The 71,199-nt window shown below is 48.3% G+C and overlaps 2 protein-coding genes across 2 annotated transcripts in view; one reads left to right on the forward strand and one right to left on the reverse strand.

Moving 5' to 3' along the window:
• The window catches only part of GPR174 (G protein-coupled receptor 174), a 6,802-nt gene extending 2,761 nt beyond the window's left edge, over window positions 1–4,041 (forward strand). Inside the window, exon 1 of the mRNA XM_075106598.1 lies at window positions 1–4,041. This exon is cut by the window's left edge and continues 2,761 nt beyond it. The gene's annotated coding sequence lies outside the window, so the exon portion shown is untranslated.
• Window positions 4,042–14,932: 10,891 nt separating this feature from the next.
• On the reverse strand, window positions 14,933–25,981 carry ITM2A (integral membrane protein 2A). The gene is made up of 6 exons (XM_075106606.1): window positions 25,803–25,981; window positions 21,643–21,774; window positions 21,221–21,409; window positions 19,717–19,827; window positions 18,433–18,583; window positions 14,933–16,013 (listed from the first exon to the last, which is right to left on the reverse strand). Exons 1-6 carry the CDS (start codon window positions 25,884–25,886, stop codon window positions 15,925–15,927), a joined length of 756 nt encoding a protein of 251 aa, XP_074962707.1. The 5' UTR covers window positions 25,887–25,981; the 3' UTR covers window positions 14,933–15,924.
• Between the last annotated feature and the right edge of the window lie 45,218 nt (window positions 25,982–71,199).

A 71,199-nucleotide genomic window follows, 5' to 3' on the forward strand; every position in this document is an offset into this window, starting at 1 on the left:
ACTGCTAATTCACGGAAACCACAAAGCACACTGTAATTTGTTCACAGCAATGAAGAAATATTTAATTTTTTTACTTCCTGTTGTGATTTAAAAAAAATCCTTTTTTAAAAAAAATTTTAAATGCAGTTCTGGGCCCACTCTCCCCTCGTAACCGCCTGCATCACCAACACGCACTTCCACGCACCGAAGCGTGGCAGTCCTTGGCTTGCCAATGCCTCTCAAGCAGCTGCAGAACATTTTAGATGCCCTTTTCAAAATTATTTTAACCTCCTCCTTGCGCTGGGAACAAAAGCAAAATGCTGGCTCGCAAAGGGACAAAACACACTGCTGCGAACTGCAGCAGCTCAGCTGCCCCCCACGAGAGGTCTACCGAGACAACGTGAATCCCTGCAGCTGAAGGCCAGCACCGGCCCAAGCCCATCACCGTCCCTTCTGTCCCCCGTCCCCAGGCACGTGGGAGGGGAGCAAGATGGCCCCGTACAACACCCCCAAGCTACTTTTAGCTTCTGAGGGGAAAGGATGTTACACAAAATGGTGTCAGAAGTTCAGAAATTGTTCAATGAGAAAAAACTCAATAAGCTTCAGTTTTCCCAGCTAGAAAATTCTGTGGGTGCCACGCGAGCCGTCTCCTCGGCTGCTATAGCAACGTGGTTTATTCATATTAGTATTAACGGTCTCTTTTTACAGGAAGTTGGGTGTAATAGTCACGGTAGCTCACATGAGCCGATTTCATGAGTGACCTGCCTGCCCTCCCCCTGCCACAGCCCCTCTGCCCCAGGCGGGGCTTGCCACGACCACGCTCTCCATCACAGAGGTCTCACAAGCTGATGTCACCACGGACACCTGGAGAATCAAGATATTGCTTAGATTAACTGAAGGTGTACTTTCGTGCCCTGTTGATGGCGCGGGATCCATACCAGCCCATGCTCGAGCCCCGGAGCGATCACACACCAGCAGAGGTGCTCTGCTGCATTTTTGCCATCTGAGAAAGCCTCGAGTGGGGATGGCACGTGGCACACCGGAGGTTTGGAGAAGACAAGTGATGCCCAGCCACTGCAGCAGCAGGGAGTGATTGCTGTTCAATCGCTTTTCTGCCCAGCTTCGAGCTCTGTGCTAGGCAAGATCCAGTTCTTCATGTGGACTTTGCTCAGCTCTGGCCGCAGCTCTCCCTTAGCCTGTTCAAAGCCAGCAGAAGCTGATATTCCCATGGAAATCTTTTCTCCGGAAAGCCTTTTGAGTAATAAATCTGGTCTGCAGCACTGGACTGGGAATCTGAATGAGAACATAACTGAGAGCAAAAATAAAAAAACAAACCCCAAAATACCCCCTTTATTCTGCAGGAAGTATTTCCTCTGGTTGCTCAAGAAGCACCTCTCCCCTGAGAGGGTTGTTATTGCCAAGAAGCAAAGCACTGAAGCGTCTGCCCAGGACCTCGCCAGGCGGACTTTGTGCTGAAGTGACGTGTGGCTTTTTGACACAGAGTTAGATTTAATTTGTGCTAGGCCAAAAGAAAAGGTATATTCTCTCTTTTTTTGCAGCAGCAGTTATGTTTCAGGAGGGTTATTCTGTATCTGGCAGGGCAAGAAGCCTCTTTCAAGGACTCTCCCTGAAACTGGAAGCCAGGGGCATGCTGAGGGCAGGCTGCATCGTCCCGATCCCAAAAAAAGCCATCTGTGGCAACAGCACAGACCCAGGAAAGGTCTCGGGGGATGCTTGGGGATCTTAAGCTGTTCAGATACAGCATCAAGACATGGGTTATTATTTTGGGGAAGTATTATTTATACCCAACAGAACGAGGCGAATGAGGATGACACAGTTCTGGGTGGAAGCGGAGCTATCGGCTGCACGCCACAGCCCTGTTTCCACTGACTCCCACACAGCCGCGCGCCTCCAAACCCACGCGCCGTGGAAAGTGCCAACGATTTCATCACACCTCAGGCACCGCTTCTCACAGCTTCCTTTGTGTCATTGTCATCAAGAGAAGAGACATGATGGGGTTTTTTTTGTCTTTTTGCACATTGAGACTTAAAACCGTACTTGCAAGTGAAGGCTGCTGCGGAAGTGGGAGAGCTGCGCCCGCCCCTCTTCATGTTCTCCTCTTTACACCTTCGCGAGATGGTTGGGTTGAGACAGGTCAGAGACCACTGAAGCAGCTCACTTACTACAGATGGTCCGCTTGGGGAGAGCGTTGAAACGCCAGGCCGTGGGCAGCAATCCTGCCCGGGCACAGCCATCCTCAGCCACTGGCTGGGGGGTTTCCCGCAGCTGCACTGAAAGCATCGCTCTCCAGAGCCATGAAAAGCTCTTTTCCAACCTGCTTGACCAACATCTGAACCCCCTCATCCCAGCAGCAATGAATTCCCTATTTTAGTTATGTGTACATGGCTTGGAAACGTACTGCTGTCACTTTGAGGCAGCCACCTGACAACACCTTTCGGTGTCCTTTCCTCTTGCACCACGAGAGACCAGTTCCCTTTTCAGCTCCTCTGCGCGCCTCGTGCCTCAGCAGAGATGAGGTCTCCCCCTCGCTCAGGACCCCCGGCCACCTCCTGGGTGGGAGAAGGGCCACGTGCTGACAGCCACAGCACAGGTCCTTCGTGGCCACAGCCTGTCACGTTTCCAACATCCTCTTCACCTCCTCTGCCATCACCAGCCGTTGCCCACAAGCTATCCACGTAACTCAAAATATCGCCTTTCTTCATGAAAAGAGCCAGTTTACATCTCCTCTTGCCTAAGCGGCGTTTCTTCCCCCTTACACGTCTTTTAACAGCACTAGACTTCATTTGCTATTTTCTTATCTGGTTACTCAACAACCTGAGGACTCCCCGTTTCTCCATAGCCGCTGTTACATTTTCCTGCTCTGGTTAAGGCTGCATCAGCAGCAAACTTTGACACTTTTTACTTCACTGTTTACTTCCTTTTTCATTTTGTTGTTACAGGCTAAAAATTAGTATCATCCCCAGTGTCACAAAAACAGCTCGCTGGCTGTGAAGGCACACAGACATCAAACGCGGTGCTGCTGGACACCGCTCCTCACACCTCAGTAACTAAAGAAAAAGCCACAGCGAGTGACCCAGATACAAGTCAGTGATATCCAGTATGGAAAAAAAAAAAAAACAACAAAAAAAGATAAAATCTTGTCAGAGGTGGTTTGATGAATACCCTGACAAAAAGAGAGCACATAAGCTGGAGCTGCCTGGACAGTGCCTGGCTCACGCTGCCAGTTAAGTCAGGGCAGAAGAGCTCCAGCATTTATCACAGAATCCCAGAATCCCAGGTTGGGAGGGACCTCAGGGATCATCTAGTCCAACCTTTCTAGGAAGAGCCCAGTCTAGACAAGATGGCCCAGCACCCTGTCCAGACGGCTCTTAAAGGTGTCCAACGTGGCCGAGTCAACCCCTTCCCTGGGGAGATTATTCCAGTGGTGACTGTCCTCACTGTGAAACACTTCCCTCTTGTGTCCAACCGGGATCTCCCCAAGAGCAACTTGTGTCCATCCCCCTTGTCCTCTCCATGGGACTCCGTGTAAAAAGGGAGTCTCCATCTTCTTTGTAGCTGCCCCTTAAGCACTGGTACACGGTGATGAGATCCCCTCTAAGCCTCCTTTTCTCAAGGCTGAACAAACCCAGCTCTCCCAGCCTGTCCTCTATGGCAGCTTCCCAGTCCTCTGATCATCTTGGTGGCCCTTCTCTGGGCCGCTTCCAGCCTGACCACATCCTTTTTGCACAGCGGGGACCAGAACTGTACACAGCACTCCAGGTGTGGCCTGACAAGCTCTGAGTAGAGCGGCATAATGACTTCTTTATCTCTGCTGGTGATGCCCTTTTTGATGCAACCCAGCACCCTGTTGGAATTCTTGGCCGCAGCAGCCACTGTTCGCTCGTGTTGAGCTTTCTGTCCACCAGGACCCCCAGGTCCCTTTCCACAGAGCTGCTCTCCTGCCAGGTGGATCCTAGTCTGTGCTGCACTCCCAGATTATGTTTTCCCAGGTGCAAGACCTTACACTTCTCCTTATTCAACTTCATAAGATTCTTGCTGGCCCACTCTTCCAGCCTATCCAGCTCTCCCTGCAAAGCAGCTCTCCCTTCTGGAGTGCCTACTTCTCTGCTCAACTTGGTGTCATCAGCAAACTTCATCAGGCTACACTTGATGCCATTATCCAGATCACTTATGAAGATGTTGAATAACACTGGGCCCAATATCGATCCCTGGGGGACCCCACTAGTGACAGGTTGCCTGTTTGAGAAAGAGCTATTTACCACCACCCTTTGGGTGCGGCCTGTCAGCCAGTTCCCCACCCGCTGCACAGACGCCTTGTCTAGGCCATAACACATCAATTTCTCCAGGAGGAGGCTGTGGGGGACTGTACCAAAGGCCTTGGAGAAGTCCAGGTAGACAATGTCCACCGCCCGCCCCATGTCAACCAGGCAAGTCACTTTGTCATAGAAGGCCACCAGGTTAGTCAAGCACAATCTGCCCTTAGTGAAGCCACGTTGGCTTTTCCCAATCACGTGCTTCAATTGACTTGTGATGGCCCCCAGGAGGATTCGTTCCATAACTCTCCCAGGGATTGATAAAATGAGCTGTGTGTAAATATGAGCTATATGATATACAATAGTGGCCCAAAGATCTGATTTTGAGAAAGATCCAGTTACTTAAAGCCATCAAGAATAAAATAATAGCAATAAAAACCCAGAACACATCTGCAGCAGCTGCTTTGGTACCACCACTCGCTGTTGTAATGAGTTTGTTGGGACCAGCAACTGCCATGGGATTAACCTGTTTCACTCGCCCTTCTCTCTAAGCAGTAACTTGCACTTCAGAATTTAACTGTGTGGGTAGCGCTGCTGAAATAAAGAGACAGAGGAAGACCCCATGAATTTCTCACAATTAAAAGAAAGGCACAAAGGAGAGTATTTGGGAAACTCGGGCTGAAAACATGACATTCCAGCTGAAAAAAACAGAGGCACAGGGATCTTTGTTCCGCTTATCACCAGTTATTTCCTCCAGTGTTTCTTTAATGATGTCTGCTCTAGTAAAGACTCATCCATAGTCTCTCAATACTGACAAATTACCCCCAAAAACATTTTATACTTCTTATATCGTTCCCTATTTCCTGAGACTGAACTCCATGCAAGGACTCCTGCTGACGCAAGCAGGCTCATTCATTTCCATTAACGAAACCCTCACCTTCCCAGAAGGAAGCAGGGATGGACACGATCATATTTCTGGATTAGGTCAGCCGACGTGAGGTGACTTTGGTTCAGCCTCCTGAAGGCTCAACCCTTGTCTGAGGGTCTGCTCCACCAGAGCCCGGGCAACCACAGGAGAAAAGCAACAGAAACGTCCTGCCTCATCATCCTTCCGGTAGCTACAAGGGGAGTGACCACATGGCTTGGTGGCCCGGTGGGCTCCTAAGCCTTGTGCTGCATGTAGGAATAATTCCAGGTATGACGGAGACTGCTTTGGGCCATCAATATATCTTCATTTAGGATTGTCATCATCCTCCTCTTCAGAGAGCAACCTTCAGCCAACAGGAGGAAGTGCCTGATCCAGGCTCAGACGCATCCATCTGACACACTAAGGGCTAGATTTAACGTAGGACTGGGGTTTCTAAGAATTCAGCATTGCCTGAATCTCTCTGAGAAGAGCGTACACTGGTTCTAAAACCCGGGGAAGGGATAAGGCTGTCACTGCCCCTCCCTGTAAGTACTGCCCTTGCCTAAGGAGGAAGGAAAACTGTTAAAATTCCTCCTTAATTTAAGTGGGGATTTGAATGCCTGTTTCTCCTTGCTAGGAAAATGCCCTCGGCTAGTCTGTATGAGGACAGTCTCTGCTCCTCCATCAAAGCAGCGGGAGGAAAAAGAAAAGATCGCAGCCCACTAGGCTGGTCCTGGGTACAGGAACAGACACGAACATGACTTTTGGTGGTTAGTGCTGTCTCCTCAAAGGGGAAGACCTGGGTGCTTGTTCCTGCTTCCAGCTCTATTTCTGTATCTTACGTCAAGCCAACATGGGATATGCTCTGTAAACATCACCAGCTGCTGCTAGGGTTTAGGTGGGGTATTTTGGTGGCAGTTAGCACTCCATTTTAAGGGATCTCCATCCTGCCTGTGTGTGGGCAATGACTGAGCAATGGCTACTTCTAAGAAAGCCAGTCCCGCAACATGCCCAGACATCCCCAGAGCCTGTTTCAGCATGCGCTAGACCTTAAAAAAAGTCCTCATCCCAGTCAGAGCCAGTGCTCAGTTCTGGGCGCACACAGAGGTGCCAACATGAAGTTAAAGGGAGAGGAAAAATGAAGCCTCTTGGAGGTTAGGTACTGCCAGTCAGCAAGTGGCTGAGCTACAATCATCTAGATTATAATTTCTGATGTCACTCTGCTTAAGTTTCCTTCCACCCCCGCTTTTTTCCCCTAAACCTAGAATTCAGATAAAAAACACAAAAAACCCTAGAATAACCAACAACAGTAAGACAAACAGAAATGACACAACCGATTGTCATGTCATATTGTGAGAATTAACAAATCTCTGAACTCATCTGCCTACCCATCTTCCCAGTGGGCTCAACAGTGGTGTAAGAAAGGACTGTCTTGGTAGGGCTCCAGCTAAGTAAAGGTCATGGCTTTTATCAACACAACGCGCAGCCACCAGCAGTCTGCTCCAAGCACCCAACGCCAGCCTCGCCTCCCCGGAGTCCCAGAGGTAAAAACTCTAAAGTCTGTAATCCACCCAAACTTGGCTGCCTCGTTACTCTGATCTACTGTCAGCATGCTTATCAGTCCTGTGGTTCAGTGCCATTAACTTGCACAAACTCCACTATTATATGACATAGTTGATATTTAAAGAAATGGTAACTCCTTGTGGTCAGACAGAGGTCTGTGCAGCTAGAGAGAAAGTTCCCAGGAGACCTATGTAAAGTAGAAGCCAAAACTCATATGGCTTTGAGTTTCTAGTTTAACAAGGGGTTTCCTATTTAAGTGAATTAACGCTAACCATCAAAGCCCCACATCCCAGCCTGTTCCTGTTGGTTAACAGTCTATAAAATCCACTGCAGCACTATCCCAAGCCCAAAGACGACAGCAGCACTGCTGCCCGTGCTGGCACGGTGCCGTTCCTGTGAGTTCCTTCACCCAAAGTTTCTCCCTCTGGGTTCGTTTGCCCCTCACTGACCCAGCCCAGGTGTCACCCATGGGACACCAAACCCCTGGTGGCATCTAGCTCAAAAGCTCTTTGGCTGCTTCCTGGATCTTCTACGGCAGCCACCGGCTTGGGACTGGGCCCTGTTCTCCCTAAAGGGCAGCAAAGGAGGTATTTACCCTCCAGCCCCTCATTACATTGTTACACTTAAATAAAGCCACGGGCTATTCCAGACTCCAGACTATGCCGACCGCAGGATGGAGTTGTCCTTTGCAATATAGCTACGAATTCCAGGAAATCTCTTACAACCAAGTCAAACAGTTCCCTATTACTGGTAAAGGGGATGTGGTGCCATCCCCCCAGGAAGCAGATCACCCCTCGTGCCTCAGCCCCCGGGTGCTCTCCCCACCGGGGCCACAGGCACCATGCTGCACGTCTGCCCATCACACGGGAGGGATGCAACCACCGGTGCTGCCACGGATGGGGAAGCGGGATGGTTTGGTGTGGGGCAAATAATCCCACTACTCACCAGGATACAAGGCAGCCTCGAACAACTGCCTCGCTTCCCACGGGTGCGCAACCTTTTGCAGTCATGTAATGTGGGCAATGCTGCACAGCACTTACTTTTAAGGTCTTCTCCCATTACCCAAGAGCTCTTTGTTTGGCAGTTGGTCAAAACCCACAAGTTCAGCATAAAGGAAAATTGTTCCTGGAAATCAAAATCCCTTTGGAGATGCACCTGCCCCCTGGCAACACTGCCAGCACCCACCATGCAAGCACGATACTAAAGCCAACTTGACACCAAACTGGCTGGATATTTGCAGTTGAAAAGAAATAAAAAAGCCAACTGTAAACTATAGAAATAAGTGGGCTGAATATGGAACTAAACACTGAAGAAATCCCAGATTCAAGCCCTGCTGATGATTTTGATACTGCTGGGCTTTGCTCTCAAACAGCTGTTGCACTAAAGCACATCCATGCACTTCTGAAGCTTGCTCTGAATTGTATTTGGCGAATAGAAGGCATTCCTATGCTGGCTCAAGGCCAGGCCTGAGACCAACGCTGGGCCAAAACACATATAAGCTCTCCACAGCTCAGTGCTGAGCCCTAAGGGATTGGTAGTCAGCGTTTGCAGGGGCCTCATGAAGGTGAGTTTGCCTCCTTTTGCACAGGAAAAAAGTAGGCAGCCCTTTGTAGATGCATCAGATGGGGACCACAACACTGTCTGCTCAAAGGCAAGAGTACGAATGCCAAAGCAATGATACAAGGCTGAGATTTTATGGCTTTAAATAATACATCCATGCCCGAGACAGGTGTGCTCTTCACTGGGTATAAACCTGGCTGGCTGGCCGAGCCCCGAGAGTTGTGGGGAGCGGAGCTAAATCCAGCGGGCGGCTGGTCACGAGCGGGGCTCCCCAGGGCTCGGTGTTGGGGCCAGTCTTGTTTAATGTCTCTATCAGTGATGTGGGTGAGAGGATCGAGTGCGCCCTCAGTGAGTTTGCAGGTGACACAAAGCTGGGCAGGAACGTCAATCTGCTCAGGGGCAGGAAGGCTCTGCAGGGGCACCTGGGCAGGCTGGATCGATGGGCCGAGGTCAGCTGGATGAGGTTTAACAAGGCCCAGTGCCGGGTCCTGCCCTTGGGTCACACCAACCCCAGGCAGCGCTCCAGGCCTGGGGCAGAGGGGCTGGGAAGTGCCCGGCGGAGAAGGCCCTGGGGGTGCTGGCTGACAGCCGGCTGGGCATGAGCCATCAGTGCCCGGGTGGCCAAGGAGGCCACCAGCCCCCGGGCTTGTGTCAGCACTGGGGTGGCCAGCAGGAGCCAGGCAGGGATGGGGCCCCTGTGCTCGGCCCTGGGGAGGCCCCACCTCGAATGCTGGGCTCAGGTTTGGGCCCCTCGGGACAAGAAGGGCCTTGAGGGGCTGGAGCGTGTCCAGAGAAGGGCAGCGGGGCTGGGGCAGGGTCTGGAGCACAAGTGTGCTGGGGGGCGGCTGGGGGAGCTGGGGGGGGTTTAGCCTGGAGAAGGGGAGGCTGAGGGGAGCCCTTCTCACTCTCTGCAGCTGCCTGAGAGGGGCTGGAGTGAGGGGGGGGGTTGGTCTCTGCTCCCAAGTCACCAGGGACAGGGCGAGAGGGAACAGCCTCAAGCTGCATCAGGGGAGGTTTAGGTTGGAGATGAGGGAAAATGTCTTCCCTGCCAGAGGTGTCAGGCCCTGGCACAGGCTGCCCAGAGAGGTGGGGGAGACACCGTCCCTGGGGGGTTCAAAAACATGTGACGCCTGGGGGTGCTGGGTTGGGGATTGGAGTTGATGATCTTAGAGGTCTTTTCCAACCTTAATGAGTCTATGATTCCTCAGTGTGATAGCCACAACCAGCACAACCTCAACTATGTGGAACAGTGTGTGAGGGCAACAGGGCAAAACAGGTCCCTCCAACCATGTGCCCTATGAGGGTGTGATGCTTTTCATAGGGGATAGGGGCCCAGCCTCCAAGCACAAGCCCCAGCTCACCTGAACATCAGTGTTCAGTTGTAGATCCCAGCTCACCAGCAAGGACCCATCTTTTCTTTGTAGCAGTGGAGGTTTTTGGCTAGCGGTTTTTGTTTGGCTGTTTTGGGTTGGTGGTTTTTTTTTTTTTCCAATGTAAATGAACACACAGAAGAGGAAGAAAATCAAAGGACTCTGAGAAAGCAAAGAGAAGGGTTTTGTAGAGGGGCGCCATTAGCTCCATTAAAAAACAACAAATATTGTGAGTCTGCAAATAGACTAGATACCTGCAGTACCTATCTGCAAACAGGGTATTTACAGAAGAAATACAAAAGTTGTTGAGATCTGGAGCTCACCTCTTTCTGTTACACTCATGGCACTCAGCCAGAAACTGCTTTCCCCCCAGTTAGTATGAGTCATTTCCCTATTGAAAATCAAGGGTCTTAAATCTACACTAAAAATAGGGCCTCAAAAATACACCAGCAGTCAGCAATTCTGGGTGGAAGCTCTCCTCAACCCATACACACTTCTACTTCCCGGCCACCTCCACCCAAGCAAGCCTTTACCATAGAGGACACTTTCAGGCAGTCAGTAACAGGAGACTGTCTTTGGGGTGTCATTCCTGCTTCCCAACCACCCAGATACCCACCCCATTCAGTGGTGGTTTGTGAGCTCTCAAGAGCAGTTAACACTGAAGCTTTGACAGGAGCAGAAAGAAGTCAGACCTCAAGGAGCACAGCTTATACGGCAGCACAGATGTACCAGATAAGTAGAAACGTCTTCTTTTCAGACTAGAACCTGAAGTGAAAAGCCAGCAGGTAGAGCTCAGCTCACAACCAGGGATGTGCTACGGTTCACTTTGTGTGAAAGGCTGATCCCACCCTCCTCCTTTTTAAAAAAAAAAAAAAAAAAAAAGCCAAAAACAAACAAAAAAAACCATGACTTGAGGCAGCAAAGCCGTATCTGCTTCCAACTTCACACTGGGCAATAAGACACCCTGGTTAAGGGTAGGGTAGCCTGGAATGGTGGCTTCTACATCCCTCTTATTTTTCTAAAGATTAAGGATTAACTAGTGAAACAGGCTAAGAATGTGAGATGACAAGGAAGCTATGACCAAAGTGCAGAGAAACCAAAGTACTAAATTAGTTATTGTCAAGTGAGAGTAGTGCACGGTTACCACTGATATCACTACCAAAAACCCCTACGCACCCCATCCCTACCAATGGATTTTTGATCATCAAGCAGAAACTGTATGTTTATCTATCCATGGATCTATTCCTGATTAATCCCGCACGCAGGCGCTCTCGGTCCAGAATAAAAGCACCTGGTTCCACTCCAACAAGGGATTAGGTTTGTAGGAAGGAAGCTCCTTGTTCCAGAAAGTCAGGTGTCCACACATGGGCTTAACCCGGAACAGCTTCAAACATCAACAAGGCCTAAAATGGGACAGCTCAGGAGAGCCTGAACACTTCTTTAAGAGACACACAACATCTACACCCACAGTCAGAGCAACTTTTAGGAGAGTAAATTCACTTTCACATTTGTAAATGTAGAACTCCAAGGTGTCACAACACAAAAGAGAAAATGCACTTTAGTAAACAAAATAGTTGAACTATAAGAAACAGTTTCCTTTGGAGGTGGAGTGCTAGGTGGAGTCTTTAATTATTCTCAAGACAGGAAATACACCCGTTTATACTGCCTAGGTAATATCGGATATATAGACATAATGAAGAAATAATTTTAATGAAATAATGTGACTGCAATTATACATATTATAATTATTCTGGTTGCAGTCTCGAAGCTTCAGCCAGTGCCAGCATTTGGGCTCTGTGCCATAGCTGGCAGCCAAGCCATCCCCCACACAGCTCAAAATTAGGACAGTCAAAGCAGCTTTAATCCTTCCAAGCCCGACCCCAAGCGCAGCCCTCCCAGAGCAGTAATTCAGCTGTATGGCTAGCTACCGTGCCACGGCGGAGGCTCCATGGACTGAACTGCATCTATCTGGCCCTACAAATGTTCTCTTCTAGGGTTATTTTTCAGTTCAGGGCATGGCAGGGGAAAGTGGGATGAAATGCAACAGACTGGGGAAGCGGTACGGTAGAAGAGGGCGTCTTTAGTTAAACAATCATAATGTTTTCCTTCTTTTTAGCCTTCCTGAGTACTTCAGAGAAGACTGAGAAATAAAAGCATCAACCTATGAAACCGAAAGCTGGCAGCAGCTCGATCATTAACGAGCGGACTGTCCGATCCAGCCCACCCGACTGCAGGCAGAGCTGCCGCAGCTGGGGAAGAGTGAATCCCAGACAAAGGAGGACAGTTTAAATATAGCAACCCAGAATTTCTCAGGGGAATTCAGAGTGATTTCAGCACTCTGATATTTCTGCCACCATTCACCATAAACTCTACTACACATGTCTGAATTTTCAGTAGCTTTCCCTGTGATGCCAATAACTAATGAAGCCCACAGAAGTAAGCCCAGTCTTGCTGAAGCCCTAGCAGGCTCTTCAGCCTCCAGGCACCTGCATACACACGTGACTTTCGCTGTGGGTGAGGTGAGAGTTTTTCCTCAGCCCATGGCTGGGCTGCAACAGCCCATAGCAGAGAGTTGAGCTTACTGTGAGAAGTATCTCACTTTTAGACAACCAGTTTATCAAGCCCAAGGTGCTAAAGCTCTGTTTTATATCAGGTTGAGGCCTCAGCACATCTTTCAAAGGTCTCCACACTGTCCCCATTCTTTCTTCCCTGGATCTTCATCTCGAGGTATTTATACATGTAAATAACAGGTTAATTCCTGCGAACTTTTACACAGTCAGGCTGGAGGAAACTGCAGTTCCAGTGTAGATCAACACCTACTCTAATTTAAGAGTCTGTCACAGGCACCACCACTCACCGCCCAAATCTTAGCAGTCACACTCAGACAGAAAGCTGTCGGGCTTCTGCAAAGGTCAGCAGCATCTCCACCAAGTAACAAAGTCAAGTTTGGTCTTAATTGTGAGTCCTCTCTTTGATTAGAATACTTAAACTTGAAAAAAACTCACCTGTAATGCTGGGAGAGGAACCATCCAAAGCTGTGGACTGTCAGCTTAACATTCATAAAAGGTATTTAAAACTTATATCTAAATATACTGTGTCAGAAAAATAACGTGCAAGCTAGAGTGAAGATAACTTGTCAAGAAGCAAATGCACAGGTACTGCCAGTTGTCCTGCACACGCTAGTTGCTTTTTCGGTAAACACACCTGTAAACAGAAGCTGCTATGGTCAGTAAGTTTGCATTTGCGTCTTGGTAATGTTATCCCTTCAGTTACCACGCCTATGTTTGAAGCACAGTCTTACTCAGGTGTTTAATAGGGTTTTACACAGGTTACAGTTGTATTGCAAAAACGTTCTTTACCTTAAAAAAAAATATCTAAGCAAAGACACCAAATACTACCTAGAAGAAGCTTTCGTCAAACCATTTTTAGGTTTAATTTTGGCAAAATAGCTGAAAATCTGTACACTAAAATACATACACCAAGTTTATTAGTTACACGCACTTTACATCCAAGCGCTTGCTGCCTGTGCCATCTACTGGCGCAAAGGACTCCTCTGACTCGCACCCCCTCCTGCTTCCTACAGACCAGCCGAACACAGGAGCTGCTCAAACTGAGAGACGGCATTAGAAGATCCCAGGAATAGCGGCTGTTTTCACAAAAGCAACCTTAAGACTGTAGTCCTTTGATTTGAATGCCCACCCCCAGCATAACGTGCTTAGGGACAGACAACGACCTAGCACACCGCACACATGACCGAAACTTCAGCTACTTTCTCAATGCAAGAGCGCCAAGCAGGTAAGAACAGTCTGTTCCTTTGAGCATGCTGGCTTATTGCCTAGAACATCTAATAAGCTTTTAAGGAACTGACTTAATTTCTTTTAAAATCTTTACCAGACAAAAGGTAAGAGACACTGTTTCTGCCTATCCAGAAGCACATCTAGCATTCCTGCCCCATGCCTCAAGGTAGCCAGCAGGTTAAAGGCTTGTATAGTGAGAGCCACCCGCCGCACCGTCACTCAGAGCTGGAAGGGAGAATTTCTGATTTGTTTTGTTTTCAATAAAGTCAAGCCTCAACGCTGCAAGCAGATGCTTCTTGCTCTCTGCAACTAACATATTTCCAAACCCTTCCACCCAAAACGACCAAACCAAAACTAGGCAGCCAACCCACCCTCGTTATCCCCTCAGACAATCCGGAGGAGGAGGAGGAGATCACCATGACAGTAACTTGCCCAAGCACATAGCAAGTCCGTAGCAGAAACTTGTCAGTGCAGCTGCTTCCCCCAGTAACACATACCTGACTCTCAGTGACACTAATTAGAGCTTTCCATGGCATTCTAGTTCAGTAAAGTTAAGTACATAACAAAACACACTCCTACACTTACTGTTTTAGAGCCAAGCAGACCAAAGCCCTGGTTCTGGGGCACGTCCTCTGCATCGTCATACACCTCGGGAGCAGAGCTGCGCTAGTTTCCACGACCAGGCAGCAGAATTCCCTACCGCCCAGAAGCCACCCTCTGCTCCTTTCCTCTGCACGGTTTCACATGACAGCTGAGGGCAGCTACTCCTACAGTCACTTCTCACTCCCCGGTTCTTAGTGCAGAAGGCCTGCTCGCTGTTTTACTTCCAGCTGTACCATCAGTGTTACATTCCAGGAAAACCAGAAGGGTCCCATACATAGTCTAGCTCTCTGAGCAACCACTCACAGAAATTCCACTGCAGCGCTCTCCTAGCTCTGCACCTAAAGCACTGCAAAGCTCATAGGTAAATGCTGAAAGGTGTTACAATAAGCTGATTAACACTCTGCTGCCTTTGTCCATTATGATACGCTAAAAAGACTTCTCATCACACTGCCATAAATACGCTGAGAAAAGTGTACCTTTAATTACCAGCCTCATCAACACTAATATTCAAATGGACGAATCACAGAAGGCATCCTTCCTTTGCTACACCACAACTGCCAGTTACTGCCCATGTGCTGGGAACTCCGCTCAATTTACATCACTAAGCACCTCTGAGAATTGCCTGCTGGGGGATCAAGTCTGAAGCCAGATGTCTTTTCTTCCCTCTGTTCCCCAAGTTTGTTTTGCATCTGAAAGCATTCCCACAGCAACAGGAGGAGGGAATTCGACTTCACAAGCTGAAAAAGAGGTGAGGGTAAGAGGGGTAAAGAGCACTGCATGCTGCCCCAGGCCCATAACCATCGCTTCCCCGACATGGGCCATAACCCAGCGTACTGCGCTCTTGCCTTTCAGCGCCATGAAGTCACACAAACGCCAAAGTTTTAGAGAAACATTTATTATAGGGTTGCAGAATTTATGCCAATATAAAGTCCCTTAATAAAACTCTCAGGTTCATCAACTGCAGGACACTAACTCTTCGGTATCTTTATACTGCAGCTTTCAAAAGAGAGGAACAATGCTCTGACTGCAGTAGTAACGTTACTTGCTCATAAAAAGTTGATCTAAAAAGTTTATATAAGCCAGAGTAGTTTAAGTTTACAACTACAGTCACATTCACAAGTGAGCTATACCAGAACAGATTCTTGAAATAGGCAGTTACAGGATAAACCAATTCATAACCAAAAATACTGACAAGCTTTAAGAGCAACTCTATCTGAATCTAACAACCAAATACCACAAAACCAAACAAAATGTAGAAGAATTAAATGTAAGCTCGGGGAAGGTTCCAAATATACATACGAATTCAATACAGTAATTGCACAAAATGAAAGAGGGTAGTGTTAAAGGTTTATGATCACTGAGGTTGGATTTTACATGCTTCACACATGGTAGTTAAAACAAAGCTTTAATGATACGCATCAGAAGGTTTTTTAGCTGGGATACGGAGTGCAGAGCTATTCTACAGAAGTACACAAGATGTGCAAACCACAGACTAATATTAATCATTCTGTGAAAGTTAAGGTGAATAGAATTGGTTCCAGCCAAGGAATTGGTTAACTTTTTTATATATATATATTTTTCTGCCATTCCCAGATTACACTAAATCAAACACATTCAACAGATAAACTGATATTAACCTTCTAAAAAAGGAAAACCAACCTTACTCAAACTTAAGTTTTACATGAGACAACTAAAAAGTTATACCAAGGATCAAAAGAAAGCTGAAATGGTGACTTTGTCTTTTGAAATACAAGCAATACACAGAAAATGCATAAGGCTTTTGATTATCACTGCACATTTTAAGAAGTCGATGTCTAATGCTCAGACTTCTCAATGAAGGTGTGAACTAGTCACCTCCCATCCAACACCTTTCACTGTTGACAGATCTTTGTTTCAACAACGAAAGAGTTTTCAAAGTGTCTGATTGAATGGCAGTTCTCCACTGAACGTTTCTGCAGACCTGGGGACGAGAGAAGATGAGAGCCTAAGTAAAGCAGACCTAGAACTCAGCAGCAAGTATTTGCAAGTTTTGCATCATCACGAACAGCAGCAAGATACAATCATTCAGTACAGAGTGTTTCTACAGCCACTAATTACCACCAGAGCTTAATACCCGTTTGTTTCCTATCAGAAAGCCTCCCTCATTTTCAGAATGGTAACAACAAGAGAGGGGCCCACACACAACACAGGACAAAGCAAGCAAGCACTTTTTTTTAGTATCCTGCCACCATTTTAGTGACAGAAGAGACAACACTAAATAGATCGTTTATGGCAAAGTGTCTCATAGCCCTTCCTAACCACACAGAAAAGGAAAAGCAGATTGAAGTTACAGGAAAGAGTTTAGAAACTCAGAAAGGGTGCAGAAAAACACGCCTCTACTTCCTTATCAGCGCTTCCCCCCCATCCAGTATGTTTTAACAGTGTGTTTTTCTAGAGCAGTCTTCACTCTGACAAGCGCCCTCTAAGGATCTGCCACTCAGCTGATGACCTGAAGTTTTTCCTAACACTACTGAAGTGATTTTCTCTATTTTGTGACAAGCCAGCATTGGACCTGACACAGGCAGTGTACCTGTATCAGAGGTGAATCTTTACCAGGAGACAAGAATATACTAAGTCCTGCCATCAAAGACAAGCTGTTCAGCTAAAGCGCTTCAGTATACAACAGTTAGAGAAGGAAGATTTGTAGCTTGTTTAATAAGAAGAGAATTGTTCAGAGTAAGCAAGAGAAGCTATCCATTGACACCTAGAAGCACTAGCTCTTAAACCAAACCCAGCAGGACACTGCTTCAGATTATAAACACTTAAAATATAGGCTGTCCTTCAATTCACCTCGATTTTAACGCTTGTATAAGCCAAGACGTTTCCAACGGCTATCCAGCTGGGTACGTAACTGAACAGTTAGGATAACCTGTCCTGTTTCTCACATGCATTCAGTAACAACTCCAGGGAACTGCTGCAGACCCTGAGGTCATTCAACCTAACTGATGAACCCATGAACTCTACAAAATCTGGGAGCCGATGCAGCACCAGCTAAGCAAGAAGACTTCTCCACAGAAGTCACAGGAGATTATCCATTTTAGTCTAATTATTTACATGTGCATGGCTTGTACACACTAGAGGAAAGGTGCACTCGAAATCTGATCTGGAAGGCAAGACAAGCCCTGAACAGTTTTCTCCTCAGCAGCAGCCTTCCATTTACCTAGGTTTCCTGTCCCACTCCCTGCCAAGGGCAAACAAGTTTAGTTACAGAACAGAAACTCTAACTACACTTACTAGAATCCTTTTTGTGGAGGTATTCTGTAGAAGCCTTTTACTATGCAGCGACGATGTCAACAACACGCTATAGCAAGACGATTTAAGAAAACAGACACACTCTTTGCAGTATTGCCTGCAACTACAGTCTTTCAGTCACAGCAGCAGTCAGTTTAGACTTGTTCGCAAAAGCATCTTCGCAACAGCTACTGTTCCTTCATGTGCCCGACTGTTAGCTGCACAGGACTAGTTCTTTGCTCCCACATACAGAGCCTTCCACCTAGTAACAAGATGTAGTCTCCAGCAAAGAGCAGATGCTGCAAAGCGGTAACTGGGCTGAGGAAACTCTTGCCAAAGAGCTTGGTGGAAAAACCAGAGCAGAGAGTTCTGACAAACCAAACATTCGCATTCTGAAAGGCTGTAACTGACAAAGGATTAGTTCACTATGTGTTTGGTGAGAGCAGCAAAGTATGAAATGCTCTGAGGACAAGAGCGAACTAAAAATCACAGCATCAGATTTCTGTGCTCCAGGCCTCCTACTGCACGTCAAACCACAGACACCCCAAATTCAAGTCTTTCCAGAGAATGGCAGAGGGGTGGCACAAGGAGACAGGCAATAAAGAAACAGAGCTCAGAAGTTCCTATGGAGTGCTCTTCCTCTTTTAAAGAGGAAGCCTGGGATGTCCGGAGCTAAGTGTTCAATTTTTTTTTTTTTAAACCACACCAGAGCAAGTGAACCAGAAGATAATGCTTTAACTTGGTGCTCCTCTTAGTTTTAGATAGGGCAGTGACAGACTAAGCTGCACCTACAGAGACTCACGTTATCAGATGGATTACATGAATTTTGGGGCCAAACTTACTTACAACTTCAACCAGAAGATGGAACAGAAATTTTGGTGGAGCATGTAACTTCTAATTCCATAACTGAAACTCTTTCTCTCACCATGTACAAACAAAGCTTCAGATACATACTTGAAAGTAAGGGAAAATACCTATCAGTTCTATGAGCAGTCTCAGCTCCTGTTGAACACTCACAGATTTCCAAGTCTAAAAATTCCGGAGGTTTAAGTATTTACCCTTTCCCTACTCACACAATAGATTTTTTTTTTTTACTGAAGGGAACTTACCCGATATTTGGTCTCTGCGCTGAAGTCTGAACGTCTCTTTTCCAACACAAAGCTGGTAGATGAAGATACCCAAATCAGACACATTATCTATCTCCTCTGTAACGACCATTTCTTCACGGACTAGGTAGGTCTGAGGCAAGTAAGACCCAGTCTAGAAGAGGAAAAAAAACCCTTGAGATACAGTATTCTGCTAGCAACGGACAAACATCACTACATTTTACCCTCCACGTTGGAAGGGCTTCAAGCACTAGATTTCAGCTTTCCTTCTTTTTAATACTAAGATGTGCTAGTTTTGAACATACCAAAGCATACCAAAGTAGTGAAAAACTGATAAAGGCTATTTCAAACAGTTGCAGTTACATCCAAACAAAGTGCAGTTAACCTTAACATTACTCATCTCACATGAAGCAGACACAAACAGAACCTGTTCAAGCTTATTTGTATGCGACAAAGTTTGCAATTAAAAGGGGAGGAAAAAGTATTACAAAAGCGTCCATGTTTGAGGCAATGTATTTCTAATACCAAAAAAAGCACTGCGACCTACAAAAGTTAAGTCTTTGCCACAAGATCACAGCACTATTGAAATGACTCGCCACCCCTCATGACCAACTCCTAAAAATAGGAGCCAGAAGACACACTTAAAACTTGTCTTCATGAAGCTAAAGAAAATAAAACTAGCTAAGCTAGATCAGGTGGCCTCTTAGCACTAGGTGGAGAAGAGTCAGTGACTTTTCTTGAAAAGTACATTTGACACACGATAGCTCAAGTGTTATGTTTCATTTCAAAGTAGCAGCAAGCTCTATCAACTTGACCCATAAGTAAGTCTTGGAAAAACACCAGTTTTAGTCACTGAGGAGTCAAAAGTGCTCGCGGTGAGCTCATAACTACAGCGCCAATAGAACAGAAGAACAAGTTAGCATTGTTCTTTTCATTAAAACCCTCATGGGGCAAGCGAGCTTTCCGGAAGCAACTTTCAGGTTTAGGCTTTCAATAATATTTGGGGCTTATCAAATTCCTTTATAATAGCTAAATTTAACCTTATTTGCTAGTTGCTTTCAGCTTTCATAAAGCTAGGTATTAATAAGAGCATTAAGCATGAATCTACTCAACATAATATACACTGACAGCTGGCCTTAACTTCAGTACAGTGACTGAGCCGGGGGATTATGTACTTTGATGGCAGGAGGGCTGTTCTAGCAAGAGACTGTAGTTCAGGAGCAACACCCAGCATTCTCATCAAGAGGGATCTTGTCAGCATAACTAAACAGGAAAGTTTCCACATACCGCTAGCTTTGCGAAGAGATCCATCAAGTTTCTTGGCGGCATCACTATGGATGTGTTCAGTGGAATCACATAGCATTTACCCAGTTGCAAGTCAAGATATGCTGTCAAAAGCTATTTTGAAAACAAGCTTTCAATTAATTAAGCATGACCTTTGATTATGAGGACACAGTTCTACAAGGACTAAGAAGGAAGCTCAAAAAGCTGAAGATCATGCACAGCTAGTATCAACAAGATGCATTCGGGAACTGTCTGGTGTAAGAACTTAGCCAGCACCACTTTTGCTAACAAAGCAGTTATAGCTACTGTTTACAACAGCACTTTTGTAGAGAAGTGAGAGCTGACTAGAAACTGCGTTTATACCATAATTCCACATGAGTACAGCCTGTATTAATAGAGGAAAAGTGTTTGGAGAACACTCATAACTGACGAAGTCCAATTAAGCACAGTGCAAACAAAAAGGTTGTCCAAGTGCTGATAAGCAATCACTCCCTGTAAATAGTTCTTCAGAAGAAGTATTAAGCCTCTAGAAAGTCACATCAGCTTCACCCCTGACTGCAAGAACTGCAGAGACTAAAGTTATCAACATATCTACTTGTTTTATTATGACTTTGCATAGCACTTAGCCAGAATCAACCCAAGAATTTCAGCTGCCTGAATCCTTTAAGTTAGAGCCAAGATTCTGTCAAGACTCCACAGATAAAAGCTGTGAACAGTGCGAGTGCAAGTAGCACAGCTTGCCTGCGTGGTATTCTACGCTCCTGTTAAAGGCGGCATGTACAGAGGTCAGTCAGAGTGTCTTTACCGTGATTATATCTGTGTTGCCAAGGTTTGATTTACAAACAACCTACAAGAGCTTTTACCACTAAGGGTAACTGTTAATACTATCGATGCAACTTTAATTAAAAAGTCAAATTAAAACCATCCTCTCATCTTTGCTGTAGAGAAGTTACATGCAACTAACACAGCACTTTCAAGTTACAGGTTTCATCCACTTGAGGTGATTTTTCAATTCACTTATCTGAGGCCCACTCTTGTTTGGAATTCTACATTTTGCTGGAACACAGTCTGGCAGAATTTTAGACCGAGCCCGCAGCTTCCTCATTTTTTTAACTCACATTTACAATGTTCTCCTACCCTCATTTCATTTACGTAGGATTCTTCACCAAATAGCAAGCGTCACTTCCAGACATCCTATGGGCAATGATATTTAAAGTTGCATAGCACCGAGACGCATTGCTTTCAGAAACAATCCAGTCAGAGTCCCTGTGGGTATGAACTCCTCCAACATTCCTGTGACACTCCTCCCTCGCAGAAGTCCACTATTACAGAGTTAGAAGGATCAGATTTCCCACACTTAAACCCATCCCAAGAGAAGCGTGCATTGACAGTAAGCTTTAAAGGTCTCAAGAATGAAAGCCCTGGAGCTGTTACCATTATTATCCACTCCACAGTTTCCCACTGAGCAAGGCAACTAGTTATTTCTTATCACTTCCCATATACTCACCCTGTCAAAGTCATGAACGATTGCTGCTGGATCACTGTCCGAGAACTTTGGAACGGGCACATCAATGATGGCTATGTTATCATCTTCTCGAATGTCAGCTTCTTCAGCAATAGGGAGGAAATAAGGTTCTGCTGCACGATCACGATTTTCATTTTCAAAGTAACACATTTCACCACGGTACACCTTGTGCTGAAAGTAAGAGCAAGGCTAGTTATTTTCACAGTGAACGTTGCTTTAAAATTTTATTTCTAACACTTATGCTATGACGAGGCACAGGTCTGTCACACTTGGAACTTTTATAAAGGACATAGTAGCCTTCATGTCCCAGTTATTGAAGGTTTTCTATTACAGTGGTAATCCATTTATAATTACACTTTTTTTAATTCAGTGATGCTTAAATTAAAAAAAAACTGTCACATTACCTTAGGCATGAAGTACTTGTAGATGCAGGCTCCACCAACAACAACTCCTGCCAAGATGAACGCTAGACCCAGCAGAGTCAATAGACATCTTCCAGAGGAGTTTTCACGTCCATGTGTGGCAACTTCTGGATCCTTTAAATAAAGAGGAATGAGAATTCAGAAAGTACACCTGCTCTGAATAAAAGTAAGCTGTTATCTACTGCTTCCCTTTGACCTACCATGTTCTACTTCTTCTAGGTGTGCAGTGAGAATTTTAATTCAAGCATCATAAAATAAGAAAACACTTACACAAAATACTATTGTAACATATTAAAATCCATTTTCAAATGGCACTGAAAGAGGATATTTTCTTAATTAGTTTCTGGGTAAAGGTTTGTCTAGAAAGCATCCTCCATTTGAGCTGTAAGAAACTGGAATAACTGTAACAAAAGATAAGAGAGCTGCAACTGCAATATAGTACAAGGAAACAAAGATTTGTAGAGTAAGGTCATTTTAAGGTACACAGTGTTTTCAGGCCTCTTCCCAAAAGTCTATTTCCTATCCTCCTCTCGACACCAGATGGATTAAGGTAACATTACTTTTCCTTACATAGTTGGACTCACAGTAAAGGCTAAGGGCAACTTTGCCTATTAGCTGGAGAACAGACATCTGACACAAATCACATTCAAATTTTAGAGCTTGTAACATGCACAAGTAAGTCCACCGTGAAAGAGAAACACTCGTCAGCTTAAATGCAGCTTCAAATTATGCCAAATAAAAATAAGTCCCTATGGCACATCCTACCCCGCAGCTTCAAAATACCCCATCTTCCACCCAAGTGCCAGGGAACTTCTGTTTCTAGCAGCCTGAAACTTATCTTTAGTTCAGTGACTTGGTTGCTTTCCCCTCTGCAGCGTTCTCTCAAACAGAAGGTGACTGCATCCAGAAGAAACTGCTATCACCATCACATAACGTGATGATGAGTTGTGCAATACTGATCGCACAATAAGTGGTCGTGTCCAAATGGCACGTTTAACACTCAGGAGTTCTTTCAGTGCCTTCCTAGACTTCCAGGCAAAAGGCTCATACAAGCCAACTTGGGAGGAGAATGGCAAAAGTACTGTCACAGAATGGCGGGGGCTGGAAGGGGCCTCTGGAGCTCATTCCATCCCACCCCTGCTTGAGCAGGCACTCCCAGAGCAGGGGCACAGGGCCGCGTCCAGGCGGGGGGTGAATGTCTCCAGGGAAGGGACTCCACAACCTCTCTGGGCAGCCTGTGCCCCTGCTCTGGCACCCGCACAGGGAAGGGTTTTTTCTCCTCAAGTCAAATACCAAGCAATCAGAAGAGACATTCCCTTTGGGCAAACACGCACTGGTTTTGGGTCTTTTTGGAAAAAAAAAAAGCCAAACCCAAATATTTAGATAATCTATATATTTGGTCACGTATGTCCCTTTAATGATTCATGACTCTGGTATTTAGCAGCTCACTTTCAAGACCTGCTCTTTCCACTGGCCAGGAAGAAAAAGTGGATTTCACAGCAAAAGATCTTTTCCTTCACATTGTTCCTAGAGTCAGTAGCTAGATTCAGCACAGCAGCTTCCAGGGCCTTTTTTGATTTGGGTCCTGCTATTTGCAGTCCTGTAGAACACAATATATTTAAGTGACCTGTGATCAGGACAAGCCACAGTTTTACTACAAAGGCTGCGCATATTTCCATGCTCAGCAAAATACAGCAGTGTAAAAGTCAACCACATCAGCTATGCAAGCACTGAAACAAAAAACAAGCTGTTTTGTGGAAGTCAATACTCCTACATTCCACTCTCGCATCCTCCAAACAGAAAAACGTTGTTTCAGCAAGACATAAGCTGCCGCAATTGGCTAGTTAAGCACTCGTCACAAAAACACAAACAACCCAACTAGTTTCAAGTCAGAATTATGCCACATTTATACACCATTATGCAAAAACCATCTTTCAGAGTTAACTGGCTTTTAAGATCAAGACTAATTCTGTTCTCTTCATATTCTGCCACCTTCACCTACACCTTTCAGTAACTTATTCATCTAGCCTATCATTACTTGAACACAACAGTCAGCAGCAGGTTTTGGTGCCACAGACATCCTAGGGCTTGGCTGATGTTGACATGTAATTAGCTACACTTGCACTGCACATACTTCAAACAAAGCAAAGGTATTTATCATTTAAGAAGCAATGTAAGCAGCCTGAATCAAAGAGCACAGAGCCGATGAGCGAACACAATAGCAAGGCTTCGTTCCAGTAGGTTACAAAGCCTCTGCTCAAAAATAGTAAGTCATAAAAACCTACAAAGAAAACGCAGTTCTAAGGTGCGCAGTAAAAAGCAAAGCAAACTAGGAGTAAGAGAGGAGAGGAAAAATCACTTGTGTTAACATCTGCAGCTAGCTCATGAGACGCTGTTGACAGCTCCAAAGAATCTGCAGGGAGATTATTCTGCAAGCTCAAGTGTTTCATGCAGATATTCTAGGGCACTTCTATTGTGCTGTTTCAGGCAACATTAGCCATTAAGCTTGTTTGCCCTGCGCAAATATTCCAGCAAAAGGAGACATTAACGAGCACTAGAACAAGTTTGTCTTGGAGTAAAACTGTGAACTTGATGTTTACATGCACCCCTAAGCCCTGAAGTCAGAGTGAAGAGTTGTTAAAAGTTATGCGCAAACACAGAGACTACTGTGACAGGTATAACAAAACAGCACAAGTAGCTTCTACGTTGAGAGGAGCTGCTATCATGAGAAGAAAGGGTGTGTTTATTAGAACTATTATGCTCAGAGCTTGCATGGTACAGAGCCAGTAAAAATATGCGTAACAAGCTGCCTCAGGAGTAGCTGATGAGTTTGTCCTAGAAGAAACTGGCAAAACTAATGACATTTTCAAAATTTAAGTTAGTCCTTTATCTACACTGTTTCACAGCCTTCTCCCCCTCCTCTTGACCCACTGATTCAGTGCTACTGTATTAATTGTGCACACCTACAACTCCAAAGTTCCCACTGAGCAACACCACCACCCTGCACCCCTTCTCCTTTCAAAGGGAGGCTATTTCAGGAGGGGCAGCAGCTCTGTAGGCTGGAAGGCAAGCTGCTTTCCTGATTATGGTTTGGGATGGGGGGGGAATAAAGACACTAAAGTCCAAGTCTACAGGTATCTGCGGTGGTTTTTTTTTTTTTCCCTAATAGTCCCACTCCCTGATTGCAAATAAACTCGGGCCATGCCATGTTCCTCCTCTACAGCTACTGATTTATTTACCTAGACACGGGTCATCTTCACCTGACGGAACACACCAGCAGCTGAGTAAGACATCTTCAAAATAAAGTCTCCCAGAGATTTGGAAAGTTCAGTTCAAGTCAGCAACACGGCAACTCGTTAGGAAGGAAAAGCCAACCACAGAGTACTTGCCTGGGTTTCTATTTAAAACCCTTTATGGCAGGTTTCTTAATTTAAGCTAGACATACCAGCAGCCCAGACACCTCACCACAGCGCCGCGCTCCAACTCGCTGCCTACGAGGGCTTCAGAGCAGCAGCGAGGGGAGGACGAGCCCTAACCCACTTATTTTTTTTTCCTCCTTGGAAAACACTGCTGCAAACCTGCTCCTTCCCCGGGGCGGCGGAAAACCTGGGGACGGCGCTTTTCCTGGGTCTTTTCGCGGGCTGGCCGGGAGGGAGCGGAGCCCGGCAGGGCGCAGGGTTCACCCGCCTGCGAGGCTGCCAAGGTTTAAAGCCCCGTCAGGAAGCACGGCCCTGGCACCGGCCCAGCTCCGAGATAAACAGCCGGGCCGGAGCTGTCCCGGGTTTGTCACGGTGTTTGGCACCGCCCGGGTCCTCCCGAGCGACAACCGGGCTGGGAGAACAGCTGCGGTGAAGGAACCGCAAACCGCTGCGGCCCCAGCCCCGCACCGCCCGGCAGCCTCCCAAGGCGAGAGACACCCTCCCACACACGCACCCCCACACGCCCAGCCCCACGCTGGAAGGGTGCCCCAGCGCTGCAGGGAGCCGCGGGCTGCCCTCCCCCGGCCCGCTGCCTGCCCTCCCCCGGCCCGCTGCCTGCCTGCGAGAAGATGGCGGCGGCTTCTACCTCCTCCTACCCCCCCTCCCCTTCGGCCCCGCTCCTCCCGCCGCCACCCGACCGCGGAAAAACCCCGCTCTCCGCACCTTATCGGCCACCAGCGCCTCGGCCGCCTCCTTCTTCGGCTCGTCCTTGTGGGCGAAGGGGGAGTTAAAGGCGATCTTCACCATGGCGCCGCTGCTGCGTTCCGCCGCCTCCCCGCTGAAGAGACTCCGGGCGGAGGGGTGGGGCGAACTGACCCGGCCACGCCCCCTCCCCGCCGCCACGCCCCACCCCGCCGAGCTCCGCCTCTCGGGAGGGTGCGGGAGGCGCGCCCCCTGCCGGCCGGGCGGTTCACAATGGGGAGGCGGGAGGGCGGGAAGATGGCGGCTCGTGCTGTCGCCCTGACCCCGGGAAGCTGCAAACCCGGGCGGCGCCCCCCGTGCTGGGAGGTTGAGCACAGCAGTGGCAGGGTGCTGGCATCCCACCTCTGCCCGGCAAACCTACTTCCTCTCGGAAAGTGGTGGTGAATTAGCAATTTAATGATGCCCAGGCGCCATTACAGCGGGCCGAGTACCTCATCCCAAAAAGGCAGATGTACCATAAACTCCTCGGGGCTGACCGAAACGTCCTTTTCTCTTCACCATCCTCATTGCTGAGGTTGAGCCTGCTGCACCAGCCCCTCATGCAGGCCTTTATTCTCATGGAGGTTTCTAGAAACACCACGTCCCTCCCTGTTAGGGGGTTACACAGCTCCATGCCTGGACGGGGTGCTTCACGGGCAAGTCTGGCATGGACCAAGCTCCTCCATTAAAAGGCCCGCATCCTAAAACCAGCCTGAAATCTGGGAGAGGCTGACAGCGGTGTGGGGCGGGCGAGGCGGCGAGGGGGGAACCGTGAGCAGCGGGGGCGGCGGCGGCCCTTGCACGTTTTGCAGCCTGCCCCCACAGCAACCCTTTCGGTTCCTTCTAGCTTCGCCCACTGCTCACTCAGACGATGAAATGCACGTCTAGTGCTCTGTGTGTTACGCTGGAGAGAAGGAGGCGTCTCTGGGCCACATTCAGTGCGGCACAGGGACGGGGATATTTTTAGTCAAGCTGCCTCCCTTCTCTTGTGAAATACAGCCTGAGGGATCTTTAACAGCCAAGGAGACAGACAAGGCATCACCATTCATTTAATGCCTCCAAAGGGGCAGAAGAAGAAAAGGCTTCATGTATTCGACTGCCTGAAATGATCTTCTCCTTCATATGGATGAAAGTCTGTGTCCATCTCACTGGAATTTGGCTTTACAGCCCTAGAAAAAGATCCGGTTTGACTCTGGTGCCTACACCATTGAACTCTTCTTCACAGACAGCTGTAATTAAACTGAACTGAACACTATGCAAATATCGCAATAAGTAATTCTTCTAAGCGTACGCAAAATGCAGCGTGTATTCCAGCATTCACAGCATGTTCCTGTTATTCTACAGATGCAGTACCACTGTTATTTCCTCTCAAGATCATGTGTTTGATATTGCTTTCTTTCATGTTAATAAGAATTTTGACTCCAGTCAGAGAAGAACAAAGTCTCTATGTCTATTTAACCTGGCTTTGTCTAGTAACAGAAAACACTTTTACCTCATTTTGCCAGGAAAACAGTGAAAAAAATTATTCTCATACTTCCTAGCTTTAGAATGTTAGGAATAAGTTAAGCTATACTCTCAACAAAGTCCCTGAAACACAGATTTAAAAGCAGAATAAGTAAGTTTGCTATATGGCTGTAGCAATATCTGTATTCTACAACCTGGCAGTTTATAAATTATATGAATAACTTTCAGTATCTTAATCTAGTTTAATTACTTCATGGTTAAACAAATTGACTTTATCTTGCAATTACCCAGCACTTTTACTTGAAAAAGAACACGGAAATAAGACTGAAATAGACCCTTGCTCTTTATCAACACTAGCGTCTGTACATCCCGGCTTGCTCACTATCATGTTCTGTGATCGGTTGCGAGGGACGCACACACTTTGAAATATTGTGTACAGACAAAAATTTAGAAATATAAGGTTTTTTTGACATTTGCCTGCAGTCTCTGGATTTGCAAAACTGGAACTCTCATAAGCTTTGTCGTGATTTTTTTTTGTGCATTTCTCTTTGTAGCATCTGTGACAATCACCAAAACATATTTAAAATGTGCAGTGTCCAGGAGAAAGAAATTCCAGTATCATCAAGCAATTTTTCCTCTCCTTACCTGATAATAACAACTGTCCATTCAGTCAGTAACCACCCCTTCCAAATAAAGCTTCTCCTCCAAGAGTCTGACAGTATTTTTTAGAGCGGTTGCAATCTGAAGTACTAGGTCTGGGAAGACAAATTCCGTCCTGAGGTGCATAGACATTAGAAAATTCATATATTTTTTTACCATCCTGAAATCATCAGGCCCTCGGACTGAATAAATATTAGAGATATTGTGGTGGTGGGTGGCTCCACCACTTCACCTCTAAAATGCTTTTGCATCAGTCTCTTGGACCTGGCCCAGTTTTTATTTAGGCTTTTGCCACAAGTTGGCTGCAGTTTAGGCCTGGAAATCCCAAGACACCTGAACAAGTAATATCACCTATTCTTTTGAATTCCGTAATATTTCTGATTCTCCTTTCCACTAAAACACCCTGGGTTTAGTTTACTGGTATTTATCCTGAGATCATCTTTATCACCTTGAAAGGCAAGAGATTGTCCCCTTAATGATCCTTTTAATCCTTCTGGTGTTTGTAATGTTAAAGCAGCACTGCTTAAAAGTGTAACAAATACAGGGACTAGATCGTCTTAGAAAGCAGAGGAATTTGGCCCAAAAGAAGGGTGAACTGGGGTGCCGTAGCGGCTGTGGTTCTGCTCCCTTGAAGCTTACTCACAAAGAGCAGCCAACTGTATTTCTTAAAAGAGACATTAGACACCAATGCCTCCCTTTTCAGTGGCAGAGATGATGCAAGTAGCCCAGACAATCTAAGAATATTAAAGAGCAAAGTTTGTAAGGTGAGGTAGTCTTTTTTACTGGACCAATCATTGGTTCAGCAGATAGCACCACTTGAAGCATCTCTTTGAGCAATCCTGCACAGCACTAACACTAATTTTTACTGTGAGGGAATTTTTTAGGTATTCTAATGAACTTAAGAAACACAAACTTCACAATACATTTGCCTTGACTCTATCTCCTCATGTATGCCAGGAGAACACTTCCTCACCTCTTGGAAGAAATACGGTATTGTATTTGTCCTAGTTTGTAAAGTATTCTCCGGCTTTGAAGTAGAAGGTATTGCTTATGTGCACGATCCTCAGTCGCCTATGTTGTTCTAGTTCAAACAAAGCTACGATCAGGAGGGCTACAGGCTGGCAAGACATGTAAGCACACGCTTTACATTTCAACGGCCACTCACAGCTTAATGTTAAACATGTGTTGAAGTTTTTTGTTAGACCTGAATCCATGTGCCTGGTTAAGCACCGAAGCGGGTATTTGCTTAGCCTGAGCTTGCTGCTCTCCCCGCACGTTGCACAAGTTCACAGGTAACAAGGGCTGTCCCCTGCACGGAGCTTTGTACCTGCACTGAGCATTGCACAGCTGAGCCCCAGCCCGGACCCGAGGCAGCACACGTAAAGAAACAATAATTAATACATGTAATTAGTAATAGTTTGCCATATACACTATACCTATCAGTTGTGGGGTTTTTTTATGAGTAGCATAACTAGTGAAAGAAGGGCAACAAAAGGCAAACAATAAGTACGTCACGAAGGACTGTTAAAAATGAAACCACAAACTTTCTCCCTTACGAAAGGGGGCCTTTCTCCCACTTTGACGTTTTATGTTTATCCAGATGTCTGAAGTTCTAATTTTTGCCTCCAGTCCTTTTCCATCTCTCTTCCTAAGGCTTCCTCCTTCATCACCTCCTCAGCCTGTTTTCCCTCACACTCTAGCTCTGATATTCGCTCTCTTCCTTCTCTAACCGGTGACCTTTAGACCTCTGCTGCCTTTCTACCTCTCTCTTGTTTATAAGGCTGTTGATAAGGGATCTATCTGTATTTCAGACTATGAAACTGAAATGCTGAGAGCTGCCAATACAAATGTTTGTAGAGGAAAGTTTTTCAAACTAGGTTCAGATTATTTTGGGCCCTTGACTGAGGATCTCTGTCTCTGGATAGCGATTACTGTGTTTGCTCTGCTGACTTCCCTTACTGCCTGGCATGCTTTTCTTTGCTGCAGCGGTATTAGATTAATATCTGTGACAGAGAAAGCGTACTTCTTTCTCACTTCTCTGATTTGCTTTTGATTCTGACTCACTTCTGATTGCCTTGTTACAAAATACTGTACCAGGAACATTAGTTAAATGGAAAATAGCCTATTTACATTCAGGGGAAAGCCATGAGTCTGTTTGCTCTGTAGTGACAAACCGTGGAAGCGATGAGCAGAAAAGTGAGCCCGAAGGAGGCAGAGACGAAGAGGTGATTACCAATCAAGCAGCAACGTCAAGAGCACATCCTCTAATGACTGTGCTCAGACCCATGCCGAAGAGGACTCGCTGCACACAGAGCCATTGCCTCACAGACAGAATTCCACGAGAAATTCCAGTCCTCCAGAAAATCTGCCGAGCAAGCAGCACGCCCAGAGGGATCAGCAACCCCAAACGATTAAAGGGCCAAATCCGCCTCCGGTGTAACTGCAGTGAGGCAAGCAGAATTACACCAGAGATATGTTAGGAACCCAGAGCCTTGGCAGGTCTGAAAAAGCATTGCTAAACACTGCTAATAGAGGAAGAACAATAAACACTCAAAGCTCGAGCTATTTCCTACTGAACTGACCCAATACTAATTTTTGGACAGAGATTAATATTTACCTTGGCATTGAGGGGTGTCATCTCGGGTTTTCCCTTTTTCCTGTCAGGCACACTTCCCCCCAAAGCCACCCCGACGGACGGCATGCCCCAGCGATTCTCCCGCTGGCAAGGTGGGCTGGCTGAGGCTCAGGTCGCTCCAGTGCTCACCATGTTCGCCACCATGCTGCGAGTTCACCTGCCTGGGGCTGCTGTAGGTGAGGACCCCCAGACTGAGCAAGAACCATGGGCTTATCAGGGGCTGCTACTTATTAGACACCCTAAATGGGAAAGTGCTGGGGTTAACCCCACCCCTCCGTCCTTGGCATTTTCTCTGTGTCCTAATCTCTACTTGCTAGCAAGAGTCGCGGGGTGGTGTCTCAGCCAGCCTGCTGGAATGCAGCGCGGCAGCGGCGGAGCCCACACCTACGCCGGGCCGCCCGATGCGCCACAGACATTGCTGCAATGGCCAGCCTCTTATCAACAGCAGCAAAACAACCCAGCGCTGACCGAGCTTGTGACCACAGTTGTAGTTTGAACTTAGTTTAATGACGAGCGCGGGCACGGGTACAACTTGTTCGGCTGTGTTGCCCCAAACTGTGCTGAACTCAGCCTGTCCTTGCCTACAAATGCAGCTGAGCCCGAGCTGTACATAGACTGTGGCTGTGTGAAGATGTTTCCAGATCAACAGAGCTGTGTTGGCAGAGATCCCTAACGTGCTGTCAAAACTGTGCTTCGACTGGTGTAGCTTGTTTGACTTGTTATGCGTGGGTTTACTTTGCAATGTGTTCATATGGCTGTGCACACAGGGGCAGCTCTTTTCTAGCTTAACGAAAATAGCACCTATAGAGCACTCCTAAACGGCGCGGATGATTGCTGTGTAGGCACATCATCAGTTTAACATCGATTAAGTCTTCCAGTGAAGACGCAGTTCTCAAACAAGCCAAGGAAACAAGAGCTCTGGTTTGCTCTGACTGTTTACATCTGTGCCTCTTGCATGCACGCCACTTCCATATAAGGTAGCTCTATATCTGCTAATATGACATTAATAACGGATTTATAGCTAGACAGCGTTCCAGCTGGAGAATTTTCTTATTTGCAAGGTGATGTAATTAGGCACCCAGTCTGAGCACTGCACTGAGAGGCTATAAAAGGTTTTGGAGCTGGGGTGAAAAAAATCACAGGTGAATCTTTCAAGGGCTTTAGCAGAGTTTTGTTAACCATTGGAGCTGTGGTTAGTGAAAAGCTATAGTGCAATTATAGAGGCACCTTTCCTGCAAATAACAACCTACTTTCTGTCACTTTTTTATCTAAAGAAGACTAGGTATATATGTTAGGTATCATAGCAATATCACAAATTTATAAGAACCTTAAAGAACAAAATATGTTATTGTATCACCTTACCGACCATCAATGCTGACAAAAATCACCCTCGTACTTGCCTCTGAGAAAGAACACAGCACCAATCTTTTGCAGCCAGTTTCACGGTGCTTTTGCTTTCTCTTACCTAATGAAAGAACATGAACTTTCGAAAAAAAAGCACTTACAGAAAATGAACCTACCTTCACCCTCACCTACTACTATGGGCATTTTTTTAGAGTACAGGTGTCCCTTTTCATCTGTGTGAAGCCTATACTGTCAAAAATAGAAATACCGCAGAACACCTGCCCTAACAGCAGCTTGGAGTACAAATATTGTCAGTTAAAGAGATTTGTTGCTTTTTTTCCTGCAGATTGTCAGAGAAGTTGTGCAACAGGGTGCAGATTTTCTGTTAAGGAGCCGAGCAGGTGATAGTGGTATGCTCTTACGGTATTTATCTGTGAGGAAAGGGACTGACAGCGCCGAGAGGCAAAGCCTCAGCAAAGTTGCGGTGTCTGCTTCTGGGTGAAGATGAAAGCTGGTTCTGTAAGATGCAGGCTGTCAAGCCCAGCCTGCATTTCCTCTTTGCAATGCAGCAAGGAAGCAGCCTGTGATCGTACACACACAAACACACACACACGAGTTTCCTCTTTACAGTGCAGAGAGGAAGAGACGTGATCACATATGTGCACTGTTGTACAGACACAAGCACAAACTAAGTTTAATTCATATACGAAATATTATGTTGTCCAAACAGATCCTAAAAAAAAATGTTAATTTTTTTAATATATTGGTTTTGAGAAGATAGCTTTGATTTTACGGGAAAGGATATCTACTGTCTACCGTGTTTTTACAGACTACAGGTTTTACTGCAGAAGGTGTTTTCTGTTCATATGATAGATGCCACATCATGATATGGGAAATAACTTGTGGTACTTTATTTTCCTGTTCTAAGAAATCTCTTCACACTGAGGAGACACCTGGTGATGTTAGAAGTCTTTGATGAGACGCCATGTGATGTTATTTTTGAACGCGTTGGCTCTCTAGCAGACAGCAGAATGAATAGTATTTGCATTTTGAAGGACTGGAATGAAGACATCCTGAAAAAATGGTAGTTTTCTTCTACTGCACTTCTGTATGAAGCTCCCCAGTTCAGAAAGAAGGTCTTTTTAAGGAAGCAATTCAGGATACATTGAAATCTCACCAAGTTGATGTCAAAGACATGCGCATTGGCCTGAATTTAAGATCACGGAAACATGGGAATGTTTGTTGGAAGAGAACTCTTGTTTTTTCAGTCCAACCTCCCACTCGGAGTAGGACTATCTCCAACAGAAGGTTGGGTTTTTTGTGGCTGAATCTTGAAAAACACTAAGGATGGAGACTCCCCAGCCTGCCTGGGTAACCTAGACCAGTACGACACTGCCTTCCTCCTGAGTGGTTTTCCCTAATGTCTCCCAGGCCACACTCTGTGGCTGTTACACCTTGTTTCTACCTTCTGGCACTGCTGCCAGGAGCTTGGTTCCGGCACATCTGTAACTGCCCTTCAGATAGTTGTGGGCAGCTCTTAGGTCACCCCTTGGCCTCCTCTTCTTCAGCCTAACAAGGCCAGCTCCACCAGCCTCCTGCTTTAGGTCAGGTGCTCTGGGGCCTTGATTGTTTCGGTATCTCCTCACTGGCTCCTCTCCAGTGTCTCGGTCCTTCTTGAGCTGCAGGAGGGCCCTACATCTCCTGCAGTAAAGCTGAATGCAGCCTCCAGGTCTCACTGGAGTAGAAGGGGGTAAGTTTGCCTCATCCTAATGGAACCCAGTATGTGGTTTGTCTTAAGATGAGAGCACGCTGTTGGCTCCTGTTCAGCCTGGCATCTGCTGTAATCCCCAGGTCCTTTCCAGCAGGGCTGCTCCTCACCCAGCAGCTTCTCAGCCTTTACCAGGGGAGGGCAGGGGCTTTTCCTGGCCGTTGTGCAGGACCTGGCACTTTTCCCTGCCATACCTCAGGGGTTTCTGCTGGCCCAAAGGTTGCTCACGTCCCTCTGGGCTGAGGCTCTGCTGCTTTTTGCATCAGCCACTCTGCCAAGCCGCAACTAAACGTGTCTAATGGTCTGCCTCCTCTCACTGGATCATGTCTGTTCTCAAACGCAACAGTTATTCCGCTCATTGGTAGCAATCCTCCCCAGGGCCATTTTTGACCCTTTCTCAAGGCTATTTAGACATTACATATTAATGCAATATGTGCTTTAGTCAGTCACTCAATAATGAGGTGAACAAGCAGGAATATCCAACTCACAGCAACATTACCCTACCACTTAAGAGTGGACATAGTGATTAAGTAGAATGTTCTGATTTTCTGGTTTATATAATTAGCATTTTTAAAACAATCAACTGTATTATGGATGGATTGGGATATTTACACCCAAAGTCCCGGGTTGGGATGTGTAGGCTCCGCTCCTTGACACCATTTCTGTTCCTTTCATACCTTCAGGTCCCTTAACTCTAATGATTTGGAGGAGGTCATGTTCCCGCTGCCCTAGTTCTAACTCTTGGCTGTTCCTGTGCTACAGAACTGAGAGTATAGGATGAAAGGTTTCCAGGAATGTGACCCTTTTGTCCAAGTAAACAAATCTCTGTTCTCCAATTTAGGCAGTTCTTAGCATTTTAGTAGCTCTTTCGAAGTGTCAATCATTTCAGTGGTCAGGCCCATTTCTTGGAGGTGGCAATGCAGCCCCCCAAAGGAAGAACCATGCAGAGGGAGCAGTGTGTTTACTTCCACTTCTCTAAGGATTGCATCACAGAGAAATACAGTTCTCGGCAGTTAATGATGCAATGTCTCATCTTTTGGTATTGCTCTGATAAACTAGGAACCAAATTACGTCCCAGCTTCATGCAACGATAATCTCCAAATCCAGGTGTTGGGAATTCACATGGGACTTTTTGCCCAAAGGGCTAAAGACTCTTCACAGAGTCTTGGGATTTCTAATATTTTCCAAAGAAATCAGAGCTGCTTCCGCTGTTCGTAGGCTGCTGCTCTTGCTGCCGTGTGAAGTGGCATCCACACGCCCGTCATGCTCAGCAGGAAAATTAGTTCAGTCTCAGCACTACTTGGGTTTCCCGTGGGGCTGCCAGGAGAACGACGACCTTATTTCTAGGTTATTTTCTTCTGCTTCTTCCCAAGTGAATATTCCCATTAGTGAAGGGCAAGATCTCCCCTACTGTGTCCCCCTTACTCTGTGTCATGTGCTGGAGGCCTGGAGATGATGCCACCTTGAACACAGATTTAACCCTGTGACAAGTGTGCATCACCACTCTCCTGAAATTTAGCTACTTTCATTCGGCAGAGTTGGATGGTGTGTGCTGATATGAAAAGATGCCACTGAAATTAATGACAGCATTAGCAAATCCTCCACTTATATCCTGTAAAACCTCCTGGGAATAATAAATATGCAGAATATGACAAATAGATATGCCGTTGGAATTGCTTGCTGAGAGCATTGTTTCAGTTTCTTGGATGAGCTGCTTTTTCACCTCAATTAACAGAACTGTGTCTGGTTCATTTCAAGAGTTATTGAAAATTAATATTAACTAAGGCCAGTTTCTGTTCAATTACTGTACTAAGAGGATAAGGTGCAGCCTCGGCCCTGGTTTCCATCATGCAGACATTGGAAATGGTCATTCCACTGAAGATATTGCACAGATCATTGTTTTCATAATAAAGTTGCTCACCATGTTTTAATCAGTCTGACCAGCAAGAGAGAAGGGACTGGGGAAGTGCTGGGCATGGGAAAGAGCTGGGGAGGCAAGAAGAACGTGTGGCGTCAGAGGAGAAGATGTGCAGGGCAGCACTAGGGGAAGGGGGAAGAGGGATGGAACTCACAGGGTCGTGATCAACGGGGCAGAGTCTTGATGGAGGCCTGTCACTAGTGCTGTTCCCCAGGGGTCTGTGCTGGGTCCAGTCCTTTTTAACGTATTCATCAATGACCTGGATGATGGGACAGAGCGTCCCCTCAGCAAGTTCGCTGGCGATCCCGAGCTGGGAGGAGCGGCCGATATACCAGCAGGTTGTGCTGGCATCCAGCGAGACCTGGCCAGGCTGGAGAGCTGGGCCCAGGGGAGCTTCAGGGAATTCAACAAGAGCCAGTGCAAGGTCCTGCCCCTGGGGGGGAACAACCCCCCCACACCAGCACAGGCTGGGGGGGACCTGCTGGAGAGCGGCTCTGCTGAGAGGCCCTGGCAGTGCTGGGGGGCAGCGAGGTGACCCTGAGCCAGCACCGGGCCCTTGGGGCCAAGGGGGCCAGCGGTGTCCTGGGGTGCATGGAAAGGAGTGTGGCCAGCAGGGCGAGGGGGGTTCTCCTCCCCCTCTTCTCTGCCCCAGTGAGGCCACATCTGGGGTGCTGCGTCCAGTTCTGGGCCCCCCAGTTCAAGAAGGACATGGAATGCTGGAACAAGTCCAGCGCAGAGCTGCCAAGGTGCTCAGGGACTGGAGCATCTCCCTTGTGAGGAAAGGCTGAGAGACCTGGGCTTGTTCAGCCTGGAGAAGAGAAGGCTGAGGGGGGATCTCATCAATGCTTATAAATATCTGAAGGGCGGGTGTCAAGAGGATGGGGCCGGGCTCTTTCCAGCGGTGCCCAAGGACAGGCCAAGGGGCAACGGGCACAAGCTGGAACATGGGAAGTTCCACCTGAACATGAGGAGAAACCCCTTCCCTGTGCGGGTGCCAGAGCAGGGGCCCAGGCAGCCCAGAGAGGCTGTGGGGTCCCTTCCCTGGAGACATTCACCCCCCGCCTGGACGTGGTCCTGTGCCCCCTGCTCTGGGTGTTCCTGCTCAAGCAGGGGGTGGGACGGGATGAGCTCCAGAGGGCCCTTCCAGCCCCCACCAGTCTGGGATTCTGTCATTCTGTGATTGCTCCTATTCTTTAGATACCTGTTCTGATCCTTTGCGCAAGTTATTGCAGCCACCAGGCAGCACCGGGCTGAGGGCAGTTGTGAAGCCCTGTTTATGCTGAGGAAGTATCCTCAGTGCACTCAAGCACTGAGTGTCTCCTCGAGTCCCTGTCTTACTGAGGAAGCACTGATGCTTGCAATTAAAAAACAGATAAAGGGAAAGAAATTCTTTACAATGCCTGAAAATGGTGGTTTGGGTACAGGTACAACTGAGTCGTCATTTACGACTGCTTTTTGGTTTGTTTGGGGTTTTTTTGTAAAAAGGAGCTGGTACAAGAAACCACACAGAAAGGTGTTAGCTTTTTATCTAACAAAGACAAAGACCTCTGCGAGGTGGAGCTCCCTGGAGAGGGCTTGCCCAACGCCTGGAGCTGCCGCAGGGCAGGGAAGGCAGCTGCCTGCAGGAGCCCTGCCTGATGCTGCCTCTGCTGCAGCTGCAGCAGCGTACCAGCTCGCTTCCCAGCCTCTCGCAGCATAACCACTCTCCTGAGCTTGTGCGGTTGGCTTGCGACAGGCAGGGTACCGTGGGCTATTCCATATGAAGAACCGGCCAGGTAAATTTGCCCACTCCTCCTTGACAGGGCGACCGGCAGCCATCACCCAACAGTTCTGCTGGAAGGGCGTCAGCAGACTGAGGTGCAGAGTACTGGGAATTCTGGAGTAGTGAAACCCCGTATCAGGCTGACCATGGCAGTGGATGTGCTGATCCAGGTCCTCATTCTCTCCACTCAGACTGTAGCAAGCGGCTGGGGTTCAGACCTTTGCTGCTCTGCTGTGCTCTAGACATAAAGCGATACTAAGGCGGAATGCAAGATGGACACCATTGATCCATCCCATTCCTTTGGGATCCATGTGCAGGAGGAGACAGGAGACCAGAGAGGGGTGTGAGGGTGACAAGAGGTCCACAGACACTTCAGTATCGTCTGCTGTGGCCTGGGGTCTGGGGGACAAGCTCTTTGAGACCACGGGCAGGCATGCCCTGGTCTTGCTCACCCTGCTGAGGAGGGCAGTCCCCGAAACCGGGCGGCCGCTGCTCTCTCACAGCGAGCCAAGCAAGGCCTGGCTCCCAGCAAGGACTGGTGGCTTCCGCAGCTTATTATCTACTCACCAACATTTGCCAATCTGCCTTCCCCTTACTGAATTTAGACGTTTCCTTGTCACTCCGGAACACAAAAAAGCACTCAGAGAGCACAGCGAGCCTGCTCAGCCCCCTGCCTTCTGCTGAACTCCGAGCTGGACTCAACATTTGGCTCTTTCTCCTCTAACTCTCTCCTTGCTGGCCCAAGTCCCTGCAGGGATGGGATCCGCTGGAGCCGTGCAACTCTCGCTCTCAGGAGTGATGCCCAAATACAGAAGATTTTTTTTTTCCCTGTAAAGCCCACTTTCGGAGACTTTTCTAGAGCTCAAATGCCCTCAGAGAAAAATCCAAACCTCACTTCTTTTCCCAGTTTTTCCGCAATAACTTCAACTAGAAAAAAGAAAACAACCCACAAAAAAAGCACTTACAAAACAAAAAGTTCAATCCCTCCAAGCTGGAGGGAAGTGAAATCAAAAGAGAAATGAAATTGATATACGTAGGCTTTATATTTTGGGGAAGTGCCTGTTGACAAAGGTCAGGGAGGAACATGCTGCTCGGGTGGCTGTGTTTGAAATTTTGCTGCTGATATCAAAGGCTGCAACTCAGTAAAATATTTGCATTGATAATTTTCTATGGTTCTTCTGAAATAACTGTAGGGTATATAACCAGGGAATTTTGCAGAAGTAAAATAGAACCACAAGGTGAATAAGGAAAACCCCCCTAAAAAGCCTTCTGCCTCCCAAATAGCTTCCTTTTATCCCTCAGTCATGCCTGAGCCTTTCCACAAAGTGCTCTTTCTTCTACCATCTCGTCCCCTCCCAGAATATCGCATGGTATTGGAGTATGATTTCTTACTGAAGAAGAAAAGCCACATTGTTCAACATCTTCTTCTACTGAGTAATGCCAGAGTGGCACCTATTTTGGCAGAGCCTTCAGGGTTTCCTCATATCTGACTAATAAGAGATGATGAAAAATATGATTCATTAAGAAAACACAGATAATCATCTGAGAAAATTAAACACTCATCTTTAAATGTAGCTTTATTTTCTTAAATAACAATGAAACCTCAAACAAATGGTTTAATCTCAAGGCTCCATCTTGTGGCAAAGTAAAGCAAATTCGCTTATTGTGAAATTAGCGTTTGTCCTTCCTTAATTTCCAGCGGTTCCTCTGTAATAACCTCAGGGTGCTGTAGGGCTGCAGACAGGTACGCCAAGCTTCGCCCGAGCGGGAGCAGCAGGGCTGGCGGTGCTGGGCAGAGAGTGTTTCTTGCTGTTCGAGTTATATTAACGCTGTCTGCGGTAACACAAGGCACGCATGCCTTTCCTAACCAACTCCCATATTCAGCGACCAAGGGGGCAGCTCACTCACCTACAGCCTGAGTCTGATTTAATACCCTTGAAAGCCTCGAGCGGCAGACAGAGCCGTGACAGCTGTGACAACTCCCGACCTCCTGAATATTTGTGTCTAATATGATCGTGCTTGAGTGCATTTGTATGAAAAATCTCTTGCAAAAATCTAGGATTTGGCATTTGGTTTTGGCTGGCGACTCTCACCTAGCCTCGTTAAATCTTTCATTGAAAACTGCATCAATGGTGCAAAGCACGGCAAAGTTATTATTATTATTACTACGAATTATTTTTGTTCAGTTAGCAGAAACACACCGGTGTGACCAGCCAGCGAGCCGCTGCAGCCCGTCCAGGGTGGGCATCGCCTTGCTCACACCCAGGGCCATTTGGCCACTCTTTCTGCTGTAAAACCGCTCCTTTATGTCTTAAAAATCCTGTCCCTGGCACCGTGCCCGCTCGCCCGGGAGCAGGAGCTGGGCAGCCCTGCTTCTACCAGATAAAGCACGGACTTCCCATTGGGCAGCTGGGGAGGAAGGAGGATGGCTGCCTTATCTTCCTTCCTCCAGCACCATGTGGGACTGCGTTATCTGGGTTTGTTTTGGGTGGTTTTTGTGTGTTTTTTTTTCCTAAATATAAAGTAAGGCTGTTTTTTAGCATGCCGGAGCTGGCCAGCTTCCCAGAGCACGTCCTGGGCAGCAGTGGCAGGCAGCCACGGGTGCTCCCAGCCTGCTCATCCGCCGCAGCCAGCCAGGGAGCTCCCTTTTGCGCTGCGTGGGAGGGGAAGGTGCAGCTCCTGGACTGGGCTGTCCTGGCTGCTAGTTTTATCCTGGTAAAATTATTATTTCTCCTTCGTGATGCAGGGAACAAGGCATCATCTCCCAGATCGTATCACGGGGGCCCGTGTTGGATATCTCTGTAGTAACAGCTTCTGGCATGGTTATGAGCTGAGCACAAACTCAGCCCCTCCTGCCTTCCTGGGCCCATCTAAAAAGGTATCAGTGAGTGCTCGGGCAGTACAGCTGCTGCCTTTGCTGGACACGTGGACAACTATTGCAACTTGGGGCTGGTAATTGTACTGATTCAGAAGCATTTATGCAACATGATGTGGTATTAGGTTTAAAGCATTATTTTCCTGTTGCTGTTCCTTACATCTTGGTCGCACCCTTAATGATCTTCATAGGAAATATTTACTTTGAGGAGTTTGGTTCTAAGTATGCCAAGTGATCAAAACCAGACAGGGCAGGGTTTGCTCTCATATGATTTCAGTTTTTCCTGGAAAGAAACAGGGATTTAAAAAAAAATAAGAAGTTTTGGTTTCAAAATTAATGCAAATCAGCTTGAAAAATAAATGAACACTCTGTTCTTTCTCAGGCAATCTAATATTAACCTTTACAGGAATAGAAACTCAAGGACACACTGGGGAAAAGCAAGACCTCTAACCGTGGTGCCGGCAGCGCCTGAATGCAGGTGTTAATGTATAGCGTACATACGGCTGTTGTAGATACATCCTTGCGGCTGCCTTTGGGCCATCTGAAACTGGGGTCTTGGCATGGAGAAAGGGGCAACAGCTATCTGTGCAAAGCTTTCTTCTCAGTGCAGTCTCCAGGTTTAACATCCTCGAGTCTCAAGTAAGCAAGGAAGCAGCAGCCTCATAATTTGGGTATTGCTTAAGGTGAAAAATTGCCCCACTGCTTGTTATTGCTTCTGTCGCTTCACCCAAATTTCTTACAGGCTGACTTGCAGAGAAAACCATGCCCCGCGAAGGTGTATGTGTAACACGTAGTTCCATCGCTGTGTGATGCAGCCTCTTCGTGTGCCGTAGAGGCCGAAGGAATATGATTTTGTCAGGGCAGAAATTTCTACCCATTGCAAACCCTTGATGCAGCACGGCCTGGGAAGTGGGGGCAACTCCTTCATCACCCTGACATCAGTCTGGGGCTAAACAATATTAGAAACGCTTGGACAATTTTCTGTTACTTTATTTGGATGTTTTCCTTTGCAGGTCTTGGTTTATTAAGCCGAACGCCTTGGTAACCCTAAGTCAGACAAGCAGGAGCAGGGGTTGCTATAAGAAATCTCTTAGAAATGACCCACAGCGACTTTTTTACATTAAAAAATGTCACATGTAAAGGTCTAATAACAGGAATGAGGAGGTGGGGAGATGCACAGCTCACGTTACCCGCACAGCTCAGCTGGCACCGCTCTCCGGATCTGCTGGCCTTGCCAGATGTCCCGGCGTGGGCAGGGAAGGGGTGGCACAGGGCTGCTCACCTAAAAACCACGTGGGTTTGGGTTTTATTTTCCTCACTTCTTTGCAGCCGCCTTTTCCCCGGATCCCAGGTCTTTCCTTTGGAGCCCATCCCACTGTCACACACCATGAAGCACGTTGACACAGCCAGCCGGAGTGTGGCACCTCTCCTGGCTCAGCTGCCATCACTGAGAAACACAGTTTTTGGCAATGTGAGGAAACCCCCCATTTGGGTCATTGCTCAGCATCTGTGCATAAATGTTTCATGACTTTCTTAAAAAAATGATGGAAATTGTTATGCAAAAAAGCTTATATTAGTGTGGACTTATGCCTGAGAGAATGTATTAGTAAAGAAAAATAAACTATAAAGCAGGGATATTTTAATTATTGCAGCCTAAGAGCTATGAATTTGAAACTTCAGAGTCAAGGTTAGACATGACAAAACAAGACACAGCTGAGTTGCCGGAAAACCCCTCACATGCTCCATGATACTGTCATGAGCAGGGAAAAGAGCTTGTGTATCTCCAGGGTCATCCCAACAGGTTTAGAGCCACCCAACTGGAAAGGGTGGGAGGGACGAAATGGTTGGACTGGTCTCGTGTGGTTTTGGGGTGCTCTCGGAGCACCTGGGGCGCTCAGAGCCCGGCTCGCTCAGGCCAGGCAGATCATGCTGCACCATCAGGGGAGGCGGAGAGGAAACCCCCCCTACTCAAGAGGAACCACTAACCTTCAGGTACCGTTACAGATGATTTAATGTTATTACTTTCTGGTGGTTTTGGAGCGGAGCTCTCAGCCCTGGGAGCCCTCCTGCTCTCTCAGCTGTCCTGTCTTGTGCTTTCTTGCGGGAACTGCAGATAAAACACTTTTTAGCTAAACCCGTGGCATTGCAGCATCTCTCTTCCCTGGTAGCACAGCTTCCTGCACTCACACATTTGTTCCCCACAGATACTCACTGTCTTGTGAGGCGACCGCCCTAAAGACAGGCGAGCGTACCATGAAAGTGCATACGCACTTCCAAAATTATTGTTTGCATCACATTTTGCAGCTCTTTAGGCGGTCACGGCAGTAGCTCGGCTCTCTGGGCGGCTGCTCGGAGGGATGACCTTGACGTGGTGTGCGTGCGCCAAAGAAGTGTGGGTACCTCTGGCCTTCCCCAGCCCATAAAATATATGGCCTATTGCTTAAAAACATTTAAAGATGCTTAATCTCCTTTTAAACTCCCAACATCTAATTCAGACGCTGATGTTTCTTTGCTCTCATGATATCTGGTAACAGACGAAACATGGATGAATCCCACCTGGAGTTGGTTCAGGTGATGCTAGCGGGGAGAGAAGAGGGTTCAGAGGAAGCCAGAGGAGCAACCACGATGCCCTCACAGTGTGAGGGTGGCCGTTGCCTGCCCTGGGAGGTGATAACTTGGGGTTCCTCTTGGATTCATTAGCACTGATCCCATTCCACCTCCGGCCTGGCAGGAAAACTCATTGAACAAGAAGTCACAGTATTGACTGTTTACTTTGGGGAATGAGCAAGCTTTAAAAGGCAGTTCTCAATTACAATCATGCACTTATTTACAAATGGTCATAAAACCATGCAGTTAAACACGATAATAGGAATTGTGTAAGGACAGCGAGCATTGAATTTTGGTTTCCAGCAGCGTACTGCAGCGTGCGCTCCCAGCAGCCGCCGAGGCGCGTGGAGACCTTTGCTCCTTCTGTCTCCGCAACACGTTGGCTTGTCTGAGACAGGTTGATCTCCAGCTTCGCTGCTGGATAACGCAACAAGGAATGTGTTCAGGCTATTGAGTAAACCACCGTCATCTGTAAGAGATTTCCCATCTTTGTGTCTTAATGGTCAGGACAAGCCTGTGGGCTCGTCTCATGCTCGGTGGGAACGTGCTGCCCTTCATCTTTGCCCGCTGAGCAGGGTTTTTTAGAAATGAAGTTGAGTTTCTCTCACTTTTTTTTTCTTTTACTTGTTACTGATTAATCACCCAGCCTCATGTAAACTGGAATTTTACATGCGTTTTGCCCATTTACCGATCCTTAAATTCCTGTGACGCCGGGTACTGTGTTTTGTGTCGCTGGGCCATGCTGCAGTGATGGAGGCTCCAGGGCCACGGCTCCAGAGATGCTTTGATGTACATCAACACTTCATGTGCCTTCTCCAGCACTTTGGCCCTGAGACCAATTCACAAAACACTCTGGTTTGACCCTGGGAATGGGCAGACTTCTTCCAAAGGAATGTCTTTCCTGTTAGGGCAGGGAGTTCCATATCTGGAGGAAACCCACCACCCTGACCTTGCTCAACTGTCTTCTGCAACTGTCACTGTCCCCGTCTTGGTGTCACAGCATTGCCAAATCACTGGTGAGCCTCCGTCCAGTTCCTGGCAGCTGCTGAAATCCCTGAATAACTGCTACGTCTGCATTTATTTTGAATTATGACACCAGTTGCCCTTCCCAGAAGAAAACTTGCTGGCAGGATGGCCCTTTGGCGAGTAGCACCTGCGACAAAGTCCAGCTGTGGGTGCAAGGATCACTTTGGAGGCTGAAGCTTGGGAAGCAGCTTGAAGAAACCCCAGCCACCTTACAGCCCAGCAGCCCAGTGTTTGCTGACCAAGATACTGACAGCTCCATTTTATTTGCAGTCCCACTTGGAAGCTTCATGGTTCCTGTTTCATACAGGTTAGGGAGCGCTCTGGATACTGTTTTCACCTCCTGCAGTTTCCTTGCTCAGCTGCACCTTGCTGGAGTTTGAACCCCTCCAGGGAACCTGCTCATCCCTGGGGTCCCCTGTCCTGCCTCCCCTCGGGGCTGTCGCTCCACCAGCTGCCTTCACATTCATCTATCTTAAATCCTCGCTCTTTGCAATCTCAAATGATCGGGCAGAGCATTGGCGTGACGGTAGCACGGTGAGCAGCTGTAGCAGGGAGCGGGGCGCGCGGGTGCAGGGGTGCCGGACCACGCTGCAGCATCCTCAGGAGGGTGCCGAGGGTGAACATGAGCACCCTCCTCTTGGGTCTGTGTCTGAGTGAGCTTCCAAGCTCTGGCCTGCCTCTCTCAACCTTGATGGCCCTAAATTAGTCTTTCAGTGAGTTTTCTGCCCTGTGACATACCTGTCTTCTTTACCTGCCGCTCCCTGGGTGGAGACGTCTGCCATTTCTCTGTGCCGTGCGGAGCCTTTCCAGAGATCCTCAAGGTATTTGAAAAATGGTTTGCAGTTTAATTTTATTAGATCGTCAATAAACCAGCAGGGCATAATTACACACCAAAATTATCTAGACTTGAAAGCACGGTGATCACTGCCTTGCTCTCCGTGAGCTGTAACTTAATGCAAACCCCTCTGTCGTTTTCCATTTTCTAGTTCTTTCATTCATCCCTGCTGAGTAATTAAAAATGGCTTATAAATAAACACTGGGGATGATTTCCGAAATGTTCTGTATTTATTTGCAAGGCTGGTACTTCTGTCATTGGCCCACTTAAGTGATTTTGAAAGATTGTATACAGGTTCTTTTTACAACGTATTTGAAGTTTGTAATCCTGCTTAAATACACAAAAATAGGAAGGATTAACAAACTGCCACGCTGAGGCCAAAAGAAGACAGAGCTAAAAGCAATCAAGGAGCAACCTATCGGATACATGAAATAAATTGGGGGAAAAGTGGAAAACTGTCAACAAAAATAATATGTTATGGATCCTCAAGCCTTTGTGTTTATGCTAGAGGAAGCCTAAAATAATCTGTGGTTTCTGATGCTTGATTTAGTTTTCCACAAGCCTAATTAACACCAGATTAAGTTTGCTGCCACTATGGTTTATTGCTGAGATTGACAAATGCTTGTTGTTTATTTGTTTTCTGAAAAAATGACTGGAGGCAATAACAGAATGACACAGTTAATAAGCTTGAAAACAATGCTACAATATTCATTTTTATAAACTTAGTCTTTAGAAGAAACCCCCACGACTTTCCCTATTAAGTTCTGGCCCCACAGTCCTCACAAAGGAAAAAATCCCAAGGATTGAATGTCCCACTGGTTTAAGATATAGCCCTGTGAATTTAAGCTAAAAATTAAGTGTGTGCTTAAGTGCTTTGCTGAGCAGAGATGGACTGTACCATATGTCTAAAATAACTCACATGCCCAGGGGTTTGGCCAGGTGTGGGCCAGTGGCTCTGCAGAGCAGGGCTGTGCCAAGCAATGTCTTACGCATAGAAAACCCAGCACCACGGTGCATCAACCCATGTTTTCTATGAAAATCATACTGGAGTGGCATCAGCCATTATATGACTGTCAACACAAATGTCACGACATCAGGATTGAACCTGATTCCCAGAAATCCCAGGATACCATCTGCCACCTAGGTGAAAGCCCAAATCTGCAACCATTTATTTATGCAGGCAGCTTTGCTCATGCAGGATGGCCCGCTAAAGTCACCAGGATTTGTCACACAAGCAAAAGTCCCTGCAGAGTAAATGCATGCAGAAGGACACCTTGCCATGTGAGAGCCGAGGCTGCAGCTCCCCGGCCTGCAGATACGGGCTGTTTATGCCAAAAGCTGGCCAACAAACTTGCAGCCACATTTTTCACAGTCATCCTTGGAAACACATACTCCAGCCAATGGCTTCATTGTGGCTCCTTCTGGACTCGAGCCAAGCCAAAAGACAAAGAGGCTGGCAAAAACAGGCCTTAAAAAGTTACCTAAATCCTTGCAAACCTCGCAGCAAGTCTGGACTGGCCATAGATCGACATCTGGGCAGCAAGTTGATGTTTTACAGGGCTGATCTCCTTGATTCATAGTTTTCATTCACTACATGCCAGCAGGACCAGAATATTTCACGAAACTATAGAAGCAAAGAGCCAGTTTATACTTCTGCTTTCCTTTCTCTGACATTGTGGCGTAAAGCTGTTACCGAAGCCTGGGTGCTCGGGCCTGGGAGTCACTCCTCTGCCACCTTGGGGAAGTCTCTCCATCTCTCCATGTCCCACTTCATTAAAAAAACATGGATAATCTTCCTGTGTGTCAGAGCGGTGCCGTGGGGTAGAGAAATCCACGTCTGGATGTGCTCTGTTTCTCCAGTAATTACGTATATAATGTGTCCTGCTGAATGCATTTTATTAGGTTCCTTAACGTCTGGTGTTACCTGACCTGCCTTGAGGACTTGTCTCCAGTCCTTCCGTGCTGATGGAGAAACACAACGCTGGTGTCCCAGGTCCTCGCCGAACGTGCTCTCCACATAAGCTTTGGCCTGGGACTGGCAGGGTGGAAATGGTCAGGTTTTGCCTCGTGAGAGGCCAGCGCTGTATGGCACCGGTCACAAACCCTGTGGCTTCCCGTACCCAAAACAATCCAGCTGAAACCTCGTTTTCTGCACGTGATATTCACGCTGACAAAAGAAATTCCAAGCAAGCGGGTAAACAAATCGAGTTTTCCCTGTGCAGGCTCCATCCATTGTACAGCAGCTCCCCGGCATCACCTCCATCCTCCTTGTCTGTCTTTGAGAAACTCCAACTGGTTTTTTCTCACTATCCTTACGCCCGAAGCACTGCTGTCCTGCCGAGGGAACCGGGCATTCACCAAAATGGCACAGCAGCTAACACTCAAAGTGCAAATTAACACAAATGTCTGTGGTTTGCTCTATAGTAGTGCTCCCAGATTTCCTGTGGTTCAATCCAAGTTTCTATGAAATACGACTCGGGATGCTTCTCCCGAAGCTACAGCACATGGAGGCCCGTGACCGTGTACTGTCACCGCTTGCTAAGACAAACCCACTCGGAAACGGGTACCCACTGTGGGAGTAAGGAGGCAAGTGGGGAACGGGGAGCCTGAGGAGGGAGGAGCGAATGGCAAGCTGGCACACCTCAGGCATTTAATGCCTCCCTGGGGATGCTGAGCTCCGGGTGCGAGTTGGTGGTACCCCGTCAGCAGCTCCGATGCTTTCTGGGGGGCTGCGCTGGGCTCCCAGCAGACCGTCAGCCTCTAAAGAAGTCATCCAGGTTGAGCGAACAGATTATATCTGTATGAATAAAAGGGGGGCATAGATGAGGATGAACAGGTCAGACAAATATTCATTTTCACTGCAAGTCAGAGCCAACATAGTCACTGAAGCTCCATCCTTGAGTCTTCATCTCCCCCCTGAAGCAAAGGCCAAAATATGGTTGTCTTTGTGCTGACCTGAACCCAGAGTATTTTTGGAGAGGCTGAACAGATAACGCTACTGTTCAGTGATACAGCCGGCAGCTCAGCTGGCAGATAAACAGAAAGTCATAAGCCAGCGCAAATGTCTGATAAAAAGGGGCAAATGTCAGGATTTAGTGGCTTTCTGCTCTTTTCCGCTCTGTGCAATAAGTGACTGATGGCAGCAGCTCACTTGAGTGTGATGCTGGCTGTGAGGAACCTACCCGCCAAGGGGCAACTCCCACCTTTCTTCCAGGCCACGAGATGCTCCAAAGGTGACACCTCTGAGCATCCTGCAGCCGGGCGCGTGGGCACCCGTGGTCCCACCTGTGCAATGCCTGTCAAGCGTATCTTAAAGCTAGTGCTGTTGTCTGAGATTCACCTTTTAAAGGATTTCTTTTGCAACGGACATTGCAGCCTCCTGCTCCAAATTGCTCTGCAAAGCCTTGATTCATGTCAAAGGCAGCCCCAGGTTTGCTCTGAAGCCACTATCCTGCCAGCCTCAACAAAAAGAGACAGGACTTAAAGGAATTGCACTGAAATGGAAGAAAAATACTGAAGATTTCTTTTCTTCTAGCATTCAGTTAACCTCGGGCTAAAAACCTCACTGAAAAAGCTATCACTTTATAAGGTGTGCTTGGGGAACTGCTATTACAGCGCTGCACTTTATCATGCCCCATAATATTGTTAATTTGCTAAGAAGTGAGTAAGACAGGCTTGGGCTACAGAGCCATTTGGATTTAATAATACACTTCCATACCTTCTTAGCCCAGATTTCTCAACCAACTGTGGAAGGATTTATCGTTTGCTAACTGTAAGTGAATTACTACAGGGTAACACAATCCCGGGTTGAATGGAGAGGAGGGATGATGTCTTTCATATGGCCAGGGAGAGCCCACAACGGGCTGGGGCTGCATCCGCAGGTGGCTCCTGCTGCAGGGGACATCATTTACTTGAACACAAGGGAAAAAAAGGAAAAAAAAAAAGGCATGACAAACCTTTTCTGGGTGTTTAAACCATATTTTACTTAAAGGAGACGTTCCAGAGCCCAGCGCTGCTGCTCAGATGGCAGGAGAGCTGGGGCTGCGTGGTGTTGGGCACGCTGGCCCTGCCTGCCTGCTCGCTGCCCGCAGCGATGCCTCCCCTCTCCCCAGGCCCCGTTCGGGGCAGTAAATGGGGCAGACGGCATCACCCAGGGGTCGGAGGGTACAAGCAGCCGGAGCTGCTTCCCACGTCGCCACAGGCTGCTGCGAAGGCAAGCAGCGTGACGCAACAGGCAACTGTAACTTGCATGAAAAGAGGAAAATGATTGTTTTGAAATGTCTTTCAGAAAGAAAATGCCTGATGTCCTGAGCGGGTGCCTGTGGCGCTTTTTCCTTGAATATATGTTCTAACAGCATGGTAGATGCCGAGCTATTCTGCTGTTTGCCCTCCCTGCTGGCTCCTAAGCTGCTCTCCACAGCCCACTCAGCACGTAATAGCAATTCCCCTCCTTGCCAGATGCTGCATCACACAACGGAGCAAGAGAATCGCGCGGTCTCCTCCTGCTTCTCGCATAAGCGGCTGCAAAGCTGGCGCAGCTCGGCCACGGCTGCGGACCGCAGGGGGATACAAGCAGGACCCCAGCCCCGCCGAAGCAGCACGTGGTTTGAAAACCCAAGCTCCTATCGCTGCCTCTGCTAAATATTTTGGTTGCGTTTATTCATCAGCTTCAGAAATGAGTAGCTGAGCCACGTAACAGAGTTGGAGGGTGTTTCCCTCGGCTTTGGATGCACGCCTGTGTTTTAAATCCCGTCCCCATCTGCTGCGGAGGACAGGGCTGCTTGGGGCGGGGGGCAGTCCCTGCCAGTGTCAGTGGGGATTTGTTTTGGGGGGGATGGCGTTTGGGCACGGGCTGGTGCGGTGGTTGCTCTCCTGGGCTATCACTGGTAATTTTAAGCACTCGGAATCCCCACCCGCCCCCCAGGTCGGAGTGGGAAGGGGTGTCACATCTGAGTTATGAGTAGGCACTTTTTTGGGCTGCTTTGTCCACCTTCCTAACCTGATGCATGCATTATTTATGGGCAAATGCCTCCCTGCTATCACCTCATCAGCTGCACAGCTGCGGCGGCTGCAGCCCCAGCAAAGCCTCCCCTTCCCTCCCCTCCCTGTCCTGCAGACACCTCTGCTGCTCGGCAGGATTTGCTGAAATAGCGATGGCTTAAGTCCTGTTCTAAAGCGGGGAGAGAGGCAGAGAAGGTAACAGGGGTGTTCTCAGGCTCGGCAGGGACAGAGCCCGGCAGGGAGAGGAAGCAGCCCTGCTGATCCACTAGCTATATTTTAATATACATTGCAGGGACCACAGCGGGATCGCAGCTGACAAAAGCTGCTCCTCCTTCCTGTGCTGGGACCCTGCAAACGGCCTCTGTTTTCGGAGCTGCCCTTCCCCTGCACTGCTTTGGCTTTGTCTCCCCTTTAGGCAAAGCAAAACCTGGAGAAGCCCGACCTAATCTGCCCGCACATGGGCCTCCGGCATGTAACTGCGGGGCAGTGACCCTTCTCTTTTCTCCCACATTTTCTGAAAACAGTGACCGAGATGCGACCTGACACCGCGATCCCAAGTGCGCCTGTAACTTCCAAGCACGAGTCAATCAGACCGGTGGCAGGTTTTATCACTCAGCTAGATGAATCTGTGCTGTCGCTGGTCAGCTGCACCATGCCGTTGCTTCTGCCTCCTCAGCCTCACCAAAACTTTTCAAAATGGAGTGGATAATCAACAGCATTTTGGGGGTCGCACTTCCAGGTGGCTCATGAGCTTCCAGGGATTCCTGAGCTGTTTCACAACCCCCTGGACTCTCCATGTTCTCACAAAAAAATAATTACACCCAGGAACGGCAAAGCACAGAACTGAAAAGTCTCTTTTGCTTTGGTGCAAGCCTCTGCAAATCTCTGCATTTACTAAACAGCTTTTCTTTCCTTTACTCCTTTCCCCACTTCCCTCAGTCCCCCATTCCCTCTCCCCGCTGCTGCAGAGCTCGGTGTGCTCTTCCTCGGGGAGGTACGAGGCAGATGATCCACCTTTTCGGCTCTTCCCAAAGGGGCATTCAGCCACCGAGTCGGCAGAGATGGCCTTCTGAGCTCGGCACCCGGCAGCCCCGCAGCGGTGGGCCGCAGCCCCACGGCTCCGCGCACCCGCTCCCACCGCGAGGAGGCCATCGCGGCTGGGGTCGGGGTGCGCACCCTGGCGGCCCCCCATCACCTGCAGAGCTCACCCCACGCTGGTGGCTTGCACCACGGCTTTGCCACGAGGTGGCTTTAAGTAAAGGAGATTTGGTGGATATTCAGCTAAAGCATAAATCCAGGTCAAAGTTGCTTTCTTCTGCTAATCCTTCTCAGTCTAATTGATGGACCATAGAGCCTGAGAGCAGGACTCAGATTTTCGTGAGCATCAGGAGGTCAGCAACGCCTCAGATAAAAACTGCGCATTGCAGAGTGACACATTTCATGGGACAACGTCACGTAGAGATCCTTCATATGGATCTTCCAACCTAAAGTCACTTGTTCCCTGCAATCCATTGTACAGAACGAGCCTTATGCTCAAACCTCCGTTAATTGCCATGGAAATTTGATAATTTCATCCTAAAGGAGAGTTGAGGAAAACTCAGGAAGAGCTCCGATTACTGAAAACTGGAAAAAATTAATCTTGATTAAAGCACTTCCCCCCATGAAAATAAGGACCTCCTGAACTTTGCAGAGAGCTGATTGCTCGGAAGCTGTTCTTCAGGCAACGTCGAACTGTACATCTGCGAGCTTTTCCTGCAACATTATAATAAAAGAATCTAGGCATCACAAGACAGAAAAAAAATGAATATATATATTTAGAGGCATAGTTTAGTGGGCCATTGGCAAGACCTTGCTTCAGTTCCCTTCTAAGGGAAGGTGCCAGAACATGCCTATTGCCCTCCAAACGCATAATGGCTGTAAAAATGTGTGTCAGCTGCCAGCGCCCATAGAGCTTCTCAGATGAAAAAGTAGGACTTGAGCATCAAAGATTTTTCGCCAGCACCAACAGAAGGAGCAAAAGAGAAAACTGAGCCTGTTTATCTGGCATTTTTAAGGTGGGGAGGCACAAGTCCTTTTCAGAAGGTCAGCATCATATGGATTGCTGGGTTTTCTGGCAGGTCGATTCCCTCTAAGGTAAGAGGATTGGAATAAGAAGTGCTACAAGTCTCTTTGTTTAAGCACACCTGGAGTTTGCATTTAAAACCAAACACTTTTTATTTTGTTTTATTTTATTTTATTTTATTTTATTTTATTTTATTTTATTTTATTTTATTTTATTTTATTTTATTTTATTTTATTTTTCTTATTTTTAATTTCACTTCATTACTTTCCTTAATGAAGTATTTTTATTTCCTTTGAGGCTCACATTTGCCTGGCACTTTACAGCGTACGTGTGATGGTGGCTCTTCCCCAGCGCACGCAGTGTCCCTGCAGCGTCCAGGTTTTCACCCCTGGGATGACGAGCCAGAGCAGCGTGCCCATGTGTTTTTACCCTTGCCTACCCCGTCCCCACCCTCTCTCATACTTGGCACTACAGATGCGTGCAATTATCTGCAGACGCAGAGTGTGAATGCAGATTTTGTGGTTACAGTTTGTAACCCCTGAAACAGTCCTTTGAAGATGTGTCTCCGAATTTCTCCAGGCTTCCAGCACTCTATTTATTTAGCAATTGACTCGCAGGGTGAGAGAGCATGCATCACCCTTGCTCCCGATCCCTCTCAGCAAAGAAGATTTATTGCATTATCATGCAGAAATGTGCCAGATGTGCTGGGAAGGTGAGGACGTGCCTGGCTGGAGCAACCTCAAGGTCAGTTTGCCCTCGGATTAGGGCTAGACCTGCCCTGGTCCTCCCGACACACGGAGAGGACCTGAGGACACAGCAGAGCAGTAGCTGCTCTCCTCAGCCAGCCAAGGGGTCTCTCCCGAGCCAGGGTAGTTAAACCTGCAAACTATTCCATCTCGCTGGGAGCTGTTTCCGCAGAGAGCTCCGCGCTGCTGCGGGGTCTCTCCATGTGGATTTTGCCGCAAGACCCCCTGGCTTCTCCTCCTTCCAGCTGCTTTGGAGACCAGAACAAAACGATGGAGAAGAGCATGTACGAAGCAACAGGAGCCCACGTCCATAGCTGAAATTGCTACTGGAAGTGAGCATCAATGTAAAACCCAGCACCTGACGTGCTCCAGACCCTGGCTGGACCAGCGATGGGGTTCATTCCGGTCTGTCCTCGGTGCGATGTGAATTTTGCTGCCAGGTCATTGCCTGCCATTGCTTCAAAGGAGATGTGCTTGCACCCTGCTGCTCAGCACAGCCCCACGTTTCTGAGGAATGTGTTACAGCTCATGGTATGGATCTTCACAGCACAGCCCTGCTTTTAGCTGCAGGGGCTTGAGAAGGGTTTGAAAAAGCCTGTGTGCCGCCTCTGATGTGGACAAAGCACCAGCAGAAAACCACGAAAAGCTCCCAGTGAAACAACCCCGTCAGCCAGAACTGCTCAGATGGTGTCAAGTCGCTGCTGCAGAAAAAGGAAATAACTGAAAAAGTGAAGGATTGGTCCAAGCAGGCGCATGTCCAGAGTGGGAAACTCTATCCGAGGTCTTGGCAGCACCAGCTTGTGCTCACAGCAGCCCTTCCTCCAGCAGCTTAACTCAATGACCTGGTTCCTATTAAACAGACGTTTAAAAGACAAGATAAAACCCAACTGCTCCTTACCCCAGGCGCTTCCCGTTATCCAACTCATCCTTCACCCCTAAAGCTTGCACCCCTCTGGGTTGGGCTGGTTTCCCATGGGACCATTTGTGGTGGAGTGTGGAGGAACAGAGAGAAACCTCGAGCCCCCCGGGGCACACCTGCCCCACGAGCAGAGCACAGCCTCCTTTAGGACCACTGCCAGGATTTCGGGTGGATGGATGAGCAGCACCATTCAACCTGAGCTGCTTCAGTCCCAGTCCAAGCGGCTTTCGTTTGTATTTCTCAGTTGTGCCACAAGAAGGCGAACGCGGATCCCAGGGTGATGGAGAGCAGAGGCTCACCGGGAACTGGGAGCAGCTTTAGTTTAAATGTGTTCATCTTCGTCAAAACCGACCACAAAATATGAAACGCTAAAATAAATGCTGACCTTTCCTGCCCCATCAGACCACGGTCTGAAGCTGCTGGAGAGCGAGTGGGAACACAACCACGCTTCAACTCCTACTTTGCCCTCGAAGAGTTGCCATTTTCTTGTCAATCACTAAATATTTGTACTTTGAAAGTTGTGCCCTGGTTCAGCTGGGATCCATGCTCTGTGCTGGCTGTCGGGGCAGGTCCAGCCCCCAGTCTGAAACCCTTCCTCGGACCCAGCCCCATGGAAGCTTTGTGGGAAGAAGATAGAAGGACAGCAGAAATCCATGGGCCACCTGGCCAAGGTCCATACCCAAGACACACAGCTGTCAGAGGATCCTCACAGATGTCCTTGCCCCAGGGTAAACTTGATGCCATGAGTCGGTATTTTCCTTTGTGTAACATTTTGCTGAGAGATAACCAAGTGGGTGCCAGCAGGCTGGCTGTCCACCAAACTGGGGTGCATAGATGGACATTTGTGTCCACGTGTGCACTTGGACAAGGTTCCCGGTAGATGAAGACCCCATGCACCAAAACACAATAGCTGAAAAGTAATTTCCTGCAGCATTGGGTCTTCTTGCATGAGGTTTGATGCATCTAAGTGCAGTTTTTCACCCTCCTTTAGTATGTTGTTGAACAAGGTGGGGCTGGAACAGCATGGGTGAGGGGGACATGTCTGCATGGGAAGGCTGGGACCCTCTACACCTTGTCTGCAGGAGCTCTGTGTCTCCCTTACAACTATCTCTTTCAACATATTTCCCCCCAGATACTGCAAATCACAAACGTAGGCAGGTCCATCCCCCTTTCGCGCCCATGCCTTTGCTCACAGTCCACACTGTGGCCCTCAGTGGTGGCTCAAGATGTCCCATCTCGCTGGGCAGCCTGTTCCACAGTTCCACCTGTGTCCCCCACCGTGCCAGGGGCTCCACTGGTCCCACTGCACCCCAGAAGGACGTCTCCGAGGGGCCGGTGCTCCAGCCACGGCCACTTCCCCTGGACTTCATTATTTCATTGACAGCAGTCAATATCTCCCTGCCTAGGAATGTATTTACTTATAGGCACATAAGTAATTCATTTATAAAATTGAATTATCTGACTAGGGAGATTGTGTGTTTTGATTGTGTAGCAGTACTTCTGAAACCGACTTAAAATTGATAAAAGCCAGATGGAAAGCGGAAACAGTCCATTTCATGACTCTTTAAACGTTTAAGTTGGTTAACCCTTGTACTGCACAATTTTTGAAGTCGGGGTGTAGTGTGGAAGCAATTTGTTGGTGAGTTCTCAGGATGCAAAGTGGGCTGTAAGTGCTCGCCGGGTTGTGCGCCGGGGGGAAAGATGAGTCTCTGCAAGGGCTCTTGATAGGAAAAAATGTTTACGAGAGAGATGTTTCATCCTGGGAGTTGTTACAGCCAGAAGAATTTCTAAGAGAACGGGCAAAATCCCGAGTGAAGGGGATTAGGGCCCTGGGAAGTGTCCCGAGGGTGCAGGACAAGCAGTAATTCACCCGGGCAGCCCCGGCCAGGGCTCACGCGGGGAGGTGAGGACTGCAAAGCCCATCCTGCCCCTCCCGGCTCTGCTGCAGCTCCCTCCTGCCTTCCAGACATCCAGGAGGCAGCATGGAAATGAAATTGCCGAGAAGCCAACCACAAACGGGAATGAAATCAGCCCGTCTGCATCCCCCTCCATGCAAATGAAGAGCAGAGGTGGTGAAGGAGTTTATTTCTCTTTGACTATGTTTTGATCATCAGAGAAACGAGGAGAGGAGGCACACGAGGAATAACTTCGCGGGCTGCTTGCTTGCTGGGGAGCACGAGTCCAGCCCCGGTGGTTTGTGCCCTGAAGACACACCAGCGCACGTGAATGGAGCAAACCCACAAACTCCCTTTATTTCTCTGTTCTGTCCTTTTTATTGTGTTTTTTTTATTTTTGTATTCTATCCCCCTCTGCCATCAGGGTGGGTTCCCCCGTGCCAGGCTGGATGCTGCCGCGAGCTGGTGCATAAAATTCCAGCTTGGCTGAGCAGGTCTCAGCCCCAACCCCAAACCTTTCCACAATATCTACCAGTGCAATTAAAAACCTGCCTCAAATTCCCTAATAATTAAGGGAGAACACGACATGACTGGCCCATCTTTTGTATCTGCAGCTGAAGGGAGGGAGGCGGATGCCGGGGCACATCTGCATCGAATCCCCGCTCCGTCTCTGTTAGCAATAAGCTCCGCAGGTGCTGGGAGTTGTGTTGTCTTCGCCGCTTACTGCCTCACCATATACACGCCAGATCTCTTCCCTCCGTGAGAAGTCTCTTAAATAAAATTGCCTTTAATTGGTTTACAGTTCTGCTTCTGCCGCGTACGCATATTGGAAAATCGAAAGCTCTCCAGACCAAAATACTTTACGACCTTGGTTTCCATTTCGTTAATATTTTCCGAGCGGGTTTCCTGTTTTCCTGTTGCCAAAAACACACATTGGCAAAAAAGTAAAATAATTCACATACCAAGTGTTTGAAGCAATTGTTTCTGCCCAGAAATTAGTGAAAACGTGATACTTCTTTTTATCAGCAGACCCCGCTGTGATCCTTGCTCTCGCAGCAGATGGATTTTTACCCCCATTTATTGGCGCAGGGAGGAAGCCCGACGCCTGCGTGCCTCCCCGGGTTTTGGGCCCATAACTCGAATACCAGGGTCTGCTTCACTTTGCGAAACAATATTTTTCACATCCCGGCAGAAGCGGGTGTTCTATCCTCATCAGTTCAAAACTATTTCGTCGTAGGGCAAAAATAACAGGGAAACTGCTAAAGGGCAGGCAAAGGGCTCTGGGATTGGAAAATTTCGCTCTGTCTAGAGTTACTGCTTTCAGGGCTCAATTCAGTAGAAAAAAATTTGTGGTATTGTGAAAGGCCGTGAAAGCAAAAACCTTTTTACTGGGGCACAAAGCCAAGGCAACTTAGCAGGCTCCGTCTCTTGCACATCCTGACAATTCTCTATGTACTTAAGCTATTAAGCTGCCCATGCCCCGACTGGTCCTTCCCCGCAGCTCCAGAGATGCAAACGTGGGAATTAAAAGCTTGATGTTTTGAAAAGTTGATGGTTAAAACCAAGAGGAAATCGTGCGGTAGTCCCGCTGGGGTTTTCTCCTGCAGCGTGAACCCCAGGGAGAGGCTGCGGAGCATCCCTGGCTGGTGCGGGCTGCTGGGATGAGCAGCTCATGGGATGCCCGGCAGGGTTGAGTAGCTCGTAAATAAAAAATAGAAAGAAAATCCTCTAAATCAGGCTGATTCGTTTTAGGGATTTGAGAAATTGTAACATTTTTTTATTACTTCAAACTTTTTTTAAATATGGGAGAAAATGTATATTATTTACATTTCCTCGGGAGCAGCTATTTTACGAAATACAAACAATCTTTTGAAGGAAAATGCAAAAAAAAGGCAAGGACAAATTTTGACAGTGCATGGAAATACTGTATTTTGTCAGTTTAGCGTGGGGTTGAGTGCTTGGGGGGCAGAGGTAGATTCCCACCTCGTGCCCTGCCTGCCCTGCCCCTCAGCGCAGGGACCTGGATCGACAAAGAAAACAAAAATGAGGAAACTTTCCGTTTATAAACGCGTGTTCCTCGTCTCGCCTTTCTCCGCGCGGCTTCAATCGGTGTAGAAGTGTTTTTGCCGTGGGTGAAGCAAGTCCTCCCAGGGCAGGAGGAGAATCCGCTGCACCATAAGGAAAAGAAAATAAAACAAATAAATGTATTAAATTAAAAAATCAAGGAGTGAGTGATGGGGTTTGCTGGTCACCGGCCACCTCCGACAGAGCCTCAAAATGTAATATTCAAATAGGCGACTGATTTGGGACAAATACAACCCAAAACTGATGCGGCTTCACCTCCTCCAGCCTATCGCAATAACCAATACAGCTTTAGAGGGAAAGGCGGAGAAAGTCCAGTCTGCTCCTATGGTGTTTTCATGGCACTTTTTGTTTGAGTGATTAAATTCAATGCAGCTAATTCTAATTTACACTGGCAAACTCAGAATCAGGAAGAAAAAAGATATAAAGATGGGGGAGGGAGAGAAGAGGAATAATTTGAATTAAAAAGAGAATAATTGGCCAAAAACCTCCTACAACACAAATGTACTTTTAGGAAAAATTTGGGAAATAATGACAACCATTTTTATCACTTGATGCTCCAAGGACTTATTGTTAATATAATTTGATTAACAAGTCGTTTTATCCAAATATTGCTGTTTAACATTAAAAAAAACAAGAGAAGTTGCTGATGTTTAAAAAAAGAACAGGCAAGTAAAACCCAATAATTTCATTAAATTTTGACTGAGGGAATGAGGGGGGGCCTCATCCAAGCTCCCTTGGCCGGTTCCGGATCAGGCCCTCGATCGCTGACCCCGCATTCCCTCCCTTTGTCTTACATTAAACCGAGCAGTGCAGGTAGTACCGACCGTGCAATAAAGAGCTGGGCTGTTTTAATGTTGCGCAGGAGCCGTGACATAGACCCGGCCCCACGAGGCGAGAGCAGCGGCGCCCCGGCGAGCACCGCTCGCGGTCGGTGAGCGTTAACCCGCTCTCCCGTTAGCCTCATTCTCGTGACGCTCCGACCTCCCTCTGCTTGTAAAAGTACAAATCCCTCGCTTTGGAAATTAATTCGGGAATATTTTCTTTTCCCTGTCATTTTCTATTGCATGGCTTAAAATACGTGATTCAAGAGAGGGATCTTGTTATTGACTGTTTTATAAAATGCAAATTAAATAATGACCAGAGTTAAACAAGCCTAGGTAGCCACCAGCTCCTAGAAGTAAACGTTTCACCTTCATACTTCAGAAACATTAATTAATTTTCTATGTTTTCTCAGCTTTTCAGGGCAGAAGGTGCCGAGACGCGAGCCCAGCCCGCGGTCTGTCCCTGCCGCGTCCCACCGCGAGAGCTTCCCTTCCTCTGCACAGCGGAACGGGCAGCGGGGCCGCACCCCGACCCGGTGCCAGCAGCGGCAACGGCACCGCTGAGAGTCGTTTTGTTTAAATTTAAAACTTACAGCTCTACTTATTAAGGCACTTTGTCTCAGGCATTTGAAATAATTCCTATATAGGAAAAAAAGAGAGAAAATTAATTTCCTTCGCCCTGCTCGAGTTGCAGAGGAAATTCCACGTTATCACTCTCGAGAGCACCCGCAAAAGAAAACAGGGAGAAAGAAATCTTTTTTTCCAATCATAAAAATAACCCGACTGTGGTGTTGCTTCCTCTCGGCTGAGCAGCACGGACTGCACATGCTGTCTTTGGGCTTCACTAGAAGATAGTAGTCACTAGAAAACACTAAACCAGAGTATTTTATATCTACATCCCCTGCCCAAGTGCCTGTGCCGGGGAACACTCGTGTTCAACTTCACAAGCAACAAGCATCATGAGAAAATGGGGCCACAGCCCAGGTTTCAGATGCAGCAAAACATATGTGATGCTGCAGGGAACGTCTCTTCTTGCAGGATTTGGGGGTTAAAGAAAAGCACGGTCTTGCCTCAAGATGGCAGGCAGGAGACTTGGATCTCAGCTGCGGTGTTTTACGAGGTGTGTGATTAAACCTCGACTGGCCCAAAATGTGCGTGGTGCTGGCACCTCCAGGCAGCCGTGTGCCGGCACCTCCAACCCCCAGTGCCGGCACCTCCAAACCCCAGTGTCAGCGCCCCCAAACCCCAGTGCCGGCACCCCCAAACCCCAGTGTCGGCACCCCCAAACCCCAGTGTTGGCACCCCCAAACCCCAGTGCCGGCACCTCCAACCCCCAGTGCCGGCACCTCCAAACCCCAGTGCCGGCACCTCCAAACCCCAGTGTCAGCGCCCCCAAACCCCAGTGCCGGCACCCCCAAACCCCAGTGTTGGCACCCCCAAACCCCAGTGCCGGCACCTCCAACCCCCAGTGCCAGCACCCCCAAACCCCAGCGCCGGCACCCCCAAACCCCAGTGCCAGCGCCCCCAAACCCCAGTCTTGGCACCCCCAAAGCCCGGTGCCGGCACCCCCAAACCCCAGTGCCAGCACCCCTAAACCCCAGTGCTAGCGCCCCCAAACCCCAGTGCCGGCACCCCCAAACCCCAGTGCCAGCGCCCTCAAACCCCAGTGCCAGCACCCCCAAACCCCAGTGCCGGCGCCCCCAAACCCCAGTGCCAGCGCCCCCAAACCCCAGTGCCAGTGCCCCCAAACCCCAGTGCTGGCACCCCCAAACCCCAGTGCCGGCACCCCCAAACCCCAGTGCTGGCACCCCCAAACCCCAGTGCCGGCGCCCCCAAACCCCAGTGCCGGCACCTCCAAACCCCAGTGCCGGCACCCCCAAACCCCAGTGCTGGCACCCCCAAACCCCAGTGCCGGCGCCCCCAAACCCCAGTGCCGGCACCTCCAAACCCCAGTGCCGGCACCCCCAAACCCCAGTGCCGGCGCCCCCAAACCCCAGTGCCGGCACCTCCAAACCCCAGTGCCGGCACCCCCAAACCCCAGTGCTAGCGCCCCCAAACCCCAGTGCCGGCACCCCCAAACCCCAGTGCCAGCGCCCTCAAACCCCAGTGCCAGCACCCCCAAACCCCAGTGCCGGCGCCCCCAAACCCCAGTGCTGGCACCCCCAAACCCCAGTGCCAGTGCCCCCAAACCCCAGTGCTGGCGCCCCCAAACCCCAGTGCCGGCACCCCCAAACCCCAGTGCCAGCGCCCCCGAACCCCAGTCCCAGCACCCCCATCCCCATCCTGGCATCCCACCAGGCCGGAGCAGGTGCTCCCGGGCCGCTGCCCCCGGCACCCACTGCCGCCCCCGGCAGCACCAGTGACCCGGACGCGGGTGAGCTGAAGGAGCAGAGCGCTGCGGGAAGCAGGGCTGTCCGGGGGGGGTCTCGGGCACATCCCTGTCCCGTGGCTGTACGGATGCACAGAGCAGCTTCCGCCGCTGCTTCTCCTTAGAGATGAAAGAAGCAATTACTGCGCCAAGGGCGCGTGTCCCGGGGACAGCTTGTAGGTGGCCGCAGCCGTCGGGCGTCTCAGCGGCTGCACCGTGGCACTGGTTTTTGTTCCCAGCTGTGCACAGGCAGCAAATAAACGGCGGCCGCAGCAACCTGTGCCTTTTGAGAAGTTTTACTTCAGCCTCACAGCAAAACCAGTATTGACCACGGTGCAGACACGCCAGGCAAGGACCCGGCGTGGGTGAAACAGCCTCTGCCCCCGCGGTGGCACCGTGGAAAGAGGCCGGATCCACTCCGCAGCCGCCCCGGGCACAGGGAGGTGGCACCAGCCGTGCCGTGTCCTCTGCAAGGGCAGCGAGCAACACCGACCTGCGCGGAGAGCCCTGAGACCGCCCGGCGATGCACTTCATATCAAAGATAAATATTATCTCAATGAAGCAACACACTTGGTAATATGCCGGGCTGAATTCCTGGTTCAAAAGATTACCAAGAATTAAAACATGCTGCTTTCAGCCCCAAATGAGAGAAATTCTCTTCTCCCCCTGCCCTTCCCAGCCTACCACCCACCCTCCCCTCCCCAAAACCTTATTTGTGCGGGAAATAAGTCAATCAAGAATGACATCAAGTCATTCAAACTTCTTAGGTTTGGCCATGCACAAATTGCCTGCTTTTCCTTCAGTTTAACCATATATTCTTTATATTTTTATTATCAACAAAAGCCAGTTTCCACCCCGGCTTGCCTGGCCAGGAGCTCGGGGGACCCTTGACACGCCGCATGGCTCCAGCGCAGCTTCCCCCCGAGCTGCTGCCGCTGCAGCGCCGCCCACGGAAAGGTGGTTGCACGCGTTACCTCAGCATTTTAGCCTTTTTTTGTGTCTCCATGGTTTTGTTTATTGTTGCCAGCTCATTATCGTGCTATAAAGTGTATTCAGGAAGCCTTATGGGCCGAACACTGACGCTGCAGGGTGAGCGTGTGGGAGGGATGGGTTAAATTCAGCCTCTAAATGCAAGTCAAAGGAGAGGAAAGGTGCTCTCTGAGCAGATGCAGCTTAGCCCCTCGCACACCGCATCCTTCCCTACCTGCAGGTCCAAAAGGGGTGACATTGCGAGCTGCAAAGGAAAACTCACTGGCATGTTGCTTAGTATTTACAGCTGAAGTTCACTTTTTGGGTTAAAACACTGAAGCGCAGCTTTAGTTTCACCTGCTCCAAAGCATTTTCCACCCTCTTCCAGGAAGCCAGGACCTGGGTGCTGGCATTCAACATCAAGCTGTGATAGGAAGAGGTGTTTGGAAGGGAATGAATTAATGCTGGATCAGGGGGACCCCATTATTAGCCTTTAAAATCATCTTTCACGCAGGCCCTGGTGTCAAATGGAGGAGGCACGGCTGCTTTTCGAGGGGCGGCTCATGCAGGAGGGTATCTCAGAGATGCCACGCCGGGAGCGGAACCTGGTGCCCAGGCAAAACTCGGCCACATTTGCAGAGCTGCTTCCCAAGGAAGCAAATCGCACGTGGCAAGTATTCAATTACAGTTTATAGCTAAGAAAAAAAATGACAAAGTAAGCATCTACTCTGCATGAAGGGCTCTCTTCAAGTCTCGGAAACTGTAAATTGAGCAGGATGATGAGCGTTGGCTTCCTGGTGTCGGGCGCACCGAAACCTAACGTTGAGCTCTTCAGGAGTCAGTCTGGTGACGGAGGATGGAGGAATTGCTAATCCGCACTCATCCCACGTCTCCTCGCATTTGAAGATACAGCCTCGGAGTGTTATATCATTTGTTATTAATAACATCCATCGTACGCACCCAAACTGCGTCTCATTTCATGCGTCCGACTGTTTGGGCATCGTGTGCCACGGACCATATGGGCCTCGTTTGAAACCCCTCCGAATCGCAGGGGTCCATGTGCAACTGATAAAGGCCGATTTGGGGTGAAGGCGGGGGGGGGGGCACCGCTCTCCAGGCAAATCCAAGAAGAACGCCCTATATGTTTTCTAAGTGCTAAACCCAAGGGAAATTACTTCATCAAAACCCGATCCAGACCACAGTAATGAAGACTGTGATGTAGCCAGTGTTCAACCATGTTGACTTTACAGTACTGGAATTAATCCATCTGCATTGCAGCTCGGTGAAATCATTTCCAGCCCGTAGCGGCTCCGGGGCTGACTTCATCCTTGCAGACCCAGATGCAGAGCCCTCGGAGTCGAGGGAATTGCGGAGAGGACCGAAAGGCTGTTCTCTGTGAGCAGTGACGGCCGTCTGTCTTTGTGGGGGGGGTGGCAAATTCATCTAAGGGACAGTCGGGACCCCACAGCTCCGCGAGGCTTTTCAGTGGCCGCACTTGGCGTTACGCTCATCTGCTCCCATCGTTGTGCTTCCCGCGGGGCTGGAGACAGGGGGATTTGCTGCTTTGCTCTTCCCCTATGAGATTATTCAATTTAAACTCCCATAAAAATCCCCGGTAATTTTACCGTGACTGTGGGTTATCCAGGGTGCAAATTCAGGCTGATGCTATCAGCGGTATCTCATGCTTCCTTGGAAAGACGCTGTGCGAGCGCGGGGGCTTTCCCTGCTGCACTTAGTGCCAGCCGCCGTCATCGCGGCGATCTTTTTATCTTTTAAAGAAAGACACTCTGGATATTATTGTGCTGTTTGCACAAGAAAAATGCAGGTGATGGGATGCCCTGGCTGCGGGCGCCCTCCCGGGAGCTTGTCCGAGCTCACAGAGCCTCTCTCCGGGGTCTGTGCTCGGAGGAGCCGAGCAAAGCAGAAATCCCTCCAGGTCTGCCCATGCGTTCCGCTGCCCATCACCATTTCACTTCCTTTCCCTTTGTCCCGTGCTTTTTAATTAACATTTTCTCAGTAAAAACACAGTCGCCTTGCTCATGGTGGTTGCTGCAAAGCACAAGCGCTTTTGCTTTCCATGAAAACAGGGAGCTTCTGCAAAGCGAACACCACCACAAAACCCCTGACTTTGGTGGCGTTTCTTAGTCAAATGAAACCGAAACCCCGCGGGGACAGATTCTGGCTCCTGGCGAAGGCGGTTGAAATCCCCAAGGCCTCCCTTGCACTGAGGCTGGGGGGTGACGCCCCAGGGACCCCCAGGAGCTCTCGCTGCCGGGACAAGAGGGTCCCCAGGTCAGGCAGGTTGTCACCTAAGCCTGATGCGCTGCTCGTGCCTCTACAACGCAGGGAAACTAATGGAAATTCATTGATGCTCAGATCTCCGAGGAGCCTCCCGAGCTGTTTGAACTCTCTGTGAAAGCAGGATTTTAAAACATATATGAAGGTAAATGCCTTATACGCGTAAGAGGGCTCTGGAGAGCGCCGTGCGTGTACGGTGCTGCGGGGCACGGGCAGGGGATGCCACCTTCATCGGGGTGTCTGGAAGGCTACAGGGTTTAGGAAAAGTGTAAAATGTGAGTATATCCAAAAGGATTTATCAGTCCTTGTATTATTGCTGGGGTTTTTGCTGTCTTACCTAACCCCTCTCGTGTAATTTAATTAAGTTTGTTTAATTTATTTTTTAAAAAAATGCATGTGGGACTAGTAAACTTAATTAAAAAGAAACATTGTTAAGCAGCCTGATACAGCTATAATTTGATTTAAAGCACTGGATGATACCAACATTATAAATGTAAACCGATATGCCTTTTTTTAAAAAAAAAAAAAAGTTCTAAATGGAATTTAAAATACTCCTTCATTTGCAGTGGGCTTTTTGAGCTGGGGTTAATTGCAAAGGCTTTCTTCCTCCTGTCCTGTTGCTGTAGGGCTTTTCTCAAGTGGGGTAAGAAATATTTCATCCTCAAAGAAATTACTGCTGGCTCACTTGTGCTTTGTGTTCCGCATACGAGCCAGGTTCCCATACCTTTGTTCATGTAATGCACAACCCTGCCTGCCCAGACACCAGTGCCAGAGCTCCCAGTGGTTTCAAAGGTACCGGGACATTAGGGGTAATTTGGATTCGTTTCTGGAGTAATCTCCTGGATTTCGGAGAGGTGCCCACCCAGCACTGGTCAGAGAGGAAGAAGTTTCCATCAGAACCTGTTTATAATGCTATTATAAACGTGTTATGTGTCATGCAACGTGATAGAACACGTGGTATTGCATGATGAGCCTTGGATTCACATATTTTTCTGAGGCTTTTTGCTACTTCAGTCTAAGCAAGTCCACCTCCTCACGACCAGCAGCCCGCGGAAACAGGTGCTGGAGGTGGTGGATGCCTCAGACAGTTTGCACATCCCACACCATAAAGTCCGGATATCCTCTATTGCCTCCAACAAATCCTTCCTAAATCTCCCTGCTGGGGTCGGGCCCCGCAGTGGGCAGGGATACACACTCTAAGAGAGAAAAAGTGCTTAGGACACCTGAAGACTGTCCTCAGAGTCACGGCAGGCACCTCCGGGGTCGGGTACCGGTTTCCTTGGCTGCCTCTAAACCTCTGCCGAAGGATGGAGCCGGGTGGAAGGGCTGGCGCTGAACGACCCCGTCCTTCCTACCCACCTATCAGCCGTTTGCAAAGCTACTTGCGGTGTGAAAGTGCACTATTTCACATTGACTATTCAATGGGAACGAGAGCAGAAAGGGGTTTTTTCCCAGCAGCGAGGTTATTTTGTACAAGTTGCTGCTTTTAACCTTTTCTCTGAATTATTTGCAGAAACATTCGAGACAGGACAGGAGGTGGCTGGATGATGGGAACCACAACTTCACCTTCCAGAGCTAGTGGGAACCCCCTCCCTTAATGGTACATAATCACTGGGACCGGTTATTGGCTTTGCCATCCGCATCTCTCCGGAGCTGGACAAATCTAGGGGTGCACAAGGCTTGTGTCGGTGCTGGCTTTGCACAAACTGCAACCGGACCCGAACCAGCCGAAGGCGGAAAATCGAGCACGTGATGAATAGTGGGACTATCACTCAGGATATTTTGTCGTTTGTTTTTGTAAGCCGTGGATGCAACTGTTCTGATGACATGAGGCAGTAGACTCACAGGCAGCCTTAATTCAATCCCACTTATTTTAATTTAAAAAATTAATACATATAAAAAAATCTTAATTAAAAAGATTGCAGTTATTATACTTTCCCCTTGATTTTTTTTTTTTTTTGCCAGTCTCTTTTGCCTTTAACAATAAATAACAATAGTGTGTTCCCCTCCTTGCTTTTAAACCTCCAGCAGGAGGGGAGGGGGACCTGGCCAACAGACACAGAGGAAAAGACGAGATGCAAGAGACGGGAAACAAACTGCTGAAAGTAAAAAACACTGGTTTCCTTCAACCACACTTGATTGCGGTGATCTGAGAGGCAACTGTAGGCACAGAGGCCAAGCCAGAAGGCGTTACAGGCTTTTAATTTAACTTTCTTCCTTTAAACTTAAAGCTTTACGTAACTTTATGACTGAGAAACTGTCCGAGAGCTCCTTTCAGCAGCCTCAACTCCGGCGAGTGTCAAATCCCAGCGTGAGGTTTGCAGGCGTCCCGGTAGTAGAAGGTATTTAATATTATTTGTTGAATCAAGTCCTTGATAAATTACGGCTTTTCTTTTTGTCTTGCAAATAATTCCCAATGTGTTCCTGATTTTTGCGAAAGTAAACAAACTGAGATAGTTTTCAGACTCGGGTTTGTTCGCACATGCAACCACCGCCAGAGATCTGCGGGCTGGTTTGTGAGAGCAGCCGCCTTCCCCAGCACAGGCAAGAAACCCCACGGTCCCACAGCCGAGCCCAGCAGCCGAGCCGCAGATCTCATACCCCCTTTTCTATCGTTCAGTGATATTTGCCAGACATGGAGACAAAATTATTATTATTATTATTATTATTATTATTATTATTATTATTATTATTATTATTATTGTTGTTGTTGTTGTTGTTGTTGTTGTTGTTGTTGTTGTTGTTATTATTTGTTATTATTGTTATTGTTATTAAAATTTTCTACAAATCTTTTTGCTTGCATTTTATTGTTGATATAAATTACAGGGTGAAAAAAATCCCAGTGCTGTGTTTCAAATATTTATTCCCTACGATTTGGTGGAGTACAGATTCACTCCTTACCTCCTGCCCATAGCCTGCATTATAGCAATTAGCGGATAACATATTTTTCAGTCCTCTTACCTCCAAACTCCAGCTGCCCGGACAGGATAATACAAACCACATTGAGCCGGGCCAGGCAGTGCCACGGTAGGGATGGCTGCGCGTCTGCAAGCGGCCTCAAAGCCGTGGCTGGTCTTTCAGACGGGGAAATGATCTCTCCGAGGCAACTGGGATTCATCACCCACAGCTAATCGAGCCCTGGTGAGCAGGAGGGTTCCCATCTGCTGGCTCTCTCCGTCGGGCAGAGAGCGCTGGCAGCATCTCCTGATCCCATCTCTGCACGGGAAGTTCCTGCTCTGAGCATTGCTGGCCCCCGAGATGCTCCGAGGATGGCAGTGGCTCTCGTGGAGCTCCCTGCCGGTCCCCACCCCATGGCTCTGCTCTGCCCAAGGGCTGGGTAGTGCCAGACGAGCGATGTTAACAAAACCCATCAAGGAAGTACATTAAATAAAAGACTTTTGCCCTCCAACAGCAAAGCAGGGCTGCAACGGAGGCTTTGCTGGCTCCTCGGTGGTTCACTAAATTTGCCATTTCTGAGGGTCGGGAATTGGAGGATGTGCAAAGTGGAAGCATTTGGTATCGTCAGCTTCATTGTGATTTTCAATGAACTGGATTAATTCTGTTATATATGGAAGTGCTTTAAGTTTGTGGAATGTGGGACAATAAAAGCAAGCAGATGCAAGAACGTAGGCAGAAATCCAGAAAAAAAAAATATAGTCCATAGAAACATCCCTGCCCCTGCATGTGCTGTCTGCTATGGGGTCCGCCGGTCCCAGGAGGCAGGGCAAGCGGAGCAAAGAGTGAAGTCAAAGTGTGTGGGAGCCCACGGGGTGGCCCCTGAGGGGCTGCGGCTTGGGGCAAGGGCTGGTGCAGCTCCAGGCACTGGAGCTTCTCCTGGGGCACCTCTGCAGGGCTTTGGTGTCTGACAAAAGCAGGAGAGGTTTCAAGGCCACTCACCTTCAGTGGCACAGGGCATGTTTATGTTCTGGGATAAGATGCATTTTCAAAAGGGGTTTTTTTCCAACCCAAACGACTTTTCCTGGCAGCGTTGGAGCCGCCTGACCTTCCGCCTCTGGTGGTATCGCAGGAGACACGAAACCTGCCCTGCCGCTTGGTTTAACGCCATGCTCAGTCCTGAGCCTTCAAACCCGGGGCTCCTAATGAATTACCACTTACATTTCAATGCAAAATATCCACCAGGTTCCCCACAGTGCACTTCTGCAGACGGAGGGACTATTTACTCCAGTAACTAATGGGCACAGACAGACTTGAGCAGCACTGAAAGGTAATATCACCCCCAAATACAACCAGATGTGCAAAAAATACACAACTTTTCGATGGGTAGAACTTGCTGCGGAGCCCAAATCAGACTCAGCTGCTAGTTCCAGGTCTTGAGGGTTAGGAAGAGGCAAATTTTTTGCACGTGAGCTATAATCATAACTCAGCCTTCTGGCCCAGACTGGCAGGGCAGAGTATTAATCAGGGCAGATGCTCCAGATCAAGGGCCTGATTTAAGCTCCCAGGGCCGTGGTGCCCAGAGGCACAGTGGTCTTGAGGATTTCAGGGCCCTACCAGTACCTCTTCTGCTTGCTGACAAGGCTGCTCAGGCATAATATCTCCGTAGTCCTCATTTTAGACTGCAGCTTATCTAAAATGATCTGCAAGGAAAGGAGCTGAGATCAATGTATTGTACATAACAAGGAAACCTATTTTGTTGCCTCCAAATCTTCCTGTTCTGCAGCTTGGGCTCCAACCAAGGATGGAGAAACTCTGCAGATCATAGCAACCCCAGCCAGAGTGAGGATTTTACATCTCTGATAGGAAGATCTCTGCTCTAGCACCTACACACTTGACTTGCTTTGGTCCTGGAGACCTTAGAAAGAAAACGGTATCTGGCAAGTACTGGTCCATGTCCATGATGGCTCTGGTGAGCCCCAGGAGTGTGCGTGGAGTCTCGGAGCTGGGACAGAGCAGGCTGATGGAGAAACGCCGCTGGGCCAGTGCTGGGTGGGGGTGGCAGACCCTAGGGAAGGGCTCGGGGAGCCCAGCATGCGATGGGGCACTGGGAGTCGAGGAAGGGATGCTCCCTGCAAGCCAAGAGTCCCATTACGCCCTAAAAGCCAACGGATGCTCGGCCAGAGCCAGCTCCAACCCCAGCCATGGCTCTCCCATGAGCCTTCCCCAACTCACCTTGTTTCTACATTACTCGAGGACAGAGGTTGTTTTTCAGGGCAAATCCCCTGATAATGTTGCTGGGATTTGAATTTATGGCCACGAGAGGTGTTGAGCCACGAGGCCAGATGGTTATTTGCTAATTTTGATGGTTTGGAGTGGTTTTTGGATCTCGACAGAACTGTCCGCATTTGCAAACAAGAGAAAACCATAGGCTGAACTGTTTCATATATTAAATCATTGCATGGTTTTCTTCTTCCCTTGTTGAAAAAGGTGGTTTGATTTTTGGCTGTATAATTTACAGTCCTCAGCCTGTGACCCCGTGCAGCCAGAAGGAAACTTTGGAAAGGGAGATAATACCGTGGAGACAGATTTTCCTCTTCTCTGAGCTGAAATTCCTCAGGAAGCTGAAGCTTGTTGACCAGTTCAACGAATGCTGATTTCCTTCTGCTCCAGCAGCACTAGCCACGGATAGACTCCTTTGGCAGACTTTATATAGCAACTACCTGTACTTCGACATGCACGGATTGCATTTACTTATTTTGCACAGCTCGGTGCTGTTGGGTGGCAAGTCAATCACATTTATTTATTACTTTAAAATTAAAACCAGAAAATAATATCCGTCATCCATAAGCGGGTACTTGAAAAAGCAGTTTCACCCAGCTTTGCAGAGAGTTCACGCGGTTTTAATTCTGAATACAAAGGGAAGATAGCTTGGGTGGGGGGTGACACCACCCTCCTTAGAAAAATTTCATATGGTTCTTCTTGTTTTAAGGGCTATTATTTTACGTATCTGCCGACAGATACTTGCATTAGCAGATCTTATGAAATATTAAGATTGTATCTTTTCTGTTCAATTTCAAAAGTCACTTCCTTAACCAAAGCGCAAGCTAACCGCTCAAAAAAGCCAGTGCTTCAAAGATGTGTGAAAACTTCCTTGCAAACCTTTTGATTTATTGTCCTTCTCCCCAGCGCATCACCCCTTCCAAGCTTTTATTCCCACCCCTCTATATTTGCATTTACAGCAATAATCAGCTGCAATAACCGAGGACAGCAAATAGCAAAACAAAGCTGGGTTTCTCCGCAGCTCGTCGGTCTCTCCCAGGTGTGGGCTCGGTTTAAGGCCAGAGTTTGCGTTTATCTTTCCAGACAGGGAGGGAAAAGTCTCAAACCTGTCTTGGGGCTGACTCCTCCAGCAAAGTGCTGGTGGTGCGGTGGGAAGAAATCAGTCAAAACCAAACAGTTGGAAAAGCACTCTGCACCAGAACTAGTGGGACCGGGGATAAATCATCACATCTTGTTCGGACCCACCTTCTCTAAGTGCAGTGAAGGAGGGAGCAAAGCTTACTGCAGACATCGGGATTTGGTGAGGTAGAAGAGCAAGCCCCAATAACCTGCAATTTCTGCATGAACAATAAATAAACCTGGAAGTCCCTGACAGGACTGATTTTTGAAGCCGTCCTCCAGAGCAGGCTCTTGGCTGCACCGTGAAAGGCACCGCCGGAGAACTGGAGACTCCCCAGCGTCCCTGGCCTGGCCCCGCGCCACAGATATCTCCAGCCGTGGGGTGTTGCTTCCTTACGGCGTGAGCCCCAAGGACGCAGCCTCCATGGGCTGGTGGGTCTGGGATGCCGCTGGGGCAGCGATGGTAGGGGAGAGGCAGCTATTGCAGCCTGTTAAAGCAGGTGCAGTATTGACCCCGATAACGATGACCATTCATTGGGGTGGGCTTTGCAAGCCCAGTCCTGTCTGGGACACGTGTTGGTGCTGTGGACTCTCGCCCTCCCTGGCCCCAAGTCGTGGCGGTCACGGGAGACCTTGGCCCGGTTTTGCTTTCAGAGCAGACAGTGCGACCAAGGCCATCAAAGGACCTTCCTGCTCTGCACCAGCAACAAGGAGATGTCTCAAGGTATCCAGTTACTAACTGAAGTGAAGCAAACCAGAATATAGACTGTATTTTGTAAAAATAATATCATCTTCCTCTTTAAAAAGGCTTCTTCCCCTCAGACCGCTGCCTGTGAAAGGGCTCGCTGCTCTAAGGCCCCGGTTGGCCTTCCCAAGACCCCGGGATGCTCCACGGCCAGACCCTGCCTGGCCCCGGCGCCGAGCGGGGAGTGCAGGAAAGGCGGCCCCAGGTCTGCCCGCCTTCACTCCTGCCCGGGAATATAGAATAACTCAGTATCAGCTTCCCCATAACTATTTTAATTTC

This window comes from Phalacrocorax aristotelis, chromosome 11, assembly GCF_949628215.1.
Source record: "Phalacrocorax aristotelis chromosome 11, bGulAri2.1, whole genome shotgun sequence".
NCBI lineage: Eukaryota > Metazoa > Chordata > Aves > Suliformes > Phalacrocoracidae > Phalacrocorax > Phalacrocorax aristotelis.

Excerpts from the sequence above, each read along its gene's own strand:
- ITM2A (XM_075106606.1), bottom strand. The coding sequence starts at position 25,886 with ATGGTGAAGATCGCCTTTAACTCCCCCTTCGCCCACAAGGACGAGCCG. Across the intron at positions 21,410-21,642 it reads ACAAGTACTTCATGCCTAAG|CACAAGGTGTACCGTGGTGA; the intron begins GTAATGTGACAG and ends TCTTACTTTCAG. Across the intron at positions 16,014-18,432 it reads GCGCAGAGACCAAATATCGG|GTCTGCAGAAACGTTCAGTG; the intron begins GTAAGTTCCCTT and ends TCTCGTCCCCAG.